At 42.3% G+C, this 72,089-nt stretch overlaps 2 long non-coding RNA genes across 2 annotated transcripts; both read right to left on the bottom strand.

The window, feature by feature from the left end:
• Positions 1-36,568: 36,568 nt before the first annotated feature.
• Positions 36,569-46,759, bottom strand: LOC142060432 (uncharacterized). The gene is made up of 3 exons (XR_012661728.1): positions 46,209-46,759; positions 40,856-42,677; positions 36,569-38,825 (listed from the first exon to the last, which is right to left on the bottom strand). It is a non-coding gene; the product is annotated as an uncharacterized LOC142060432 (long non-coding RNA).
• A 1,788-nt stretch (positions 46,760-48,547) lies between these two features.
• LOC142060431 (uncharacterized) lies at positions 48,548-65,809 on the bottom strand. Its single transcript, XR_012661727.1, has 6 exons — positions 65,735-65,809; positions 62,722-62,827; positions 56,011-56,253; positions 54,504-54,641; positions 53,539-53,740; positions 48,548-52,368 (listed from the first exon to the last, which is right to left on the bottom strand). It is a non-coding gene; the product is annotated as an uncharacterized LOC142060431 (long non-coding RNA).
• Positions 65,810-72,089: the final 6,280 nt, after the last annotated feature.

Raw genomic sequence — 72,089 nt, 5'->3', positions numbered from 1 at the left:
GTTTGGATTCCACTACAAACATATGAACACAAACCCCAAACCCTCCAGTTCAATTATGCACATTTAAAAACCTCCACTAAAATAGTTTGGTAGATTTATCAGATGCTGCTGGGGCTCCAGATTTATCTGAAATAGCATCGAATGGCCAAAAAAAAAATATTTTTCTGTCACATGTTGTCATATATTGTCAGGGAACCTTGTGCTGTAGCTGCAGTGAAGTTGAATCTGATTAAAAGATCAGCAAACAAGGCAGGTTGAGGGGAATTTGATCTCATCATTGCTATGCCTGGAAATACCTGTCATCTTCTAGGTTGTCCTGCACTGTGACACTCTTTCTTATCCAGTTTGCCAACGGACATTCATGGTGACATTCTCTGCAAGCAAAAGGGGGAAAAATAAAAAAAAAAAAAGAGACCCAATCCATTCCAATTTTATTTTCAATTCCTGTATTATTATTCCTCTGAGATCAAGCCTAAACATAAATACCAATTATCACCAGCTACAGACAAATGAATAATTTGATGTAAAACAATCCTGCTTTATTCAAATGAGAGTAGAGGTGAAATTAGAGCTACGCAGGATATTATGTTAAAAAGCATACACACACAAAAAGAAAGAAAGCAAAATGTCTAATTTTAACATAGTGTTGTTATCTGTGATTAATGATTTCCGTGGGTGTATAACTCTTATGCAAAAATGCCATGTAATCATGTACATATTTGATTAAATAGCTTAATTTGTGTTCATTTAAAAAAAAATAAAATAAAGCCAAATAAGCTAGATAATGAGTGGGCGTGTTGTAGGAAAAGCAGATGGGATTTGAGGCACTAGCTGTGTTCAAAGGAAGCCACCAATTTCACTTCAAGAATATTTGCGTATGAAAGCTGATATTTTCTAGAAACATTCATGAGTAGAACACAGAGGGAAATTTTGCCAAATTCTGCTGTTTTTAATGAAGACACACAGGGGGAAAAAAAAGTTCAGCTGAGCCTGGTTCAATTCCCACTCCTTGGGAAGAGCATCTTTATTTATTTATTTTTCTATATTTACTGGGAATGTTTTCTTTCTCTGACTCAATTATACCTAAAGCATCCTTTTGTTTACTTTTGAGCCTCTGACAACAACCTCCCCTTTCTTTGCCTTCACCTGTGGAATTAAACACTTATTTTTCATCACACAATAAAAAAGACACCTCTCCAGACTGGAAATAATGGGATTCTTTTGTGGGTAAAGCTGTGTAAATCACAGTGTCAAATGAATCGACAAAGCCTTAATGGGTCTAATAAACACATCCCTCTGTACTGAGCAAGGGGAATTTTTATGAAAATGATCAAATAAAGTAATAAAAAAGAAGGGGCTTCCCCTCTGGGTTTATGAGCTCTCTCGTTACACATCATGTATGACACACTGAATGGCAGAATATATGATGGACTGTCATACATTGCAGAATGACTTCAATTAGGATGATAAGATGACAAGTTCCCACAGTTCATATCTGGGTTGTCTGTGGGTTTTTTTTCAACAGGGCTCTTACTTTGACCTCTTTCTTTCTAATGTTTGATATGAAATTTAAAGGGCCGGCGAGGTCATAGGAGACAAAATATGACTTATGTCAGGGGAGGGAGAGGAGGACTATTTGTTTCTTTGTTTGCTCTTATATCCATGGGTAGGATCCTGTAATTCAGTGTCTGACTCACTATTAGAAATAATTAATGCCAACAGTTCAACCCACATGCACAACTCCAGAATAACAAACCAGCAAGTGTAGCCTGTCGCTCATGACCAATGGCAAAAATCATACAACCTACAAGCAAATATGGAGGCACATCAGGCAACACGATGCATAAGCCAGCATCCACAAGTGTCATCATCAATTGCTTTAACCACCTAGTCCTGCACATAAGATCACAGGGCCAGAAATACCTCTATTTCTAGAAGAAAGGGGCTGAACTCAGGCCAATAAAACATGCTGGAAGAAGCAGAATGCTGATGCAGTTTCCAATACTGGTATTGTCCAGCTAAAAAGTCTGGTCCAGCTCTGTCCGAGTACTCAGCAGCTAAAAGCTGGAAAGCCTTTGGCTGACAGGTAGGCGAGTCTGCTCGAAGAAGGACTTGCATCCAAGATGGATGGCGAGTGGGAGCTGTCAGCACTTTGAACCTCAGAGAAGTAAAAAGGTACAAATTAGGAAGTACTTAGAACTTTACTGATGGCTTTGAGGGTCTGGGAGACCTCAAGTATAAAAAAAAAAAAAAGAAAAACCAACAACAACAACAAAACTGTGTACAAAGCCTTCTTTTAGCGGCATGTTAGAGTTCTTTAAATGAGTATGTTCCAATGGTCATCAAGAGCAAATATTGCTCTAGTAGGACCTACATATAATACTACTGGGTCAGGATCAATCTCGGACTACTTCTTCTGTGGCAGCTATAAAATAGACAGAATGAAGATGGAAAGCAATTCATCCTCTGCAGGGCTAAGCGGGCTCTGCAATATTGCTGATCCCTGAGAACATCATCTGCCTGACCCCAGGGGTACTCTCTGGATGGGCAGCATTGCCTCATCAACTCAGAATCTGATCCAGGCGTTTTACATTGTCGCATGATTTGAGACAGTCCACCAACCTGGAAAAGGGAAATGTTTTCCAATGGAAGATCAGATATTTTCTAGGTGGCCTATTCTGCAGATTTAGCGTTATTGCAAAGGAATTGCCTTCAAGTCAAAAAAATTACTTGTGTATGAATCTCAAAAGCAAATCGGTAAGTGGAAGGAGCAGGATAATGGAGACACTTATCGCTGAACAAAGTCATAGGTTTGGTTTGCATACATTCAGGTGGGAATGACTCTGACTTTGAAGAATGGCACATGTCATGGTATAGCCACAGAAAAGAATATAACTTAAACACAATGAAAAAGAAAAGCCTCACTAGGTAGCAACTGAATACCAAAACTCACTTCACTTCTCTTTAGCTCTGGTAAGGCACAAATATCAGTAGCTACAAGGAAGAATTTCCTTGGCATCTACTTATTGGGATAAATTGAGGTCTAAATCTAGACTAAGGTGCCTAAAAGATCCTGTTCAAGGAAAAGAGAACAAAAAAAAAAAGAAGAATAAAGGGGAAAAATTCAGCGGAGTTTAATCTGAACAGTGTATCCACCACCAAAAATGATACAAATCAGCTATTACTGGATCATGCAAAAGCAACTCCACTACCTGTGATCCTTCCTTTGCTTTCTAAACCTCTTTTCAGCCCAGCCTAATGAATTGTCAGAACTGTCAGACAGCTCCAAGGAATGACAAATGTCTATGATTTGCTGCTGCTGCTGCTACTTTGCTGAAAACACCTGATGTATATAGTCTTGAAATCCTCTGTTTTGTATTAAAGGCAAGGGTAAGCTGAAGGAATTGGTGTACATGTAGAGTTATTTTCTTTCATTTTACATATATGTAGCCTAAGTAGAAGAATATGATAAAAGAAAGTTCAGGTTGAATATTAAAACACTCCTAAACTGGGAAATGACCCAAAGGAGGCAGAAGATGCAACCGCAGCTATGGTCCATTTTGAACATTTTACAATCCCATATTTAGTTATATGATTTCATATTATGTGTAATAACTGTCTATGACACGACATAAAACTTGCAGTGATGTACCTACATACTTATATGATGTTTTCTTAATAAAAATTATAGATAATAAAACACAAAGCATTTTAACTCCACAAAGAAATTATTTGACAGACAATAAGATCAATCAAATAATTAATCTGACAAATATCAGAGTTTGAGTTATACAGGCTCCAAACATTTATTAACTTGCAGCCAGATTCTGTGAACATTTGTCATTGACTTAAATGGGTCTAAGATTTCACTTCTTGACGAGTGACAGGCCCTGATGGGTATTTAGTCATTTCTGCTATACCAGATTGGCACTGTACTTAATACATTTGCTAATTCTGTCAGAGAACTTACTCTCTATAACATTCCCCTGCACCTTCCCTAAAGAAACTCTTGTGAAGCTGTCCTTTCAATAACACACACAGAAAAAACATAGTTTTGGAAAACAGACAGTACGACTCTTGCCTAATTAGTCATTTGCCCAGCTCTGTAATGCTTTTAGGAAAGGCTGCTATTGACCAGAGAATATTTTTTTGCTGCTTCAGTGCTTGTTGGACAATATTTTCACAACAGCTCCCAGGCAATCAGGTTGTTTGTATGACTTTATGGGAAACGACCTGCATTATGTATCATTAGAGAGGACATAGACTGGACCATGGTACTGTCCTTGACGGTAATGGACACTGGGAACCTGGTCTGAGTAAGATTAGGAGTGTCACAAACTGGGTTCCTCAGCTGCAAGATTGGAGGCAAAGGACCGACGTCCTAGAAAGCCAAACCAACTGTGTCAATGAACAAGGAATTAAGTAGAGCTGATCATTCCCCCTACTATATCAGGGTGTGGTTTACTGTCATAGACTGAGCTACCTGGAGACCCGGTCCAGATTCAAAGGGCCGCTAAAAGTAGGAACCTTAATGATAACCATGAGGACATTTTGCCATATTCCTTGTAGACCAACTCATTTCCACCTTGGGGAAAAAAAAAATATCTGTTTGTAGATCAAAAGACACTCCCAACCACTCCTCTCCAAGTGTGCACAGTGATCTCCATGAATGGTAGAGCCAAGGGCGATGCTTCAAAGGTGGGAAATGAGGTTGAGCTAGGTCTCAATGTTTTATCAATTTCATTAATGCTTCAGGCTCTCTGCAAGCCAAGAGCATCAGCAAAACTTATTTCCCAATGAATCAGGCCTAGTTCAAAACGAAAGCACTTGCCTAGCCCTTGTGAGTCTGATTAAAGTGAGGGTTGGGAGAAACAAAAAAAAAAACCCACGGCCTATAAAATTTAAATTGATTAACTGACTTACAAGAAAGACTGCAAAATAGAAGGCCCCTGTGCTGTGTGTCTTACAATAAAATGCCATTGGCACACACTAGCACAGATGCTACATTGGTGTAGCATGTCTGCAGATGATACTACATTGTTGCCTCTCCAGAGATCATCACAATGAACGCATTCCTCAAACCACTCCTGTGAGTCTCCCCATTTTACAGACAGGGAATTGAGGCACAGAGAATACAGCTCAGGACCTCCAAGGCATCTGTTTTCTGGCAACTATTGAATTGAGCGCAATCAAGCCTCTAAACAGGGGTTAAACACTAAATAACCTGGAGAATTTGATCTAAAACACTTTGCCCTCAGGGGTCAGTTGCAATAAACCAGGGGGTGGAAAACAGGTCCCCACATATTAAGTGATTGGCTAAGTACTGGGATCATGCATCCTCTCCCTTATGAACAGACATGGTTTTGGGCCAAAGTGCCTGCCTGGGTGAAGATACTGGGTTATCCCCCACTATGTCAAGTCAAAAGCACATTGATGGGACTATCTGAGAATCTTGCAGGGCATCTGTGATGGTGGATAGCAAAGGGGGCACGGTGCTCGCTCAGCAATAAGAGCTGAGCTCCCACAAACAGCCACAGCAAGGGGCAGGAGGAGGCTCTGAAATACACTGTTGGTCCTGTAGTTGCACAGCAAATGAAGATGTGTATATCCAGACAGGAGGAATAATGAGAAATAAATGTGAAAGAGATTATTGGGTTCCTCTCTTAGATTAACTCTAGTTTGACAGTGGTTTGGGTTTGGGAACTCCTGTATGATTTAAGAATAAGAATTCTTCTCTAAGTGGCCTAAAAACTCACTGCTATATCATCACTTGCTGTTGTCAAATAAATAATCATGCGAAATCAGCTGCAGAGAAGTGTCTCCTGTAGAACAGAGTTCATGCATGACATATGATATATCTTTTCAAAGGGACAGATACATCTTTCTTACAGCCAGCATGCAGCTTCCTTCACTGCACCTTCCCTCCCATCCAAATCACCTCAAATAAATGTGAGTTCTGCTGTGTTCACAGTAATTCCTTCATTTTTAAACACATAATGGAAATGTATAACTAGTCCTCATAAAAATTTATATCTCAATTCGTCCCTTTAATTTATAACAGGCCCTCCAGGCAGTTATTATTCAAACATTAATAAAATGCCTATGGATCACCAAAAGCATCAATTTTCACATTCACCTCCTCTCCTATTTGTACATATATAAAGCCAGATTAGAGTTAATGCCACTTCTGTGTCTAACAACAATTACGCCTTTAGTAAGATAGGAACAAATGATATATTATCTTAATCATGTTAGGAATTTGAGTTCTTTTCATGAAACAAAGTTGAATTTTTTATGCCCTTCATGACAATTGTTACTTAACAGCCTATATGTTTGGATATTGCAGTTTATGCAAATGTTCATGTTCTATAAATTTTAGATTTATCTCCATTTATCATTCCACATGTTCTAATATACAGACATTATGGTTTAGCGTGTGACTCTGCACGCAGTCTAAAATATGATTAGGACACCTTTCATTTATTTATACCTTAGAGAAATGGATGGAAGAGGGAAAATAGCTATTGTAGGAGCCAGAACCTCAGCTTCCATAAAACCATGTGCTGTGCAGAGCTACATCTCACTACACTGATATAAATCCATCGAAGAATTTGGTCTCATTTGCTAACGGTTGAATTTTAAAGAATTAAAGTTTATAAGTGAACCTTTCATTCTGTGTTCTAAAAGCAGTCATTAGCTCATTGTATATCACACTGTAAAACTCTTACTCATGAGAGTAATTATTGCTAATACGAGCTCTCCCATAGAGAGACAAGGAGACAACTTGCATGCACAACGGTTTTTGGTTTGAAGCTCATTTAAGAGGAGCAATGATCATTAGGGCCATAAAGATTCGTAGGAAAGAATTCCCTGGGATTTTTCATTTTTCTGCTGGGAAATTTAAAGCTTCTTGATTTTGGAGAAGAAAGTGGGGAAAAGTAGATCTTAGGCCATATTTTGACTCTGCATAAATCACTGCAGTCATGTTGACATCAAAGAAACAACAGCAATTTATGTCACCTGAGAAGGTGGCCCTTTGCATGGCCGTTAATACCTCCCCCCACCTCAGAAAAAAAACCAAACCCAAACCAAAAAAACCCACCAACCAACTGACCAACCAGAAAACGTACCTAAATCTTCTGAGGTCTAAAGGAGGTTAGGTTTATTTTTGAATTTCACTCACGGGAACTAGGAGTGATGTTTCAAATGGGTGATAATCTAAGTGGAAATTACCAGGAATGGAGAAGTCACTATGGTTTCTTTACACAGGTAAACACAGCGTATCGGCAGGAATTCAGTTCCACCACCTCACCTTCATTATGGAAACTGTGTTTGTAGCAGCATTACAACCAGGCATTAGCTGTCCAGGAAATCTGACTCCTTTAGAGAGCTTGCAACATTGATCTTGAAGATTTTATGATGGTGTCTTCCACCCATGCCAGTGGGAAGTTCCCGCTCATTCACTAAGGTGCTCCTTACGTTTTCCCATGCAATATAGAAAATGCTGATGAAGACTCAGGGAGGGACCAAAACTAAAGTGAACCCCATTAAGACAGGAGCTGCCTTCCTGTGTGTTTCATTATTAATATTGAATTCAATTACTCAGATTTCTTCTGTTGATGAATTAATAGCACCAGAACCAAGTCCCTGGCTGATACACATTTGTCTTTGCTTATAAGTGCTAATGTGATCCTGTTCCTTTAAAATCAAACTCCTGCTTCAGTCACTTTACGTCTTTGCAACACTAACTGTCTTTTCACTAATTGGTTCTGTGTAAATGAAACAAGCTGAAAAACACTGTGGCACCAATAAATATTAATAAGTTATTGTTTGTTTTCTTTACCTTGCTTATGAATTCATACAAAGACAGTGCTAAGACATTAACTCCAGTCTATTAATTGCCACCTGATAATTGCCACCTGATACTTTTCTCCTGGATAATTAGGTACCCATTAGTTCTAATCAAGTAGTTACTTAATTATTGCAGTAATTAGTCTAATGGACTAGCAAATTGAAGCTTTATCACTTTTGGATACTTAATGTTCCTGACAGAGTACTTCACAAGTGTCAGGGTTCCTGATTCAGCAACCTGCCATCGATGAACCCCCTGCTGCCATTTCCACCCCACCCACACTGCTCCCCAGCCACTCGCAGCACAACTTTGCTGTGTGAAGCCAGAGGCAATATAAATTTGAGTCCCTCTTCCTTCTTGTTCCCCTTCGCACTGCCGTCTATGCCTCCCCTCCTGTGCTCTTACTGCTCAGCTCATTCCACGCCAAAAGAACTTTGTTGGGAAATTAAATAGCATCTTGGCATGGAGATCACATGCATTAGGCTATACAGCAGCGTGATTCAAAGAAAGGAGCTAAAGTTGGCAGGTGTGGGAAGAAAAAAGCAACTGTGAGGGGAGAAATAATAAAGAGCGTTCATGAATACTGATATACAGCCAGGCTTGGAAAGAAAAAGGGAGAGGAGCAAAGCCGACTGGTGGTAAATGAAGGCACGGCTCCAAGGTCTGGGAGTGGTAATAGGTCCCTCTTTTGTCTCCAAATCGGAGGTGCAAATCTAATGGAGATTTTTCCTGAATAAAAATAATGGAAAATCTTTTTTCTGCCTGTCGTCTCTGTACCACAGAATTGGTGGACAAGACGCCATTAGCATTTCTTTGCCCCATGGTTTTATAATTAATATAATGATTAATTCTGAAGGGCATCAGTCCCACATCTAACACTTCCACAATGTTAAATTCAGAAAGGGCCTTCAGAAATGCCATCCTCACCCCGGTACTCTGTCCATGTACCAGTCCATACGTTGTCTTTGTGCATTGCGCTTGCTTTGGGGTCCAGACACTTTTGAGGTGGATACAACACGCATAGACATTTAGGAGTGTCACAGCATTAAATGTGGATTTATTTTTCCCCTTGATCATCTGATCCAGATTCTTTCAAGTCTCTTCATGTCAGATTGATCATCAAGCCCTTTGGCAAGTGTCATCTGCCCCATGCGCTGCAATGTGTAAAGTATAAGAGCTCATTGTGCTGCGAAGGGGAAAAAAAGATTGATCCTGACCAGAAATAAAGAGGCTAATTCCATTCAATAATGCTTGACAACTTGCTAATGGTTGAACTACTTCACATATGTGGTAAGATTATGTATTCTGAAATAGATGTATTTATCTCTCTTGATCAGATAACTCATGTTTCCATTGCTGCTAAGACTGTAGTGTGGTCTCGGATCTTGTCCAGAGGAACCGAGTCTAGAACATGCCTTAAGTGGGTCCTGCTGGAGGGTGCTGGGTCAACAGCCAGGTACCCAGGTTTGCTTTTTATGGGTGGCCAGGTACAGGCTGGTGACAATGAACAGAAATGACTGGTATGCACCTGGGTTTTGACCGACAGCGGAGTTGGAACAAGACCAAGTTGTGGGTCAGAGGACTCTTATGTGTCAAAAGATGTATAATTTAGGTTACTATTCAGAGACAAGGGTCCCCTCACCTGCCATGTAATGCATATTCATAGACCAAAATAAACCCCACACCTCAGTATCCTCACAAACATTGGAATTTAATTTACCTGTTGCACTATCCTCAGTATATTCATATTATCAGAGCTGAGAAGCCAGCAGTTTTCTGGGGAAACAAATAAATTAGTAACTTCATTCCTCCTAATTCTTCTTACTGTATGAAGAGCAGTGTCCTTTTTCAGTTAGTTTGCACTCTTACTCAAAATACAACAGACCATGACAGAGAGGTCACCGACCCCTGAGTTTTGTGCCATAGCTCCACATGCATCCGTCACAACTGGCTGTGAATACTCGTTTTCTCTGAAGTTACTCTTTAGGTAACAGTCAATAAAACCTTATGCCGCTACTGAAAAATCATACTGCAAAACAGCTTAAACACCTGTGTGAGGCCACTGAGCAATAACAATCCCATGCATTGAAAGCAAAATTAGGCAAAGCGTACTTGGCCCATTAAGAAAACATATTGCTTGAAATTACAGTGCCTCAGGATGCCTAGATCTTGCTCTGCTGCTGGCTCCGTAGGAGAGGACTGCCAGCTCTGTTCAGCATGGGACCTGTATTGACCTGAACTCAAGTGTCTGAGACCACTGTCTCTGTCAAAGGCTCCCAGTGGCAGATTCTAGTAGGGAAAGCTTTTGATGGTGAGAAGCAGTTACATTCTTGTCCATCAATAGCTGTAAATTGTAACTGATACTAAAAAGTAAGCAAAGCCACCTGAGGAAGGCAGAAAACCTTGGAAAATCAGTGGCTGCTGAGTCCACCTGGGCTTCTGGGTACTTTTGCTACTGCAGGCACCTAAGATCATACATACATCCCTCAGCATGCAGCTGAGAGTGGGCAAACACTGACAGCCTCATCTGATCCCCCCAAACTGCTCAGACTTCTCTGTCCTGCTGTGAGCAATTTTGGTCCAGAGCTGCTTCTCCGAGAGCACTCCCCACACACACGAGCTGGCACTCGGGGGAGAGGGCAGAGGGGTAGCAGGCTGGGGAGACCCATCGGGAAGGTCTCATGCATGCTGTGCCTGTGCCGAGGCTAAACGAAGACCGTCTGTCTCCAGCGCTATCGATCCAGCACAAGCACTAAATTCATTTTAAGGATGCTGAGAGAAAGAGAGTAAACTATACGTGACAGATGTTAGTCACGTTGTTTAATGTACCTCTCGAAGGTGCTCAGATGCTCTGGTGATGAGGGTGCAAATAAAACCAATGCAGAATAGAAAGAAACAGGCTAAGAAAGGATTTTTAGTTTTAAAATCTAAAAAGGCTTTTTTGGCTTGAGGGGGAGTAAATATCGTAGTAACCACGTCGTCGATTTTCCCTCTGGATCTGACTTTGAAGCTCTTGTACAATTCTTCAGAAATGGCACTGCAACAAGCAAATTAGAAGACAAACTGAGAATACCTTTTATGTTGGAAATACCAGGAGAAACTGTCCAATGATTGCTGAGAGAGAGATATGCAGAACTCATTAAGGCAAGATTGCTTGGAAAGCTTATGATGGTGTTGCATGCAAAAGAAAATAAAAAAATACCCGAAACATAAAACAAAATCCTTAGCACCTTTTCCCCACTTCTCTCTATGCACGTTCTAGCACTTCAGTTCACAGGCTCAGTTGCAATCAATTTTATCTTGTAACAATTCAGCGGTTTAAGATCTCCATAATAGTTTAGACCACCACTGTTCAATGGGTTGCAGAGCTTTTGGAAAAGCCTGCATGTTGTGTTGGGGAGGGGTGTAAGTGCAATGGGAAGGAGGAATCAGGGAGGCAAGCTGCTTCCAGTTTGTCTATCCAAATCTAAGATCTTTTTATGGGGCATGGGTTATTGTTGGAAAGATCTTAGTCTTCACCTCTTTGAGGAGTTCTTGGAGCACTTCTTTTCTTCATTTTCTTGCTTTTGCACACATGGAACAAATGCCAGCCCACAGGATATGGGGCATAAGACAAGATCAAAGATGATCATTCAGCCTTCTGCCACTGAATAAAGCAGAGCTGCTTGCATGTATGGGAAAGTTAGTAGCAAAGTATCTACAGGGTGACATGCAGAACACTATGTGGTTCCTCATGAGCACTTCTGGTGAACGTTAAATGCAAGATACCTTGCACAAAGGTAATAAGAATTTTGCCTAAGGGAGGCCCCCTGAAACGTTAGCGAGGGATAGCTAATTCACAGTCAGTCTGGCCCTTGCTTCCATCTCCTGACTTCCACGAGCAGCTGCATCATGGATCCTGCTCACAAGAAGAGTTTGGCACCCAAGAGATTCAGTGGCAAAAATGCACTGAAAAAGCTTTGACTGGCAAGCGGAGTCTGAAGAAAGCAGGGTGATAATTAGGTTGGAAAGACACTCCAAGCCATAATTTCATCTTTCTGGCATAAGTGGACAAAGAGCTGGGAGTATGAGAGAATAGTTACAACACTCCTGACCTTCAGGAGGTGCAGCACTGTGCAGCAGGAGGAGGTTTGAATGGCTGGGCCGCCTTCCACTGCTATATTAGGGGCAGGACTAGACCAAGCACACCAGTTCCAGCCTTCTGCAGCTAGCCTTTGCTAAAGGTTAGGGACATGAAAATGGGCAAAGTACGATATCTGGTTCTAATTTCTCATTTTGGTATTCGGGTCAGTCCAGGTGAAGTAAGCACCTAATGGTCAAATGCAGTTCAGCCTGCTTGGCATCTGTCTTTTGCCACCCCAGTGCTGAAAAGCCTGGGTAAGTGCCACCTGTCCTATCAGTTGCTGCAAGGGAGTTGCAGTATCTCCCTCTAGCAGCCTGTACAGCAGTGATACAACCAGCACAGCCATCCCAGTCTGCACCAGCCCCCCCCAAAAAGAGCTCTGGGAGGTTTGGATCTCCTCTCACGTGTCATCTTAAAGTGGCAAGTAACCTACTTGCCTGCTAATCCTGCTTTCTTGTCCTCATTTAGATCATCCTAGTGTGGGTCCAGCATTGAGATGATCTCAGGGTACAAGTGGAGGGGGAAGAGGACCGATCACTCTGAAGTTTGGGTGTATGGATGGTTGAAACCCTGGATTTGGGGATCTTCATTTTTCGCTGTGTTTTGGATTTTTTTTGCAGGTTCTTCTCAGCTGCTTGTCAGACTGGGCCATGATGAAACCCAACATCTTGCAGAGACATAAAATGGAAAACAGGCAACTCATCAGAAAAGTAGCAGCTGTTTTACACCATCACAAAGCAAAATCATACACTAAAAACTAGATTTAGCAGTTTAAAAGAGCTGCTAACACAAAATTAGCTGGAGACAACAGCGTGGTTTTGTAACTGACAGTGCTTCTCTCAAACGCCCTAATTCATGTAAAAACAACTTAGGAAACATTAAGCGGCTGATGCTTTTGGAAAGGGGAAGAGCATTCAGACTTTCAATGGCTGCTTAGGAAGAATGTGCAGATTTATTACATAATATTTTTTTTTCTTTTACGAATTTTAAATAAGCATTGTGTCAAAACTGCCACCTCTTAAATAACAATGATGCTGTAGTCCTCCTGACAGAGGGAGACACCAGCTTTTATTGGCAAGTCATTTGTATTTATTGCAGGCTGAAAGCCAGTAAAAAGGTTGTAGAAAACTTTAATGGTGAATGAGATGGAATAAGAAGGCCTTGAGCACTTTGGATCATCAAATACTTCAATAACTGGATATGGCTCTTCATACAACCATAAGTTCATACACATGGAGAGGATATAAAGACCCAATTGCCATATGAATGGGCTTTCTGTTGCCTTCTGGAAACTCATATGCATACACGATCTGTGCTAGATACAAGTGAAATACAAGCTTTCTTCTGGTCCACCTGTATTTTCCACTGAGGATGAAAATTTCCCTGTGCTGTAGATACATCCTGCCCATAGCCAAGACAACTTCTGAGGGTTAGAATTTTGCCTGGCAAGAGATTCAGCTAATCATTTTAATACTGAAGGTTATGTGCCTTGGCCAGAAACCTATCACCCTGTAGCCATGAAGGGGTGATTCCTGAATGCTTGGGACTAGATTTAATTGATCCATAAAATTACTAAGGTAAGAATTTGGTTTATTTTCTCCATGAAGCAGCTGCCCTGCTCTGGCTGAGGTGCCTCCATGTCTCCCACGGTGGCAAGTCCCTTCATCTGTGAGACCTGACCCTGCGTGACTTAGGGGATTCTCCCACTGAGTCCCATCAAACTCCTGCCTGGGGAAGGAATTCAGGGCTGGATACAGCGTAAAGGAGGAATGAAGTTTAAGCTGCGGTCTGGCTATTTGTTCTGTACAGACAAGTTGTGGCCCTGGAGAAATCCTTTGTCTCCTAACAAATTGTGGGGGTGGGAGCATAAAAAGTGCTCTGTTCTTCAAGGGTATTTTTATTTAGATTCTACTCTTCAAAAGACTATATATAGATGTAAGAGTCTAGTTTCAATACAAAATTTGAGAAGTTACAGACTCTTACAGTCTCTGATGGATCTGAACTTCTCAGCTAAAGAGCATCTATGCTCTTGACCTGAGACCTAGATTTCACATTTCAGGAATTAAATGAGCATCATTTTCTAAAAGACATTAGACCAAGGCTGGGCTATCCAAAGGATGGCTTCAGGATTTAGATGAAGACATTGTCATGTCAAGGAGATATAAAACTTGACATATCTTGTTTCTGTTGAAAAGCCAGACCTAGTTTGTTATACCACATTGTGGCTTGTTATGTGAAGGAGGCAAAGGAAAAGTGGAGGTTGTTCTGGATTTAACATCTCTTACAGGATTGTCTGCAGTAACAGGGCATGAGGCTCAGTGACCCAGATGATCTGGCCTTGTCTTATATTACTCTGTTCCCAATCTATCCTAAGACTGTGCCAAAAACCTGCCAAAATGTAAGGGAAATATCTGTGACCTCAGCCAAATTGTGAAGCCTCTGGGTCTGAGATACCTCATATGTTTTGATTAGACTGAAGGAGTTGATCCTGAATAAAGGGGGGCATGAAAGGAAAGGAAGGTTATTCCTTACCTGCTGCTGCAGAGCTGGGACTGTGTCTGAGCACTCATCCTCCTCCATACATGCTTTTCTCAGGAGGGTATTCAACCTGATTTAAAAAAACCATCCCTCCCCCCCCAAAAAAAACCCAAATCAAAAAATGGGAAAATTGTAATGGGGCAAGGAGAGGAGAGCTTTCTCCCTTGAAAGGGCTATATTCAGCTTCAAGGGATTGGAGCCCTCACCTTTCTCTTGCTGCAAACAGTGAAATTCAGGTTGTGTCTCCCAAGTGTGTCCCAAGGTGGGGTCTTCTAGGACCTGGGCTGCCACTACAGCCACCCAGACGCTCCACTGCTGCAGCCCTGAGGAGGATGAACAGAGAACCTCGCGGCAAGCAAGGCGCAGAGCCAAAGGAGAGATTGAGTGATCTTGTTTCAGATCAGATGGATGGCTCTAAATGACCTGTAAAGACATTCCCTGAGCCCTGAGCCACAACATTAAGAGCCAAGACACCACTAGCACTTCTAAAGTAGTTATTAGTGACAGAAGTAGCACTTGTCAACTGCGACTTCAGTTTCAAGTAATAGTTTAACAGCATCAACTTGAAGAAAGGTTATATCTCAGTGTGTCTGGTGTGCTGCTGACACTTAAAGGAAATAATTGGTAGACTTAGAGCAGGGGCAGATGCCAGTGGTAGAACAGGAGAGCAGGTTGCATGCTCGAAACAAAACTTCAACAATACTGTGTGAAACAAGAGCCGGGAATCCATCCTAAGCCCTGGCATGAAAAGCATGAGGAAGCTGTAACCCAACCTGCAGAAAGAGCACTGTTCTCCTCACCACGAGCTGTGCTGCTGTGACATTTAAAGACCCATCTACAGTTGCAGTTTGCAGCCCTGTCCTAACAAGAGGACAAAAACATGTTCCCCCTTGCAATTCTTGGCCAGCTTTTTGGAAAGCACATGTAATGCAATCTCCAGCTGATTTTTGGCTTCAGGACAGCAAAGCCCAAGAGAAAGTATATGTGTGTGTATGAATGCGTGCTGTGGAGGAGAAGACAGGAAATTGTCTGGAATGAAGTGCACAGTCTCATTTTACCTGAAGTTTCACTGTGTGATGCTAAAATAGAGGAATTAACATGCAAATCCAGCTGCCCCTTGGCTGTCATCACTTTCCAATTAGCTGCATTTGATTTTGGGGGGCGCTGATGGATTGTGTCAGCAGGTGAGGTAGGATGTCTGAAAGGTGCTCTGGCTGCCACGGGCAGGAGAGGGCTGTGTGTGTGCATGTTTTTCCCCTGTGCTGGTTGCTGGAATGATGCTAGCCTGACAAAATAAAAGCGCTGCTGTCACTCACTGGTCAGAGGAACTGCGTCCGATCTCGGTGATCCTACATTTCTGCAAACATCGGTGTAATAGCCAGAGCAGCTGAAGTCAGGTGGGCTGATCCACCAGTTCTCAAGGTCAAAGTGTGGGTGTCTCAGACACATGGTTTGGAGCAATGGTCACTGTCCCATTCTGTTCCCCTACTATCATTTCAAAACCCTTTTCTAATTTATATTATTTATTACCAGCATTGCATGAGGCATCTCACAGTCCCCTTCACAGATGTTAGGGAGCTGCTGTGCTTGGTGCTGTAGAAATATAAGATCTTGTTCTTGTCCCAGGAAATGGACAAGCAAAACCCAGGGAAGAGGAACTGGAAAAAGAGAAGAAGAAATAGCATGGTAACCTGCACCAGCACAAAACACAGCTGCATCCAGGGAAAGGGAGCTTTGCAAACATACTTCTTGCTTGCATGAGGAGACAGTGTGTATTTGTAGCCAGCCAGCCTGAGATGGTGGACAGGGCTCTGGCTTCTTGGCTTCCCCTAAGACCTGCTCCTGACTGTGAACACCAGTGTTTCAGAAGATCAGGCTAAAATGGCAGTATGGGGGTGTCTTTGAAGTGAAGAGTAGCTTGTATTTGTTGAAACACAAGAAGAACTGTCACGGAAAAAGATATTCCTTCCAGGGAAAGGAAGCCAAGACAGCAACAACTTGGTCACACCAATAAGCTAGAGAAATTATATTTACAAAGCAATTTTGGAAAACAAACATGTGATCCAATTTGTCCAGAAAAAAAGGCTGTTTCCACAGATAAAATGCAAGTCATTCTGAGCCTCTGTAAGAGTTTCACTTCTGTAGAGGACCAGAAAAGTCAGTGTGTTTTCTGTTTGTTATAAATAAAACTCAGAAAACCATAGACACATTCTGTATGGAGTAAATAAGAGGGGGCTGAGCAAGTTGAAGAAATTGCTAACATTACAAGTCTTAGTAACTGTAAGTGTGGTCCCAGGTCATGACAGAAAAAAAGAGAGACAAAAGAGGCAGGATTTTGCAGAGTGGAAATTAGAAATTCATGGTCAGCTTAAGATGGTGGCTCGCCATGAGTGAGTAAATGTCAAAGGCACTTTTGGACAAAAGAAAACAAGTCTGGAGTAGACTTGTGAGTCATAGTCACAGCAGTGATACTTGAGTTTGTATATGCAGATAAGGTTGCCTAGAGAAAGGTACGGGAGCAGAAGAGGAAAAGAGTAAGGATTGGTATCTGTGAAGCCAACACAAAATTGGAGGGCGGGGAGGTGATGAGGAGCCTTCAGTCAACAAGAGCAGCATCAATAGAGGACTGAGTCACAGATGCTCAGAAGAACAGATTTCAAAAAGTAAGCAATAATGCCAAAAATTGCTGATGGGTCAAGATGATGGAGCTGGCATACTGCTGTCAAGTTTTGTCCAAGAAATACATAATGGTTTTACTGAGAGGTTGGGTACATAGGACAGAGAAGGTGGAGAAAGCACATTGAACAAGCCTTGATAGGAAAGGGAGCAGGCTTTCCAGAGAGTCAAACAGACAAAGAGAAATGCTTACAAATGGAAGGAATAAAGCATTGTATTATCAGAGCTGGAGAACAGAGAACAGTGAAAGGTTCAGGAGTATGAGAAAGGAAATGAGAGGGGAAACTAAAGATCAAGAGGTGAAATTAGACTTCTGGGTTATAAGGGTAAGAAAAGAAGAAAAATGTTTGTGACTGTGATGGGAGAGGGAGGAAGAAGGGAAAAACAACCTGATTCAATTTTCTCTTCAGAGACATCAGCAAGAGCCTGTACAGTCCTATAAACAAAGACAAAAAGGGGAAAGTTGAGGAAGAAGTCAAAAATACGGTTGGAAGAAAATGTGAGGGATCGGGACCAAGGGCTGGAGGAGAGGAAGAGGCAGGGCATCACCAGGAGAGAGGAGGCAAATGACTCAGATGTGGAGGAGAAAGCGAAGCTGGAGTGGTACCAACAGAGGGCCAGGATGGGACAACCCTGAGGAAGATCCAGGGAGCAGAATAGATTCCAGCTTCATCTAGACATGCAAAAATTCATTTAATTTATTCTAAAAACAAGGAAAAATGAGAGCAGAATTTAAGCTACTTTTAATAACAACATACTGTTTAACTGTTATAATAATACTGATGGTACTCTGAGCTATACATTACCTGTGTCTGCTGGGTTTGATTACCTTAAAAGAGTGCATGCCAAAGAGGCTTAGAAGAGCACTGCCACCTTTGGCACCTATCACAAATCAGGCCTGCAAATCTACCTTGTGTCTCACTCAGATTGAGAGATTCTGTCCTTGAAATGTTAAACTCATTATCTGGTAGGTGTGGACAGTCTTGTGTCTCACAGAGCCAGGAAGAAATTTGACATGAGTAAGTCACAAGGGGAGAAAAAAAGAAAACAACTCCTGAGAAATGTTGAGAGCGCATGTATTTTTGGCAGAGAATACCAGCCAGACATGTCAGCTGATAGCATCCATAGAGCTGGAAGACTGAAAATGAACTGCATTACAACAGACAGAGATTTCACAACTGAAAGCGGCACACTGACATTTATATTAGCTCTGTTTGACACGACCTGACGGGCTGGGTTGGGCTGGAGCGAAACCTGTCGCAACGTCCACCCACTTCTGCCCCAGCCCACCAGTGCCTCTGTCGTGCTCCTTTCTCACCATCCTGGGAAGGAAGGAGAACATACGCATCCTGACGCTCTTTGCTGCAGAAAGGCCAGTTCCTGGGCCAAATGCTCAGCTAACGAGCAGAGGCAGTGCTTTTACCTTGTCCTTGTGACAGGCCATGGCCATCAATGCAAGTCGGGAGGGCTTGACAAGCTCCATCTAGAGAAGAAACGTGGCAGGGTCAGGAAAGATTCCTCTCCTCTAGGCTATTCTGTGCTTTGACACTGAACCAGAGTGACTCCTTTGACCGTGGTGGAGTTACCCTGATTTACCTGAAGGTAGTAGGGAGCAGAATCCAGCTCAATAAATTATATCAGTTTTATGGGTTTTATGTATGAGAGAAAGGGAAGTCCGGACCCTCGGTCCCTAGGGCTACTTTGGGGGCTGACTGTCAAGGTGCATTTTTTTATTGTGTGTACTGCTTGTCTGATGATAGGAACTAAATTGAGAAGAGACTCATTTCTCACAGGCCACTGAGCAACCAGAATGTGCTAACTGTCATACGTAGGAAGCACTCAGGTGTTGGGATTGTCAGGAGAGAAAGTGCAGCGCTTTTTATTAACTGCAAGAGCAATCAGCTCTGTCTGGGTCTGCTCAGTCTTGTGGAAACACATAGTTCACACTGGGCAATGCTCAGAGGCTTAACACAGGTATCAACACTGTGCCTCCAGTAATAACTTCACATTAGAGCTGTTGCATTACAGACTGTTGCATAGTCACAACTATACTAGTGGTGCCTGGTAGTCTGATCACTTGAAGGCGTCTGCTAAGTCTGAATAGGTCTAGTATTGCACGATCCAATAGCATATTTAAGCTGTATTTTTCTGAGATCTTGCATGGCTTATACAAAGGTCTTTTGCCTGGCATCGTGCCCTGCTCAGAGGCTGGGTGTGCTGGTTCAGGTCTGAGCAAATGTAGCTGCTTCAGGGTTTAGGACCAGAGGGATACAGGCAGGCAGTGTGGTGCATGGCACAGGGATCCTAAAATGAAAGGGGGTGATGAAGATGAATTCAAGATACTAGTAGCCTCTTCCGCAAGTGAAGGACAGGTCCACTGAGTCCTTCCCTGAAGGCTATGAAAACACCTCCAAATTTTGGGGGCAGGGGGTGTAAATTGGATTTAGATTTTAATTTAGCTTGCTTGAAACAAAATTTGATTGAAATTCGACCACAATAAATAAAAAATTAAAAAATTAGCACTTCTGAAAGCTGGTTCTAGGAGAAGCAATGTTCCCTTTTGGTGGTGGTAAAAAGGTCAAATGCAGTCTAGGTTTCATTTGTGTTCTGACACTGTGTCACCACTGGACTCTGCAAGAGCAGCTCAGCTCAGGGGCTTTCTCTTCTCAGCTGGGAGATCTCCAAACATAATGACCCAAGGCCACCACAAGTAGATCCCTGCAGCATGCACAGGAAAGAGGACAAATACCCCTCAGATCCCTTCCTCACTGCCTAGAGGTTTTCAGAAATGGTATAAAAGGTTCAATCTCTGTAAAGGAGTCAGTACCTAGGTGAAAGGTGCTACATCTCAAAAAACACCAGAAGGGGAGGAAATCTCTAACCTGTTGCCTCAGCTGGGAGTTTTCTGCCTGAAGTGATCAGTCTATTACATTTCCCTAGCATAAAATCAGCACACAATTAAATATATATGTATGGGCAAAGTTCCAATCTGTTTACTTCACTGCCTTACCCAGGGAAAGCCCCGACAATAGCATTAAAGCAAGAGGCCAGCTGGGCCAACAGAAATGTTCACGGCTGGCTGCAGTGCAGCATTTGGTTGCAAATATGGGAAATAGCCCACTACATCAGAGAGAGAAAAACGAAATACATGAAGCACACTGGCCACTGCAGTGCCTAAGTCTCTCGCTTTTCACATGGTCAGGGATGCTGAACGTCCCTCTCTGATTATTCTGGAGTGAAATGCTGCCTCGTGGTGCCATTTGAAATGCAGAGCCTTAGAGCCATGCATGTGATTCCCCAGTTTATCGGGGCAGGCAGCACATTTTGAGGACAAGCGAAGTGACACATCCTGTCTTCAGAGAAGGGTCGGTCAGCTGTACAGCGGTTTGTGCCCTTAGCAGGTGCTTCAATGTCAAAGGTATTAAAGCTGGTTATTTTCAGCGCTGTGCCAAGTGCTGTACAGTCTTGTTCCTCCCCTACCCCCATTCTAATTAAATTTATAGGCAGCGACTATGAGCTGGGCTAAGAGTTGAGCTGTCAAGCTAAGAGAGAAGCACCAGCAGCACAAAACCCTCCAGCTGGAAAGACGGAGTTTCTGATGGCGGCTGTACTTTCTGCAAATTATCTCTCCAGTCTCATCTCTCATATGTTTCCCAATATATCTCATCTTTCTCTCTGTCTCTCACGTACCCAGGTGCACACACGCGCGCGCGCACACACACAGAGGCATGTGCCGACTCTGTGAGTTATGTGCTATAGTGCCTGGCTTTGGTGGATTGCCCCCGTCTATACAGGAATATATATAATATAGCTAAGGGCTCTATCCTTCTGTCAGCTACATCAGTGTAATGCAGACTCTCCAGCATTAACATGCCTTGGATGGTTTAACCCTAGATTTAGGCTGTTCTGACTTTTGGTGGAGCTGGTGAGAACGGCCGGTTTTGCAGCTCTCAACTGATGGTCCTATGACAGCATGGTGCAAAGTTGTCCCAGAGTTTGCACTTTATCCACCACCCGAAGACATGTTAGAACAGTGTTATGGGCAGGTCCTTGATAAACTGGGACAATCTTGGTCACCTCTCCAAAGCTAATTTCCATAGCAAGGCACAAAACTGAGGTTTTCACGTGGTTTACAGTGAGCATGTGTTCAGCTTTACCTTAGACAATCCCTCCAGGCCTCAGTATCCCAAAGGGCCTCTCTAAGACTGGTGGAGTAGTGCCTCCAGAGGCAGCAGCACCTCAAGGGATGAGGCAGCCCCAGGACCTACAGGATGTTCTTTTTCCCTTCTTCACTCGTCCTTCAGGAATTCACCTGGACTACCCCTGCCTTAGACTGGGAGATGTGACAAGATCACAGCTGGCAGTAAAGTGGCAGCATGCCAAACATATTTTCTACAGCCCTTCCAAGGATCATGTTAGCAAAACAACTTCAAGCTACAGTGTGTTGTTGCCTGCACACCCTGTGGAGAGCATTGGTTAGAGTGTGGCACAACAGAGCACACATCCAGCTCATTTCCCTCTGGCCAGATCGCAGGAGGATAACAATTCCAATAAAGCTATCCCATCCAGAGGCTGATCACGAAATCACCAGGGAAGGGGTCTTGGTGGAGGTTTGCAGTCTGCTGTTGTACACATTCCAGTTGGCTTTGAAGCAAGTTAAACAAACTGGAGGATGATGTGATTCTGATTTCTACATCTTCTGGATGAGATGCTGCATTGCAAAGCCCACACCTGATCCCCAGAGTTTTCAGAAGAAAAACTCCCTCGACCATCCCACTACCACTGTGATTCCTGACAGTTTTCCAAAACTGCAAAAAATCACACAAGGTTGGGGGGAAGAGCATACATGGACTGAGGGATAAAAAGTTTCGTTTTGGTAGAACAGGGAACGTGCAAGAGGTGCTGAGTGTCCAGAAAGGATGGGTGTGCTGCGGGAAGATGGAGTCAGGCATCAGGTTTTCCCTGTTACTATTTACTCTGCTTTTGAAGGAAAAAAAAATAAAAAGAAACCCAAGCAAACAAACAAACAAACAAACAAAAAAAAACCCAAAAAACCTAAAATTGCATGGCTGATAATGTTAGGAAATCCTTCTTTAGAAGCCAGTGGTAGGTGATGCAGAGAAACAAGTACATGTGATGCATTGGTACCCTCTTTAAGTAAAATCCAAAAGACTGGGGATCAGGGGCAGTTTAGGTCTCCTCACGAATGGTTAAGGTTTAAGATGCTCTGAGATGTAATCTGGACAATTTGTCATCCCTTTCCCCCCTACAGAGAGGATAATTAACACTGTAAAATGCAGTAGGCTCTGTGTACCCCTTTCTGATGTCAGGGGCCCATTTTGAGGTCAATGATTGAAATGCTTCGCCGGTGTCAGCTGAGCTTTTGCGTCTGTTGCTAGGATTTTACTCACCAAGGACTCTTAAGACAATGTATGTTCATTAGTTTACAAGAAGATATAATTACCCATCCAAACTGTACCAGGCTTCATTTGCTACTAACCTTCTGATTCACCTAGGTAGGTGGCAATGAGTGCATTTGCTAACTGGTGATTACCAAATTAGTTGCATGATAAACCTTTTTCAAAATACCTTTTAAGAAAAAAAGTAAAATGAATAATGAGTTGATCTTTTCTTTCAACATACTGTAATTTTTATTAATTTAACTTCAGCCAATTTATTAGAAGGGGGGAGAAAGAAAGGGAGAGAGTTTGTATTCCTTTGAACTCATATTGCAAAAGAGGCAAACAACAGGAAAATTTCCAAATGTAGTTATATTTTAAAATCCACATTAATTATAAATCCACTTATTCTTTGTAAAGGCGGGGGCTGCAGCCTGGCTGGGGGGGGGACTAGGGGGTCATGTATAAATTGTCTCCCAAGGACCCCACTGAAATTTCCATAGCATTCACTATATGACACTGATGTGCGAAAATTGACATGAAGATTTGAAAATTGGGACTGAGGGAGACCAAGCATAAAATAACTTCAATTTTGCGCTCTCTCTGTCTCTCAGAGGAATAGTGCAGTGGACTGACCAACACAACGCAAACAAGCGAAGGGGAGAGAAAAAAATATTCAGGGAGAAGGATAGGAGTTATTAAAGAGAAAACACACTCCTCACTCACGGAGAGAAAGGATGATCAATGGATTTAGTCACAGAGAAATTCAAGCAGAAAATTGCTGCTGTTTTTTATCTGAGAGGCAGAAAGTTTAACCAAACCAGAATTCTCTCAACTCACTCCAAGGCAAACAGTGAAGAAAGCCACTGTATTTTTGAAACAGTGGGAGAATTGCGTGCGCGTATAAATTTTGGGGTGTGATTTTACAATGTTATGACACCAAATGAATTGTAAGGTAGAGTCCACACCTCCAGAAGTCCTCAATATAGATTTTTTTCTAACTCTTTTCTTTCTGTGGAACACCAGACTCTGTACACTATCCCCAGGGGAAAGACTTACTTTCCATGTATCTGTTTTCCCATATTCAAAACTCATGCATCAGAGTGGCTATAAGTACGAGGAAGCTGTCAGCTTGCTGTTTATAATCTGCCATGAGTTTTGAAACCCCACCAAGATTAAAAACCTGACATCATCTACTGTGGATGGCTATCAGGCTGCAGATAGATGGAGCCACCAGACTCAGCTGTTAAAAGGGAAGTCCTGCTCCTTCTTCAGAATGAGGGTAAAACCTTAAAATCTGTAAAAATGGATCAAGAGAAGAACAAACCAATAAAAATTAAATGTTTCAGGTCTGTCTCCTGTAACCTTAGTCTTAAGGAGTTAATCATTATGCTCTGGACAGATTTGCACTGTTTTTAAATGCTGTATAAATTTCCTCAGTTATTGTTCTCTGGGAGGGTTTTGTGACTCAAAGTGGTTTTTTAGAACTAAGTTTTGGTATTCTGGAACCTCTTGCTAACACTTGCCTGCATCCATAAAATCAACCCAGCCTTACAACTGGCCTTTACCCCTTCCTGTAAATAGATCACTATGCAAAGGAGGGAGGTATCAAAGCATCGTTGAGCTGTGGAAATAACAGCAAAGTTCATCTCCTAGAGTTAAACAGCTGTTCAGGAAATATATATCCATAATTTGCTTAGCGCTGGTTAGGTGTTCAATAGTTCACATCCTCGGACTTTTGGTCAAAATGCCTACTGGGGTTAGAAATTCACTTTCAGGTGCTCAGCAGAACCAGCCATCCCTGCTGCGCTGTGATGCAGACATATACCCTACCTGTAAGCCCATGGCATGAGGGTTTTCATAACCTTAGTCTTAAAATTCCATGTCTGCTCTAGATAGACACTCAACACTCACCATCATCATGAACGTTGAACAAGAGTCCTGTTGGTAGTGCTGCTATTTCCTTTTTGGATCACAAGTTGTTTGCTGATCTCTGTTATCCCAAAGCCATCTGCAAGACAATGGAAATACAAGTCTATACATATGTGCTGTCTGTATACACAGATGATAGAGACAGCAATGAGATACAGATGATGGCTTTAGCTTTAAAACTAATTGTGCTCTAGTTACTGTAAGTCCTAAGGTCATTCTCAGTCTGAGGAGGTGCACCATACAGTCCTGAACACTCTGCTGTCTCAAAAGACTATTTTTCTCAGGCTTACTTACTTTATTTTATTTAGCTTTGTGGCACATAAGGTTCCTTGTGCTTGCTGATATGATGATCTACAAGACCAGTGTTCACATGCTATGGATCTCATTTATTACAAAGTGAAGTATATAATAATGAAAAATAGCTACAGCTATTCCTTCTCTCTCCAGGGTATCTCAGCACCCTTATGGATGACCGCACACATAGTCAGCACCATAGAAACAAATGGAGGGGAAATGGCAGTGCACTGTTCAAAGCTGGAGGACTGAGTGCCTTTGGTCTAGAAGCAGACTTGATCCATAGCTTCTGTTGAAGGCATATTACAGAGGGTACTGAAAAAAAAATATTTATATTTTTTGAAACAGCATGCCTAGATGTGGAGCAGATGGCCTTGTAGGAACTGGGGAGCAGGCAGAAAGGAGAATTCTCTGTTATAGTGGCCTGTAGGAAGCATTTGTCAATAAACACCTTGAGGATTTTCAATAGCGTCCACAGGAAAATGCCCCACGATTCATAAACTAACACAAGAGCTGCCCATCATTGACTCTTAATGCTCTACTGAGCATGAAAACAACAGCATGGAAACAATATGAAAAGGCCTTGCAGGTAATTTCACAGGGTAACAAGGAATGCCAGCCTTATTGTAATTACTGGCACTGGGGACAATGGAGTTAGTTTAAATTAAATGCCGGGATCTTTAGGGTAACTTCTGTGTTTCACACGCTGTTTTTTGTAAAATTTGTTTTACAAAATCATCTGATATAGTTATGCAAAATTAGATGGCTTGAGTTGCATTCAAAATATGATTTTGAACGTCTCTGTACAACTAAGAAAACTCAGAAGTTACATTTAAAAAAGAAGAAATTTGGAATTTTCCCGATGATCACTTGACTCCAGCAGCTGAGGCTTTAAGGAATATAATGAGAAAACTACAAGAATTCACCAAACTAGAACAATAACAGTGATGATGATATTAATAAGGGTTTAATTTTACATAAACAGAAAATTGAATGCAAGGCCACAGTATCTAATGATTTCGTTGTTTTCTTTTATCAGTCTGTTGCAATACACTGGCCACGAGCCAGCATTGCCTTGAAATTTAGTTCTGTAATGTGTTTGTCACAGAAGCTGTCTTTTATTTAAATGCTTAAATCTATTTGTACTGTGCCTGAACATGACAAGGCTGATGCCATCTCCCTTTTAATGAACTCACTTTGTCAAGTTATTTTTAATTTGCAAAATTGTGGGATCAGAATTTGGCCCAATGCTTTCATTAGCACTTTTAAATTACTCAAGAAATCATTCTAAGAATTAATTCTTAATTCCAGTAATAAAACTGGTTTTTATAATGCTTATATTTCTCTGTTTATATTTCAAATACACCTTAAAGTTCTTGAGTTTCTCACCTTAGATCTCGCTTGGTTTGTGTATGATCTTTATGGTCTTTTTCCCCTAAAAGGCCCACTCATTCAAATAAAAAGGTGATTTTAAAAAGAATTTATTTATATATAATCACAGTACAGATTGCATCAAATGCTTTAGAACATACATATAAAACACTCCTGGCTGGTTTCATGCAGTTGGGAGATAGTTGTCTCCCTGTGAAGTTTGAGATGAAATATTCAAATAATAAGAAAAAGAAAGGATAACACCTACCTTAAAAAGGTCTTCAGAAACCTGCTGGGGGGAGTTTGAGGAGGAAAGATAGGAATGAGGTACCACCATTTTTGAGAAAGGATGGAAGAATCACCTTGATTACTACCGTGGAGAAGTGTTTTCAAGGTTACTTTCAACTCCAGAGCAATAGTAGCAAATAGTTTGCAAGCTATCCTGAAGATTTTAACTAGAAAAGTGTTATTCACAGAAGCAAAGAAGACAGTTACAGGCCATCGGGTGCCGCATAATTGGCACTCAGCCCCAGCCACAGAGGTTGGAACTACTTTCAAGCTTTCTCTGAGTTTGACACAGGGCATATATTGAAGTTGGAGGCAGTTTAGCGAAAGCTCATTTTCTTGGACTATATATTTCTGTCAAAATGCAAGTGCTTCCAAACAGCTTCAGAAGTAAAATGGAAGAATAAAGTTCCCACAGTTCTGAAATGTCCACTTTTAATTGTTTGGAAATAGAGTAATGTGATGTTTGTGTTTAATTTTTTTATGTGTATGTTGTAAGTAGCTTATATATATAAAAAAACATCGTATTATATACATAGGTTTATATACATATAGTTATAAATATATGTGTATGTGTAGAATTTTTCCTTTCTTGGAATTTTGAAATTGGAATTTTTCTTTATTTGAATATTTCCTTTATTGTAAAATTATTTTTAAATACAAAAAGCAAAATAAGACACTGTTTGAAGAACAGATAATCTTAAACTTCAAATATCTCAAAAGAGAAACCAGATTAACCTCAAATTATTTTCCCAAGTGCTGATCTGCAACAGATTAATCAGACTTTTGCATTTGTAAGCAGAAAGTAAAGGAAGAAAATATCTGTCTAATCTTAAGGTAGCTACCATGGGTAAAATCAACAAAATTTATAAAAGAAACAACCCTCTTGGTTTGTAGGCATCACATTTTTTACAGACAGACAAGGCCTCTTAAGGACATTCTTGATATCTGAACACCTCAATTTTGTTCAGTGTCATTTCTGAATGAGACCATTGTTGAGGCAACAGTGAGTTGCATAGCTCCATCAACCTTCTTTAATTTGCTTGGAGATTATGGGAAAACCTCCATAAATCGGTTTTATGACCTCATGAAAAACTTACAGTTGTATGGCATCACTTGCATGAATTATGAGATAGCCACAAAAAAGGACCAAGGATGACAAGGACATGTACCCTGGGACATAGCATTACCTTTCTCAAACCCACAGTTGGTAGAAACACCAAAGGCAGACATGGAAGCTAAGCTTCTCTGTGTCTCCTGAACATGAGGCAGTGATTTGGAAAGGCTAGGAAGAAATTGTTAGAATAGGCTTGATGAGGGTCATTAGTCTGAAGATGTAGCAATTTCATTCTTCATTAGCACTATAAAAAAGTGCAGAATGTACAAAGAAAAAAAAATATATATATACTTAATGACAAAAAGACTACAGGTCAGATGCTTTTATTTTTTTCAAACTAATTATTTTTTAAAAATTTACATAGTGTCTTTTGCTAGAAGACTTCATACAGTTGCAGTGGCAGCCACGTATTTAGTATTTTCACAAAACAGACCTTAGGCTGCTCTTTCCTGGAATTCCTTCAGCTTTAACATTACATCTCAATGATTTGGTCATATTTGTCAGGCATTGCTGAACTTTACGATACTTCATGATAGCATAAACCTAAAGCAAAGCCTGAATTTTGCAAATTTAGATTGCCTTAGAGATGAACAACTGGAGGTCAGATTCTTTCGTGAGTTAGGGGTAGAGATAGACATACATATCCTGACTATTAGGTAGGTGGTTCCATCAACATCAAAACATCAAACTGATTTTGCCAGTACTTCTTTTTGGAGGAAAACTGGAAAAAAATTCTGACTGTGCTAAAGAACCCATGCCAACTTTTTGAGGGGACACAACAATATTTGGCTTTACATTTTAATTTTCTATCATATACTAGAGGATTACAAAATTAAAAAAAAGACAAAAAAAGACAAAAAAGAAAAACCCAAGCAAAATATTATGTCTTTTGTCAAAACAATATTTTTTTTTGTTGACACCAAATGAAGTTTATGATGTTTCCTGGCATGAGTACTGCATGTTTCCATTGTCGTTTCCATTCAGATCAGAGCCAGGCTCCCAGATCTCAACCTCCCTATGCTGAATAAAATGTTTATCTTCCACCAATGTCAGTAATGTTGTTTAGGCAGCTTAAACATAACCCTGCTCTGTGTTCCCAGAATAGAAGAGGCAGAAGGTCCCGGGCTCAGCCTGAGTGAGTCTCGGCCAGACCAATGTCCCCTCACCTCCCCTCTGTCCCATGGTCTAGCGTGGAGGGGGGGGAGCACAAATGCAGCTCTGTAGCACCTATGACAGGTGGATATTAATGATGCTGTGTTGGCTGTGCTACACCAGAGTGTTCTGCAGCCACGGAAGGTAGGGTCAGACCCTGTCTGCTCTCCCCGTGTTTGATTCCCATGTTCCCTCCTTCCTGCCCTCACTGCAGATATCCCTGACTCTTACACCTTAGAGCTGAGCAGACTTTTAGATGAGGAGAGAAGCAGCCACTGGATACAAGGTATCTGGGCCCTGTGTTGTGATTTAAACGAGCCCATTTGCTATTTTAACAGGTCTCAGAGTCTTTCTTTGACAAAGAGAGCTGAGACGGATAGATAGACTTTCTGACTTTCTCCCCACCCGAGGTCTGCTCAGCTTGCTCTTTCCCTAATCCTCTTGCCCAGGCCCTGCCGTTCGACTTTCTTGTCTCTTTTTTTTTTCCCCTGCCATTATTCCAGGTGGTTACCCATCCCATTTCACTTACCCCAAGGTGTCATCAAGCTGCTGCCAAAAGCTCTTCTGTTTTCTCTCCTGTTGTGTTCACTCTTTCTCTTTTTTAACTTTTAATCTCAGCCCTAGGTGAGGTGTGCTGAACAGTCATGATGAAGCTTTCAGGATGTTAGAAAGTAAACTGCTGGAAGAGGTCAGCAAGAGCAGAAACCAATAAAGCACAAGAAGGAAGTTTGATACGTACGAACAAAGCAATTGGTAATGATGTGAAATAGTTGGGTCAAACGAGGGCTGTGCACAAATGAAAAGATTCACCTCCAAACACCTGAAAAGTTTACCTAACCTGCTTTTCCTTGACAGGAGCTAGTCTGTTGCCGTGAACCACCGCTAACAGCTTTACACCCTGCTTTTTTTGCACATCTCCAAACACACATGAGCATCAGGCCATCAGCAGTGGGGCGGATTCTTTTTTCAAAAGAAGCTCCTTAAACCCTATAAGCCTCCTGCTTCCTTTTCTCTTCCATTCATTGCTGCTTATTACCTGAAAAGTGTGATTTAAGACTAAGTTTTCAATATCCTCTCTTAGCACCAGTAAAGCCATTGAAATCAAAGGGGTGGCCTCTGATGTATGGGATTGCTCAGTGTAAAGGTGGCCTCGTCGAGCTCCTACTTAGTCAGAGAGCAATCAAATACTGTAACTCCCAGTAGGGAAGGCAAAATTCCCAATTTGCAGGCAGGGGAAGTTTGCTTACAAAAGGAAGATACTTTTCTTTTAGATGGATTTCACATCTGGATCCCTCAAACTTACTCAGGAGGAGAAAAAAAAAAAAGAAAAAAAGAAAAAAAAGAATTAAATGATGGTTCAGTTAACTCATTTTCATGCTTAGCAAACATTAAGGTTTTTTAAAATAGATGGTGAAAAATAATAGCAGTAGCAAGACATTTTGGGCACAGTATTTTAGTGACTGTCTCCTCTCCTTTCCTCCCTTCTGAGGTGGTAGCAGTGCAAGTGGGGACATACTTTCCCTCTTTTGCCACGCGCAAGCCAAACCTCTCCTGTGGCTCTGGTCTTGGTACAGCTCTGGGGGATACTGGGCAAATATTTTCATGCAATTTCCTTGGAAAGTAGAGAATTCCCTGTCAGTCCCTGCTCTTTTGGTGTCATCAGTGACCTCCTCCAAGGAAGTGCTCTGATATTTCCACAATGGCTGCAGTACATTGACCTGAAGGGAACAGAATTCCTAGGGCCTTGCTCAGATGGCCAATTTGAAAATGACTTTCCCCTTCTCTGGGAAGGCAGCCAGCCTGCCAGCTGCAGCCCAGGCCACCCCTTGGTGGACCTGGAGGGCACTTTCCTAGACCTCAATGAGGGCAGCTTTTATTAAAAGGAGAATTACAATATTAATAGGAAAATTATTTTTTTGCTAATGACAAAGAACTCAATTTCTTCATACTTGGAAACAGTTATATACTCAACTATGCCAACCTCAATATTATCTCAGATGGGTACTTGTTCCCTGGAGGCCCTTAGGGGAACGACCTTATGTCCCTCTACCTTTGATAAAGCACTGCCTGCATGCATATAAATCAATTAACATCATCAGTTTATGCTAATTTTGAATTTAGATGGCATGCTGGAAATAAACAGGGATGTTTATGCCTGTCTAGAAAACACAGTGACAAGCTTCCCTCCTCCCCACCGTACACACACAAATATACCCACGCCAGTATGCACACACACACCGGGATCCGGCAAGCCCCTGCCCTGCAAGGAGCCTTCATTTAGCTGCTTGTGCTTGCTGTGTTTTCTAGGGGGATTTGGACAAGCCAAAGTAGCACAGTGAACATATAAACATCCCTTGTCAGCCATTTGCTCTCTATTTTGCTACTGTGTCATTCACATTCTTGGTTTAGTTGTTCCGGTATTGCTTTCTTTAATTTAGGATACTCTGAGGGCATGGAGTTACCAGGCTGTCATGGAAAAGACATGTAGAAGTGGATAGGATTACTCTGTTCATGAAGACCACTTCCGTGTATCATACCCCGACTATCCACAAAAAACAGCACATCACAGCCTCCCCCTACCCCACTGGAGAGCACGACTTACTGCAGGAGCGGTGAAGAGCAATGCCGAAGCATCGGTCTGAACAACAGCAGGGAACGCAGCTGTGAACACATTGAGGAGGGAGACCAAGCCTTAAGCTGCAGAGGAAAATCGAAGGAGCCCCAGCAGCCTTTGTGATCAGACCCAGAGAAAATGTCCTTCCTGACCTCTTCCTTGGCAATCAGGCGAATGGTTCATATGCGGACGAGGCACAGCAAGCAGACACCCAAGGAGATTTAAGGCCCTACGGTGCTCGTCAGCAAAGCTCCCTGTGTTTCGTCCTGGAGGACTTCCCCTTGCCCAGGCTCTGTGCGTGTCTGGGCATGAGCCAGGCAATGAGGTGAGTATGAGGGTTTTTATGTGGAGAACAAAACACTTCAGTGTATGACATCTTTCAGTGGAAGACATGCAGAAATGTATGCTGAGAAGCTATTCTCTGCCATTGACATATCTTCATGATAAACATATTCATGAACTAGGGATAATTTTTATCTCTGATTAAAGCTGTAAGCAGGCACAACTCTTTCCCAGTTGACAGCTCTGGGCAAGGAATGGATATGGCAGAATTGTCTAAAATACAAGTCAAGTTAATTTCCTTGGATCCCGTAATTCTCATCAACATGGGCATTTTCTGACGATCTGATTTACTTACCAGCAGTGCCCAGCCTTCTATGCCAAGGCAAAGAAAAACAGAGGACATATGCTGAAAAATTTGTAACATGCTCCCCTAATCAAGTGCTGGCTCCATCCCGTATCCTGTTATAAATTGTAATCTACATTGTGTCTACTGTACACATGTCATTATTCTTTCCTCTGATATCTGCCTGATTGCATTTAAATACTTTTTTGAAGTCATTATTGGTTCGCCTCTTATTTATACATTGCTTGGCTTGGTGGTTATCTGCTTTTATTATTAGCAGAGGGACCCAAGGTTACTTTTCTTTTTCATATCTGAGGAGCCAATTAACTTCCAACATCCCCCAATGCCATCCCAATAAATAGAGGCTGCTCTAGCCGTATTTCGTTCCACAGGGAGACCGGGATGTTCAGGCAATTCTGAATCCACTCTTAGCACTACTTCATGGTTGAGATATTCAAAGGACGGTCTCAGCTGAAACACTGACCGCTTGCCTGATTACTGTGTGTGCTGCTTTCCTCATCGCTTTTCTATTATGCTCAGAGTATCTACGTATCCCTTTCACTCCCAGCCCAAAGGGACCCCATTGCTGAGCAATATTAGGATAGGAATATCTCTTGTTAGATGGGGAAAGCCAAGAGGGCTTTTTATTTTTAGTTTTGACAATAACATACACTCTTTTTTTTCCTTCCTGCAGCTTCTCTATTTCCTCCTTACAAATCTGCAAAATAGCCTTAAAATTATTCATCTTCCATTTAAAACTGCTGGAGGCTAGAGTGGCCCCTATGCGGTCTGGAGCTAGGAATTAAAACACCGTAGCAGCTTTCATGGGAACAGCTGTCCTAAAAAGAGAGTGAGGCACGGGCACACCCTGGGCACAGCCCCTCCATAAATAATGTGGTTCCAACCCTCTTAAATATCCCCGATAAGTCTCACTAAGAGCTGTGGGGAGTCGTTATATTCATTCAAGACTGTACAATCCAGCAGGATAACTCTTCCTTGTTGCTGGAGGACGGAGGAGCAGTGTCAGCACCAGACATATGCAGGTTGCTTAGGGTGGCAAACTGATGGAGAAGCAGCATTATGGGGGTCTCTGCCTTTATGCATGGCTGTGCTCTGTGCTTTACCCTACTTTTGCTAAACCTTCATCCTTCAGTGTGGGGAAAGGCGAGACTGTGCAGGTGGTCACATTCCCTGGGACAGGGAGAGTTATGTGACTGAAAGTTGGCTGAGCCCTGCCATTGCTTTACGCCATCCCAGCTGGTAGCACTACATCATCCCCGCAGAGCCGGGCAGGTGCCTTGGCGCTGAAGAGGGGGAGGGCAGGGATCAAGCACGAGTCAAGGTCAGGAACGCAAGCAGCAATGCAAGGGGAGAGTGCATCGCAGGCAGTGGGGAGCCGGCTCTGTCTTGAGCCCGGGAGCAGCTCAGAGAGGATGCTACGGCTGTGAAACTGGGCTTTCCTCCCCTTGAGAAAGTGGGGGGAAATGAGCCATCAGACAGCAAAGCACTGTTCTGGTTAGACTGCTAAAGAGGAGCATGCTGAACTGGAAGGAAAAAAGATTCAAGATGGGTGGCTGCAACAAAGATATAAAGAAGGATGGAGTGCGAAATCTTGCTGGCCAATGGCAAGAAAACCCTCCATTTGTGAATCTAATAGGCGTGTGACACACATGTGGTGGTAGTAGTTAAGCTTTCCCATCTGGCATTTCTGATTAATCAAGAATCTCTAAACCAAGGAAACCTCCAAAAATATCCATCGACAAGAGCTCAGAGAGTGAGAGAAAGTAAGGCAAATCCAACTGTGCCTGCAGAGGCTGTGCTTGATGCTAACAGGTGGTGATGAACATTGCATGATTTAGAGCTCAGAGGGGAAGAGGAATCTGAAAGATCAGATATCATTCCAAAACACAGTCAGACTTTGGGACCTGAACATTCAGGCTCTAAGTCTTTCAGGACAGAGCTGAACATGAAAATGGGGAGAGGAAATGGAGAAATCAGCTCCAGCTCAGCATTTCTTGCCTTCAAGTCCTGCTCATTATAAATGGTTAAAAAAGAAATTATTAGTTCACCTGACATGCCAACCTTCTTTAGAAAGCAGAAAAATACAAAGCAAAGTCTGCTTTTGTCCAGATCTTAGACCAGTATTTAAAACCCACTTCTTTATATCAATACTACCTTGCACCCTTCACACATTAAATTGCAGTGATACCCATACCCTATACGAATGTTGATTGGCAGGATGAAGACTGGCAGAAGTTAAGATCTACAAGTGATTTATGAATGCAGTTCAGTGGCTTTTGTCAATATGCTTTATAAACAGCCTGGTTTGTTGAATTGCTATACACATAATTTCTGCAAAGAAACATGCAGGTCTCAGGTGCTCTGCACTCAGCAAGAACTCTGCAAGGCACCAAGCAAGTGAGGGGGAAGGGGTGGGTAAATGAACCAGAAGCTCTGGACAGGAGAAAATTAATTTCCCCAAAGTTGCAGGACTGAAGTTCAGCAACGGAAGAAGCTCATCGGCTTGGCAAACCTGGATTTTGGGCTTTGGGACTCCCTTACCATTGTCCACAATACCCTTAGCAGTTAACACACCCTGTTCTCCTCAAGCAGAGAACTTGAAAATAGTTTATCCATCTCACAGTCAATATTAAGCAGTAATATTAACCAACACTGGCTCTCCTATCAAACCCAAGCTTAATGTGATCTGAATGGGTGCTGATGAAGATTGGGTGGGGAGACTGCAGAATGGAGAAGAATTAGTTTGCTTTTTCTATTGTGTTGGAATGAACCCTCTGAAAAGAGGACGGTGCAGCTTTAATAATAAAAAAAAATGGAAGAAGGAAAGAAAGAAAAAAAGAAAGGTGCCTCAGTTGTCTCGGCAGCTGATCAACAAAGGAGCAGTCGTGAGCTGTAACCTCTTGGAGCTGCAGTCTGGAACATGACACATGTCAGGCTATGATAAATGGTGCGGAGTGTGTGCAATTTCAAGCGCAATGCCCTTGAGATGCTCAGGACCCCGATCGCAAATGTTATTGTTAAATTAAACCTTAAAGGAAGGATTGGAAAGGGGAGGGGTGGGTTTGTGCGTGTATGTGCGTATGCGCGTGCGTGTGTGTGTATTTATTTATATATATATATATGGATATATGAAATACACAGAAGAGAAGGGAAAAAATGGCAAGGTGAAGAGAGAAAAACTTTGTATTTCTTTTAATTGAATTGTGCACCTTCTAGGTCTGGCTGAGCTATGGGAGAACTTCAGGCAGGATTTTCTATCCTACGGGCATTTTATTGCTTTTGCTCTGTCACAATTTGAAAGCTAGAGATCAGCTAAAGTAGGCAGGTGTGAGATTGGAAAATAAATAAATAAATAAGTACATGCCACAGATGTGCAGTTTCTCTAGCTCAAGTGTTCTGCATCCAGGTACCTTTGAATCCAAATGAGTGAAGTTTCAGCGAGTACTGAGTGCTGATTTTGGGAGCTCTGGTCTCTGAGGGTTTGTTTGTTAGTTAGGTTGTTTGATGGTGTGTGTTTGTTCTTTCTGAGGCAAATACTCCTGCTTAAAATCTGGTCTGAGAAAGAGGCGGTGTTCACAGCCATAACACTGTGGAGAGCACAGGGACTGAACTTTGCAAGTCCTCCAGGCAGATTTCATCCCCAGCCTGCAAGAACAGCCCCGATGTGTGCAGCATGCCATTTCTGTGGTGTCAGATCCCACTTTTTTCTGTGGTTTAGGAATTGGTGTGGGGGCAGAGGCAGTGAGGACATGTTTTAGACAAGCAATTGCAATAGTACGAGCGCTCAAGGGAATTGGAGTAGAGAAGAAAACAGAATGAGTGAGAAAAAATATAACCACTCCCATATGCTGAATAACCTTTTGCCAGGAGAGGTAGCAAGGAGGGCTCCATAAGCCTTACCCTCTGACTTTGGCATCAGGTGGGTGGAATGGAGAGCAAGGAGCTGGTCTCCTGAGCTCCCATCTCTGCAGCTTCCAGGTCCCTCCTTTCTCCCTCCAAAGAGATGAGAACCAACATGGGCCCACCCTGAGGTTGTTTCTCGTCACCCTGGACCTGGACTTTAATCTGCTCCTTTTTCCCCTTCCTTCTGTTGCCTAGTTTATATCTTCCATCTTTAACATTTGCAGAGGAGTCTCCAATTTTAACTCACCCAGATTCCTCAGAAAGTCCTTTCTTTACCTTCTCCCTTTCCATACTCCCTCCCCCACTGCATCCATGCTAAGTGCAATTAGTGTAGGCAGTGCAGGAAACACAGTGGAGAATGAAGCTGTGTAAACGAGGGGGAGGACACAGAGGGAGTGAGGTACGGGGTGGGGGGAGCTGGAAAGTGTTCAAGGGGAAATGCTTGCATGACTCGCATAATTGAAGGGAAGAAAGAAGCAAATGAGCAACATAAACCCTCCACTGGAAAAGGAGAGGGGAAAAGCCTTTAAATCATACTGAAAAGAAAACTCAAACAAGCAGTAAAAGGTAACAAAGGACTAACAATGACTCATTAAGTAAGATATATTGTTCTAATTTTTACCAGATACAAGATAAAGTCACTGGTCAGGAATGACCAGCGTAAGAGACCTCCATGACCTATTTAAAACACTTAGGACAAAGAAAACAGGTAGCAGAGATGTGGCCAGAGATCCACCAGCAGTAATCCATCTGCTTATTGTTCCTGGTTGCCTCCACAGTAACTCGTTGTCCATTAGAGCCTTTAGGAGGACACGACAGCATTATAACCAAGGCCTAGATTTGGGAAATACAACAAATGCAAAAAGCACATTAGATACCAACGTACTAAGATTATTATTTTTAGAAGACATCTTACGAACATCCTACGGCTTGTTTTGTACTTTTTGGCTACTGTTGCCTAGCGTCCAGGAAAAGTCAAGTCCTTTTTTGGTTCTTTGGAACATTTTCCCCATGTTTCTTGTTATTAAAGAAAATAAACATTAGACAAAAGCAGACTTTATTGTATCTATAAATAATTCAATGCAGATGGATTCATGGAAAATACCAGCACACAGATTTTCAGAGAGAAAGAAAGAGAGGAATGCTCTAAGGTTAGATGGCGAGGAAAACAGAAAGGGTGAAGCAGCAAGAAACTGCAAGACGTATCGAGAAAAGTAGACACAAAAAAGGAAGGCAACTAATGAGGAGTAACTGAAAATAAAGGTAACTTGGAAAGACAACCCAATCTCTTTGAAAAGTTCATTCTTTAGTTATGAGCATGGGTGCTTTCTGCCACCAAGGAAAGGATGGGGTTTGCTATGTGTCTTGGGAGGGTACCAGACAGTTGCATTTAGTCACGTCTCATACTGATGTGTTACCTCTCCTAACCTGGCAGTTGCTGATAATGTTAAGATGATTATTTACTTATCTACATATCCCTCCATCTAATAATTGTTTTATGTGACAACCCAGACTCGGGTACGCAGCCAAAGCTCATCTCTGAGAGCAGCCCCGCCGCACACAGGAGTGCAGTCCTCCATTACAACCTTGTTCACAGAATCCTGTCGGTTCAGAAGCTCGTGCTGTTCATGTGGATGAATAATACACTGACAGATACCTGGAAAATAAGCTCTATCGTTGGTAAAACTTGTTCATATTCAATGCTCAGCCCCATCCTAGGAAAACACCTTTTGCGTTATAATATAGTTCTTACTATTGGCCCTTTTGGTGAGCAGGGGACAAAGACCTTGTTGGGAGATGTCTATATGATTGTAACTAGCCAAATCTAGATGTATAAAATCTGTAAGTAATCCTGTATCCGCTGCTCTTGGAACAGATTACTTTTTCATTATTTGATCCACAACATGGTGGAATTTGTTCTAGTTCTTAAAATTCCAGAGATCTGGGCATCCTCTCCGACAACAGAGCTTGTATTACATGCTATCAGTTCTGGATCATATGTTTGTAATCATGAGACATTTTTTAAACTACCTGGAGAAGAATAAGCTGGCAGTATCTGTATATGAATGAGTATTTTACAGTGTTCAGTGTGAATTTGAAGAAAAGAAAGTTCTCTAATGGTCACATTCCATTAGTATGGGAGTGACGACCAAAGGTTTTTAAGGACCAAACAACTCCCCTTCCCCCATTCTTGTCCTTTGTTGCCTGTCCCCCCTCTTACAAACCCCACTATTGTTCCCAGAGTTCCTCAACCCATTTATTTTCTCTCCACTGCTTATCTACCTGAAGCAACATCAACACAAGGCCACTGCAAGTCACAAGGAACATAAACATACTCAGGAACTCTGAGAATGTCGAGAAGTAAACTGATATCAGAGAAAAATGGAGAAAAGTTTGTCCCATAGTTAGGAGGAGCTGGTGAGGAAATGAGTGGTGGAAAGGAAGAAGGACATTTGTAGGAGGAATGGAGCAGCTTTGCATGATTGCAAACGACCATTTCAAAGACACCAATTTTGCTAATGTCACACATGAAAAGGGCAAGGCTTCCCTGAGGCATTGCTTCTACAGTAAAAGCCAGTTAGGAACCTAGCGGGCATCACTGAAGCCAGCATAAAACAAAAAAACATGGAATATCTCCATGCACCATATAAGACGTACAAGGCCACTTTGTGTAGCCACTATTTGGAAAAAGATTGTGTTTTGTGATGTATTTTGGCCTTTTTTTTTGTGCATAACCAAAAGGCAATGGATACTGAAGTGGAAGGCAGAAGAGCTGTAAAACAGGTCTGTGAGGACAGCTGAATCTGTCTCTCCTTCTCAAGACTGCTTTTGGAAAAGGGGCCGCAGTAGTGAGCTATCTTCTGTGAACACAAGGCATCAGGAGAGGGAGACAGGAAGGTGTCCAGGGAAGAGAACCGCCCACCTAGAGGGGGAAAAAAAGGTTTACTTCGGACCTGTAAACCTCTGAGAAACAAAAGTGGAAGCACAGGGAGGAATCATCCTCTTGCCATTCTGCTGCTTTGCCACACGCTGGGGGAACAGCTCATTGTTCTCCAGCGGAACAATGCCCCATTCCCACCACGCGCAGTGGGAAAAGAATGCGAGCTTTACTTTGCTTTATTATCAACTCCACGCAGTGCGGCGATAACTGCACAGGCTGGTTGGTCCCTGAAAAGCAAAGCGAATTTTGATCAAAATTGGATTACAAGGCATTTCATTCCTACTTAAGAATGGTTCTGAACTGATTTCCCGTTTACTCAATAGGCAAAAAATTAACAAAATAAAAATTGTCAAGACTGAATAATGCTGCTGTAAAGAAAAATAAAGCCCAAAAAATTGCTGAAAAATAATTGGACTGAAACAGCTCCAAGTCAGATTAGCTTTAAATCTTCTTAAGAATGATGAAGGCTCTTGCAACCAAAGGCAAGTTATTTCATTAGGTTGATTCTGCATATTTAATTCTCAGCCTTCCAATGTAATGCAACATTTTTTTGGTTATCGGGGCAGTTTTTTCTTGATATATAATAATGACATTGCATTTCCTTTAAAAGTAGATGTCCACAGTCAAGGTAATCACAGACTATTAAGTGCTCAGTCGAGTCCCAATCAAACTGTGTTCAAATGGTTTAAAGGGAGACAGTCAGAACTGCCAATCCCAAAATACAACCCAGCTCTTCAGCTCATCCTGCAGCCAAAGGAATAGTACTCTTTTGACTTTAGCAGACTCTGTGATGGAAAATATTTCTGCCCAAAACAAAATTGGCCTGTAATCTGGGTAAGCTATTCAGAGCAAACAGTGGCAAATTTAGCCTTTTCTCCTGTTTGCAAATCAACCATGTACGGACTTTGTTTTTTAACGCCTTTGCATGTACTTGTCTGACAAATACTATATATAGAAATATTTCAGAAGCCTGGCGACATTGATTATGTCTTGTATTATCTACGATAGATTGTGGTATATCACCAGTCCTCTAGGTTACCGTGCAATTTAGACATAGAGCAAGTATGCTAAAATAGCACTGTAAAATGTACTAAATCAGATCCTTATGAATTTTAAAGCCTAAATCCGAAGCTCTTCCTCAATCTGTTTACCAAATCAGTGTGGCTGCTCCTAAATTGAAGTGCTGTGCCCCATAAGCAAGAAGATCAGACTTATGAGCCATCATAATCCTACTTGCACTTGTAAATTGTAGCTGATTCAGCTGTAGACTGAAAGCAGCTTTTGGGACCACAGTATTAACATTTCCAAAAGTTTCCTACCATTGTCAACCTTCTAGCCCGCAAAATAGTCCAGGATGCCAGGCTGTGGGTCCTGAGCTGAGCAAAGTGTCTGTCCTATGCCTACTGAGATGCAACAGAAATATCCCCGTTGTTTTAAAATGTTTGGTTTATAATAACACATGTTTATAATGTGTGTGTATTTGTGAAGGGATCTAACTGAAAATAAGGTTACAATACTTAAAAGAGGAAAATCTACATTTTTGCCAAACACTGTAGAAATCCAGCATGTTAAGGTCAGATAGGGAGGCAATTTCCATTTAAAGGCTCGAGGGCTCAGCCTGATGGCACAGAAACCTTTGACAACATTTGCTACGGTGACTCTAATTCGTTCAAAAATTGCCTCTCACTGACCTGAGGTCTCACCTCTCCATGGAGGTTGTGATGTATATCTGTCTTATGGATCAACCGAAAACCTCATCTCCCATTCACCCAAGCGCCTGTTTGTACCCACACCAGATCACTCCCCTTTCTCTCGGTGCCAAAAGGGCAGAGCCAAGGCTGTACACATCTCCCAGGACCGGACCAGACAGGGAGAGGACAGAAAGCTCCCCTGTAACCTGTAGTGGATATCCATGCAGACCACTGAAGGATATCCATACATTCATTACGTCCTGCATGGCCGTTCAGTCAAGACAATAGTTGTTCTATAATTACAAAGAAACTATTTATTACCTGTGAGATATCTGATCCTCAAGTATGTGTCAGGGAAAGGGGAGTATTGCATGGGTCATGTTGATTCCTCTGGTGTTGATGTTTGCTTGTATTTTTCCCCAGGAAGAAAACTTTTCTTGCTGATGTGCCAGTCTCTTGAAAAAAAAAAAAAGTAAAGGGAAAAAAATTCCCCTTCTGCCGACATTCCCTTCCGAGTCTGGGAACCTCTATTGTCTTTTCTCTAGTAATAAATGATAATAATTAAAGGCAAATACACAATAATTAGTCACACTAGGTTTATCCATCTGGCATACCTGTATCTCATCACTGTGTCTTTGAAACAGATGACAAGCACCATATTGCACAACATCCTGCTAATGGGTCTGAGCAGGGAAAAAGAAGGTAAAAGGGTTACCAAAAAAAAAAAAGCCCCCAAAAAAAAGAGAAAGAGAGAAAGTAAAGGAAAAAAAAATAAAAAAAGGTCAGCAACAGGGACTGACAACATTACACAGCACTGAAAAAGTAGTGATGGCTGACTGTCAACTTATAAACCACTTACTGGCAAATGTGCTTTCAAGTGGGGGTTAGGAAAACATGGAAATATGCAGCACTCTGCTTAAACTACCTCCTGCTTAAAATACCTGTACCTGACGTACCTAGTGTTGAAATAGGGATCATTTCCTGGAAGATTTTAGCTGGGTATGCAGACATATGGGGAAAACAAGCTATTTTAGGAGCTTTGCCTGGCTACCTGAAAAGTTTGCATTTCATGCTGAGGATAACTCTTTATGGACCAAGTAATGAGCTATTTTTGTCCCTCTTCCGTAGGCTGATTGATGCACACCAGAGTCTCTCCATCCCTATCAGGGCTGCCTGAGAGACGGCAGAGTAAAATTAATACAGCAAAGGATTTTTCAACAAATATTTACTCCTTTAAAAAATGATCATACAAGGCTGGCATTTGATTTCTGGGAATTTGTGAGAAGCAGAGATTTACTTGTATAAATAATCACGGAGAGCCAATTTCAGTCACATGTATTCAGATTTCGATTAAACCTCCACAAGTGCTTCAACTCTCCTTCAAACAGACAGCAGAAACTTGCATGCACCGAGAGCTGATTTTCTGGCTGTAATGATTTTCTGGTTGCAGTGCAGTCATGCCCAAGACAACAGGCATGGAGCTGGGCCCAGCTATGTTACCTAGTTGCATAAAAACAAAAAAAGCAAACAAAGGCAGTGACAGACGAAAGGTCTGTACGACCTTGATATAAGATGAGCATCAAGTGGTTTTCTGCTTCCCTAGGTCTAACCTGCCTGAGCCTTGCATAGCTGAAAGCTATCAGTTGGCAGTCTCTAAAGTGATAAAATAGTTAAATAATAATAATTTATATAAATTTTCTATAATATACATAAATTTTCTTTAATATATTATGAGGGGAAAAAAAAAGACCATTGGTAATTCATACTCGCTACTCATCCAGGCTTCAAGGGAAAATCATGCTCCAGATACACCAGCTGATCATCAAACCACTCTGTTACCTGTACTCTCTGAAGATTTGTATCCAGATGAGGTTTAGGGAATGTCTCAACTCTGCCTTTACAATGAAGGTACCTGTTCTGGAGGTGTTACTGAGCTCAAACTCGTCACAAGTCATAGGGTGGCTGATGTGACACCTGGCAGCTGGAATGCCTTTGTTGGACATCCTGGTCTCAGGGAGAGAATAATGATGAACTTGGCCAAGCTTACCTGTGTCCAAGCAATGCATCCAGGTATTTGTAGAAAAGTTAGTGGCAAATATGTTCATTTTGAAGCAGAACTTCCAGTGCATTAGGAACTCTGACTCTACAGGAATATAAAGAAAATAATGGGAAATTATTTTGAGTGAAGGGAAGTTCTACAGGTGATGCTCTCCTAGCATCTCCTCCTGAACTCTGTACCTAAGTTAACATAAGGAATGCACCATGAACTTTGTTGGAAGAACAGGTTTTTTCCTTATACACCTGGAGCTAGTCTTGCACAAAAGTTGCAGCCCAGAAGCAATTGCATCTCGTCCTAGCTAAGCCCACTGGTGTACACCACACACAATACATTGCGATGCACTCACAATTAGTCTGCAAATGAGTTGTGTCTCCCTCAGTCTGGTAAGCACCATGAGACTCTGGGACATGGCACTTATATAAAAACAGAGCAAAAGACTGGAGTTGGTTATTAATTCTTCCTTGGTAAATTAACTGGGAACAGCTTTTCAAAATACTTCCTGTACATATTTTCTATACAAAGAGACCTTCTCTTGTTTGTTTCTCTCTTCCTCTGGACAGTCCCTAGTGATGATTTTCACAGCTTTTATGGAAGCAGCTCATTGTTCTGCAGAGACTTAATTAAAGTGTACTTCCATGTGAAATTAGGCTATTGTATTTATTTAATCTTTATGGTAATTGCTGCACAAGGGCTGTGACTGTCTGCATCCTAGTCCACACACCCACATCTCTCCCCACCCCGCCCCACAGTCACCACTCCCTGAAGGAAATGGCTAGTCATTCTGCTTTGGTTGAACTCCTCATCTACTCAAGTGATGCGTTTGAACTTTAACCTGTGGACAGCAATATTTGCTCGCCGTGCCAGCACCTTTCATGGATGAAAGGTATGCAGGAAGAGCTCTGGAGAGAGAAACATGCGTTGTTTGTGGTTTTCTCCTCCCAAGAGTTAGGTGATGGTGTACTGAGTTCTTACAGAGCTCATGTGATATTTCATACTTTCTGTGCCAGTCCATAGGTCTTTCCTAGGCTGGTTTTTGTCTTGCGACAGAGCACTCTATTGCTGTGGGAAAGTTTTTTTCTTAAAATTAAAAATTAAAAGTCTACGAGTGCCAGCTGAATCACTTGCAATGTTAAAGATATAAGTTCAGTGAAAGCACAATTGTCAGTTATCATTTATGTCCAAATAATATCCAAGCAAAGTGTAAAATAAAGCTCTGGCACTTGATTATTCTTGGGGGGAAGAGGAATGGCTGTAATTTGTTTCCAGAACATTTCCACAGTGAGATGAGTCTGTTTTTCAGAGAGATGTTAGTAAATTGAAAACAACATCAGGTTGCATTGACTCCACTGTGCCTGGAAATGGCTGAGTAAAGCTGCAGTGAGAAATAAAAATCAAACAAATGTAATTAAAGCCTCCAAATGGTCTGATGCCAATGTGATTGGCATTTATTATTTCGTCCTCAAAGAATGAGCTCCCAAAAAGAGTTTGCCCTGAGCTGCACCAGCAGACAGGTGGTCTGCCCCTCTCTGAGACCATGCCTAAAATTCAAGTCTGACTCAAGAGAGCCCAGTCACACTGCAGGAAGAGGAAAGTTGAGATTTCTGGCTCATTACTGTAATGACAGAATTGCATTTTCTGTCATGCTTCTACATCCTGTTTAAATTAATGTTGCTGCAATCCTCTCACATAGAGAGGCTTCATATTTAACCTAATTTTTCAGACTGGTTGATTAAAACACAAGAGTCCAGCAGTTCATAAATCAGTTGTCTGAAGCACAGATTATAATCCAGGGCCTTTCCAGAAATTATCTTGTCTGTTTTCTGCCAGGTCTGTGTTTTATGCAATTGATAATCTACACTTTCTTTCCATATGAACTGATTATTCTCTTTCATACTGTCCCACCGGGCTCTGGGCTGGCCCTTGTGCTTGTGAAACTCTGAATTGGCTTCCTCTTCTAAATCAGCATGAGGAGTGAATTATTATTGCAACGTTGATTTATCTGCAGGCTGATCCCAATAGCCTAGCTCTGCTTTCTTGCTGGGTGGACGTGTTGATGCAGCTATTGTTTCAAATCTGGTGGTAGGCAGAGCATAGCCATGCTCTTTCTTTGCAGTTTGCCTTTCTGGATGATGGGCTGTGTAGCTCCATACTGACATAAGAGACGTGTCCACCATTTTGGAAAAAGATATAAGAAACCCCCCACTAGGCAAAAATGGAATAGCTCATCCCCACTGCAAAAGCTTTAACTTAATCCTCTGGGCACAGAGAACAGCTTTAACTTGAGATTTTATAGCCATTCACAACTTTTTTACTGTTAACTAACTATTCCTCCTCTCTGCATAGCTATCTGATGGCTGTATAGATCTCACTAAAGTCTGATTCTGGCAAAATCTTCCAGCAAAATTAACTTTTCTGACATTCTAATACCTGATTCGGTATTTCTTGTTCAGTTTAATTTTTTGTTGCAACCACAACAAGGTAAAAAACGATGTTGCAAAATTTCTGAAGAGGCATCATGTTCAAAGGACAACACCTAGAGGATCTGGATGGAGTTTGAGCACAACCTTTTTACAACCATTTGTGCACCAAAGGAGCGCACACGTGTTCCAGACTGAGAGGGCTTCCCATCATAGGGAAATACAATATTTAGTAGGTGTCTGGAATAAACAGAGATGTTAGAAAAGTGACTAATCTGCCCTTTCACTTGTTTTTCCCTGGACTAGGTTCAGTTTCCAGGTAGAAGAAAATTTGGGGATCATTTGTATCACTTCAGTTTGACTTAGTTTTGCTCAATAGCTGTAAACTCAGTTATATACAATCTGTTCTTACACATTCCTTCTTGTGCAGGTCTAGGAAATTAGGGCATGAGCTCAGCATCTCAAATAAGCTTCCAGTCCAACCTGCAACCCCTCCTGGGTATACCTCCTTAGACCCCCACCCCATTTTGTATTTCTTCCTTAGCACAATGCCTCCTTTCCTCAGAGAATGGCTGTTTCATTAAGCTTATTTTTGAACTCGAAATGTGTTGCCAGAAAAGGCAGAGATAACAGTTGCCTTTGATACAAAAGTGATAATATGACCGCACTTGCTGGTGCATTGTACCTACATTAGTGTTAGGAATGCATCTGAGGTGATACTTGATCTTCCATGACTACCTCTTATGATCTACTTTTTTATATGGTTTAACATAAACCCTACGTGTGTCCAGGCAGTGCTACACCAAGGACCGATCTCAGAGTATGGCGGTGTTTTAAACTGACCAGTGTTATCCATCAGCACCTGAAAAATGCATGGGGCCACACCTTACAGGGCCTAAAGAAAAGAAACAAGGAAAAACAAAACAAAAAGCCTAGCAACTACAAGAACAGGCAGAAACTTCAGCTCCATTATCACTCCCCTTCATCTGCTCAAAAACCCTCGCTGCAGGGGTTGTCATGGTGATGCAGGTTTGACCTCTCACTTTTTACTCTTCCAGGAGCTAAAAAGGTAAAAATGAGCCATTCTGTCTCGAATGAAAATCAACCTCCCTCAGTCAAAGGACGCTGAATCGCTTTTTCCCTTTGTCAAATCCAAATGTTTCCACAGGCAACACAGAAATTAATAAATAACCGGTACCGGGCACTGAGGTGGATCCATGGGTGCAGCAGGATACGGCAGTGGCCATGGCGGATGGGGCTCAGCAGGAGCAGTCCATGCCCAAGTTTCCTAGAAGTCACAAGGCACCATGTCCTGCATCTCCCCTTCTCCGGCTCCAGCTGCCTCTGTGGCCAGCTCCTTGCTTAGCCGGTTTAGCGTGCGGTTTGTGTTTGTGGCAGCACTAGGGCAGAAAAATCAAACTATTGATTGAACTGTGTAGCAGCTTCATAAGGCATTATTAGCAGCCTGCTATAAGCAAGACCAGAAAGGGTAAAATTGTTTATTTTTATTAATACTCTTGAAAGCTGGGCTTTAGCAAACCTGCTGTTTGGCCAGGTTGGCAGCAGAGTAATGGCATCGTCTCCTTGTCCCTGGATGAACCTGGTAACACACATGGAGATGCTTGTGTTTGTAGGAGAGGGTGGCCTAATTTATTGAGATAGAGCCCTTGTCTGGACTATGAGCTGAAGTAATCTCCTTCTGTCGATTACTTTTGAATCTAAGTCCTCTGCTTTGATAACCAAATCCTTCCCTACATCGTTCCCCCCCTCCAGTCTCTCCTCCCACCACTTTCACGCAGTGCCAGGGTAGTTTGACATATGAAGCCAGCATGACTTCAAATCAAATATTCAGGTTAACGACAAGCTGGCCTTGAATGAAACATTTGAAGAACCTCTGATGCAAATTCCCCAATGCTTACTATGGCTCCATTAAACCTCTTCCTGCAAGAAAGTCCCCCCCAGTTCTGGCTTAAGAGAGAGCTACTGATTTTATTTGACAGAATCAAAAAAACCTAGGTATATATATAAATACACATACACATACACACACACACACACACACACACACACACATATATATTTTGTATGTGTGCATGTATTTATATACGCCTTAAGTATATAAAGCGCCAGCCTTAAAATCCTACTAAACTGTAACTGAAATCTGGAGTCATCTAAAGTTCAAATGTTTCCCATGATTTTGGTATTAATGTTTCTGAGAACCAGTGTTTCTGGATCTATGTACCACTGTAAAAGGTCCTCATGGCACCAGACATTAGGTCTTTAGCTCATCTCCAAACACTGTTATCCTCGGGGATCATCTGATCAGGGATTTTCTCTCTGGAGACCTTTCATTCACACATCCCTGCTTCTATTTTTATCTCCTTACAGGTGAGTCTTTAGTGAAACATATTCAACAGACGGGGTCCGGTGGTCCTTTCCCCACCTCATTCACACTCACCAGCCCCCACACACACCGTGGTGTCTGGGCCATCTCCCTCAAAGGTTTCATGCATGAACCCCTGAGCTGTTTCAGTAGAATGAAGGTACCGCTGCCTCCCACATGCATCAGAAGCACGGCTGTGCTGAACACCAAATTGCTCTGGGCCCAAGACCAGCTCTCATCCCAGCCATGGGACCACACTGACCTTTTAGACCTTCACTTTTGCTCCTTTGCAAATCAGCAATACTCATTGAGGCACTAGATGCTGCTACTTGTCTGCCATCTCAATTAGTAACTTCTTATTCTCAGAGTTGAAGAACATGGGCAAACCCCTGCCATGACCTACCTCTCTCCTTCGCCAGCCTCCCTGGCACATGCAGACCTTCCTTGCCTCATCACACAGAGTCTGGGACTTCCTCGCCATAGGTCTCGTGCTGCACCCTTTTGCTCGTTTCTGGAAGCAACTGCAGGTTTTTCCATTCGAAGCCAAAACATCCTCCAAATCCAGCAGCAACCATTACTACAGAAGTCACCGCGACCTCTTAATTCATTCAGCGGAGTCATGTCATGAAGGAACACAGTAGATTGCCTCTTGATCGTAGCTAGGAGGCCACTGATGCCCTGAGTTATGAAGACAGATGACATTAGTGCCAGTATTCCAACAGTATCTTGTGGAAGGGCATTCCACAGGTTAATTATACCTGTAAAGCTTTTCCTTTACAACAGTAGAGCCCAGTGAGTCTGGTTTGCCTCTGTAAAAGATGGTTGTCATATTACATGCAAGCCATTTCTCTAGCACAGACAGGCATTTTCTAAGATTAAGCTTTACAGGGAGAAGGAAAAAATTCTCTCAGACATACCCCTTTTTCTTAATTTCAACTATACCAGAAGCAAATCCAGCTCTATTTAAACTCACTTAGGGGATCGGGGGTGAGAGGAATTGAAGTATATAGTGCCCTAATCCCATTGTTTTCATATTGTAATGCTCTGGAAATAAGATAGCTGAGGGATGTTAGGAGGGTGCTAACTTCTGTATATTTTTGATCCTAGGTTCAGCCCTGAAATGCGAATTAAAAAGAACTTCACCACCACCACCACCACTTTCTTGCTCACTCTCTGTTATCCTGCATTTTCCACAGCCCCGAAGATGTAAGTCATTAGATAAATGACTGCTAGTGGAATGCTATAGCTGCAATGTAAACTATGACGAATAAATCCATAAAAAGGAAAAAATATATATCCCCCAGAGAAAAGTTCTGCTTTTCACATTTACATGTACTAGTTATCAGCTATTCCCCTTCACAGGGCATTAAAATACATGCTGTTCCCTAAGCCCTGATGCAGCTCTAACTGGACTCAAGCTTGGAGCTAAAATAGACCATATTTTACAAAGTGGTGCAATGTAGAACTGTCATCTAAAGATCTCTCCTCCTTACTAGGTCTCTCTAGGGCTTTCTCCAGAGAATCCTGCTTCTTCTTTATAGTGTCATCATTTATGTCTTTGTTTATTAGTGGAATGAACTTGTCAGTAATTGTCTTCCCACCAGCCAACCCTTGTCCCAGCTCCCTACATGTTCCTCTCTCCAGCTTAGGTCAGACACAATGGGGAGTGCTCCTGCCAAAGTCATTTCAACATCAGCCATTTAGCATGCTGCAGGGCGAGGAGGTCACTCCTGGAGCCTCTCCAGCTGCCTCCCGAGCCCGGAGGTCACTGTCGGGACCAGGGAACAGTGTCCAGGGTTGCGATGGTCATGTCCAGTGGCTCTGCTCTCCAAAAGTGGCACTGTCGAGATGTGAGGAAACTTGGCAAGCAGGTTGCCGTGCAGGCAGGGTGCCGTGCACACACACGTGTGGTCCCAACCCAGCCGAGGGGCTGCAGGAGGTGTCTGATGGCGTTCCCAGGACAGACAGATGCCGTGTGGCTCTGCAGAGCAAACTCCTGAGGTTTGCTGGCCTGGGCCGTAAGGTGCTGCCACGATGCTGGAAGCAGCTTTAACGCCAAAAATCCTGAGATATTAGGGTGGTTCTCAAATGCAAAGACTCACCTTTTGATTCCACCACTCTAATTCACCAGTTTAACCCATACACTGCCTGGACATATCCTACAGATACTTTGTCCTTCAAAAAGGACAAAGTTTACTTCCTCCTGACATTTTGCTTTTAACTCACAGCTTCTGCTTTCCAGGTTGCAAGGATACGTGAGTCTGACTTTGAGTTCTGCCAGAGATTTCCTTCTGCGACTTTTAGGTAAACCACTTTGGATCTGGCCAGTTGGGGAAATTAGTGACTAATAAACTCTTGCATAAAGTTGCAGCAGATTAACTACTCAACACAGCGCCCCATGGATCTGCTCCTCTCCTCCGAGGGGATTCGCTGTGTGAACGACTCGCTGCAGGTTAAGAAGTTTCTGCTTGTCAGTTGATCCATGGTAACTGTCTGTCCATGGCAAATGTGAGATAATTTAAGGGAGTTTAATCCTTTTTCTTTGCCAGTCCACATGATGAGTTCGTGCAGGGTGGTTAGTACACAGTAAATTCACACCGTAATTTACTGTGTACTAATTTCCCCAAGCTTTTAATTTCACAGTGTCTCAGTTTCCTCATCTGTAAAAGAGAGATAATAAATACTTTCCTTTCTGGCAGCAGTGCTTGAGATCCTTCAGCAGTAAACATAAAAGCAACCATTTTGAAATAGTTACTTACAGAAACTTAATTTTCGGTGTAAGCAGTTATTTGTGCCTGATCTTATACTACAGCAGCAATGGGAAGCAAACAAAATTAGAAAAGTAAATAACTCTACTAATGTGAAAAATAACTAGGCTGCTGACCATAATAATGTTTATGTGCAACTGCAATTGCAAACATTTTTAAAGCTTTTTCTTTCAGTCCACCTGTGACTCCTTTTAAAGGGAATGAAACTAAAATGGTACATTTGCAATAAAGACGCACTAAAACTTTTCTTTAAAAAGAAACAACACGTGTCAGGAAGGCCTAAACCTTGCATGTCTTGGGAGGCCCTAAACTTTTTTTTGACCAAGCGATGCATGATCAGACCCAGAAAACAGTGTGGTTTTTATTTCAGATTTTTCTGGACTGCAACAGCCCAAGGGTACGTGCTATAAACTGGAGGAGTTGGAGGAGACCCGTTTTTAAGAGGAACGTGGTTAGGTTTCTGTTTCTGATTGGAATGTTTGTCTTAAACTTTTCTTTGAGGGGAACGTTTCAAAACTAGTCACAGTTTCAATGATGGCTATATTTACATTGCAATCCCAGTGCCTGAGAATTGTCTTATTCTTTCTGATACAGCTGAGACATCAAGACAGAAAGACTGGCCTTTAAAAATTATTCTTCATACCGAAATTATGAGTATAGTATTAAAACCTAAAGACTGTTGAGGTCAGGAAGCAAAAGGAAAATCAGGAACTTATTTCATTAGCATCCATATACTGGAAATTCTGATTAACATATAAAAAGGAAACACTTGAAACTTGTGTATATGGATATAAGACTTTTTTTTAACCTCAACTGCTGAAGAAACTTTTAGATCCACTCCTGCTCTACTAACAAAGCAGTTTAAAAAGCAGTTTAAATTGAAAAGCTTTCAATTTCTTCCTTTTTTTTTTTTTTTTAATTCTTCAGGTATTTCTAAGTGATATATCACATAGGCAAAGAACAGTTAATTTCAATCATCGGTTGCCTCCTTGAGAGTGTTAGACCGTGGTGCAATTTAGCTTCGCTCTGTATCGTGGTACTTAACTGCCCTCCACTGGATGCGAGAAGCAAAGGCAGGGTTGCTTTTCAACTGTAAGAATCACGACAAAAATAGCAAGTATGAACCTGGGGTGTGCTTCGCTTGTTTTATCCATTCTCTTGAGTCTTCCCAGCAGAGTCCCCCCCCGAGGTTAGCATGGTTGGGGTTAATAATTCTGAGAAAATACAACTGCCAAGAAAATAATTCTCACTATGTCTTGGCCAAGTGACTGTAATAATGACTATCCTTTCGTCACAGTCTTTAGATGCAATAATTCTTAATAACAATATAAAGAGAAAGAAAGAGGGAAAGGAGAGAAGGAAAACTATGTTTTTGGGGTAAGTAGCATGGCCTAATCCAGTTTAGGACAAGGTAGGATCCTTAGAGCACGGGCTCTTACATTAGAAAGCACACAGGAATCTCCTTTGATGTGCTTATGTAATGGCTAATTTCTCAAAAGCTCACTGATTTAAAAAAAAAAAAAACCACACCCTCGCTAAGTGTTGACTGCAATAGCCCTAGCAGCAGCAGAAATTAGGCTGGCTCCAGCCAGAGATCTTGTCCATCTGCCCAACATTTTGATGCCTCAGCTGACTTGAATTAGGGGAGAATAACTTGGAAGATTTTTCAGTCCATCCAGCTCCAAGTTGAGAGAGTCATCTGAAGCAGTGACTTATAATGCTTAAGCCCATGCAGGGAGCTCCTGGTTATGCTCTTGATGGCTTTATTAGAAACACAGTGGTGGATCTGTGAGATATAAAAACCATCCAGGGGAGAGCCGCACCACCTGACCTCCTTTTGCAAGTAACAGAAATATTTGGGTGCGAGGGGAAGGAAGCAAAAAAAAAAAACCACTGAGAGTGCTCCACCATTCCTTTTACCTCCCGTCACCGTGCCCTTTCCCCCCAAAGACGCACGCCTCCCATGCAACACATGTTGGCATGAACTTTTGCTCCTCAGAAAATGGGATGACACACTTTTCCATGCAGGCAGGTGAGGACATTTCCCTCCAATTCCTGAGGCTTGGAGCTGAAGGCTGCCGCGTTCGATAAGGTTTAAGATCTCCAGTGCCTTGAGATTAAGTTTTTTGCATCTGGTGAGGCCCTTGACGGATGAGATGCACAGCTCTCATTTGATTGTCGTTCTCCACCACACTCGGAAAGCAGGGCTGGAAAGTTGGGTCGAAATATCTTTCAGTGCCTCCCCTTCTGCAGGAGCCTGACTTCTGCTTTCCTAGTTTTCTGCAGATGCCTCAGTCCTTGCGTAGACAAAACCCCACCAGCTTGGAGGTTTAGTTTGCCTGGCTAAAGACTGCAGAATTTGACCTCTGGAAGCTCATGATAAGTCCTTGCAGCTCTGATTTTGAGTTTAAGCTTTGGCCTGGAATAACAATGACTGTGAGGGAAGCAATAGGTTATGAGCTGGGTGAAATGATACCTGCTTCTTGCCAGAAAGACTAACTGTACTCAAGCAATTTCTGTCCTCATTTTCCTTTAAATAAATATATAAAGATGTTCAAACTTCCCATCTGAGCTGCAATAATGAAAATAATGTGCACATTAATTTGTATGGGGGTCAGTGAGTCTCCCCAGCTCAACGGTTTTCAAACAGAGTGCGTAGTAAGCCCATAAAACATTTATTTTTCATAATTTATGAAGCATTACATATTGCGAGCCCACAATGCCAGCTGACGTAATATGCAATAAATTTGAAATAACAAAACATTTCTCATGTGTTTTCCTCCTGATGTGACAATGTGGAACATAAATTTAAAAGAAAGTTGCCTTAGAAGACAAAAGCAAGGCAAAAGAAAAGAATGCTCTTAAATCAATAAATATTTATATTCCACCAATCATTTATTGAGCTGTTCCCCCTCTCATGGCTGCAGCTCTTATCTTTTTGAAGCCTCTTGCTACCCCTGCTTCAAAGCCGGAACGAAAGGCTGCTAGGGTGGGTCGCTCGTGCCCCTCCATGAGTTGCAGGGCTGGCAGCAGCAACGATGCCGGCGGCTGCTGGTGCAAGAGCCCTGCCTGCTGCCTGTCTCTCCTCAGCCGGCCAAGAGCTGCACAGTGTGGGCTGCCGGCAGAGCTGCTCGCTGTCCTGCTCTGGGAAAAACCTACCGAGTAATGACAGGCGGTGGGGCAAAAAAATCAATACCGTGTAAAGGTAATTTTCCTCCGTAACTATAATCATTCCTGTATTCCCTGGAAGAGTAGCAGTGACGGTCTTTGCACTTTTGAAGATAACTTTCTGGTGCTAATTTAGTAGGCATGCAAATGTGTAGTTTCAGGATTATAATACGGACAACAGAGCATTACAGAAAACACTAAAAACTCACCTACATGGCTATGAAAGCCAGCTGACAAATTCTCATATTACAGAAGACACCTTATGGGCTGAAGGTTGAGACTCAGCATCTGTAAAATTACCGGGTGACTTCTACCAAGCAACGAGGACCTGGTGCTCAGCACTATTTGGTTTCATTTGGTCTTGTTTTGTTCAATTCAGTGCACCAAAACAACGTCTCCTTCAAGAAAATGCTGCAATCCAAGGAAGGGAAAAAATGTGGAAGTTATTTAAATGCAAGAACGGAGTGAAGGGCAGAATAGGGTAAAGCAGTTCAGGGTTTCTGTCTACTGTCAGTACTCCGGTTGCCCTGTCATTTATAAATAAACACAAAAATATTTATAGATAGTGGAAAGAGTGCTTTGCAATGAACGAATGAACTTTCTAATTTCAGCTTTTGTAGTTGTGAGGCTTGGTTAAACTTTACATCAGAAGCCCAAATGAGAGGGAAAAAAAATATCCATATGAACAATTCCCGTCAGGAATTATGTGAAACTCAGTGTGTTGGAAGTCAGTTTTCCCAGGGAAGACACAGCACATCCACCGCAGCCGTGTGTGCAGGGACATCTACTGGCAGAACAGCCAGAGCTGGCCCTTCCCCTTGCTGAGTGCAAGAAGTCTAGCTTTGCACAAACATCAGTTTCAGTGACAGCAGAAGGTTTTGCCTCATCTAGTAAGAGAAATGTATATGGAGAAGGGAGGAAAAGACACTGGCTTGTCCCAGGGGTAAAATTAAGCTTCTACACAATATATCCCAGGGTAGGGTGTCCTTAGCTGAGCAACCCTGACTGCAAAACTATTCCAGGCATGCAGGGACTATTGCCTCTGGAGGCAATGGTGCAGGATGCTGGGCACATTATGAATCCCCCCATTTCCAACACTATTCGTGCACCCCTCTCCTGATGATTTGGCCCTGTGCACAGAGGAAACAAGAGTCAGGTATGGATCCAGCCTCACCGCAAAGTTCTCCTGCATTATCCTTGGGCACGGCAATGAGATTTAGCTGTCCTTCCCTCCCTCTCCACAGCAGTAGATACCTCAGGCAACCAGATGAAATGCTGTCAGAAGTAAAAGGCTCCTTGCCTCTTCTCTGCCCTTTAATAAAACCACAGGAGACAAGACATATTTAATCCCTACTGGAAAGATATGTACACCAAGCTGATTAGATAGAGCAGGAACCAGCCTGACCCTCACATTTGAAACACACTCTACCCTTCGCAAGACAGGATGAGGATCACAAGCCAGGCAGTCTTACTGTGGAGAGCTACTTAGAAGTGTTTGCTTTTCTCATCTCCAAATCAAGACAAATTTCTCAACTCCTTGTAGGAGTCCTGGTTCTATAACTCATAAATGGAAATAAGTGATTTCCCCCCACCCCCATCCATGTCGTCTTCTCCACACACAGTTTTCTGCCTTCAGGGTATCTGTTCTATACTTCCAAAAAATCCATCTGGTTATTTTACTGTAACACACTTACCAGAGCTGTAAGATCATAGAAAAAATATTTGAAAAGGACCTCTGGAGGTTTCTAGGCCAACCTTCTGCTTCTTGAAGCTGCATTAACCAGATCAGATTGGGGATGGTTCCGTGAAAGTCACCAAGGAGAAAAAACCCACCACTTCCCTGAATGACATGTCCTAGTGCTGTACTGCACTCCAGGTACAGAAGTTTAGCTCTAACGACTTGGAGAAATGGTCCAGCAGTTCTTTTATATCTTGCTATACTCCTATCTAATGATACATGTTGGACACTAAGTCTCAGCCAAGACAGACATTGCTCCACAGACTAATCTACAATGCATTTTAATGTACAGATCTTCAAAGGTTTCCTTTGTGAGCAGTGCTTTGGTAATTGAATTTCTACTTGAAGACATATAAAAATAAATTATTATCATTTGAAAGTCAACTCAGACTCTATATGACACATATGAGACAAATCCCCTCCCAACCTGTCCATTTTGTCAACTAGAGATGCTGCGTAAGTTAACAGCAGCTGGCAGAGCTGGGGTAAAATAGGTTAGACCTGCCTCGGAAGAAGCTATCTGCCCTGAGCTGTGACTAACCAGGCATTTCTGTTTGAATAGTCAGCTTGCTGGGAGAACAGAAATGTGACTAAGCAGCAGCATTCAAAGTCAAGTTTGTACCTGATTTCAAAACGATCCATTAGATTAATAACATTTGAGTTTCAGTCCAAACCATCTTTTCCTCTAGCACTCCCCCACAGAAAGGCCACAACTGAGCTAAATCCAGACTTTTAGCACACCTCTTCCAAGCAATGGGGGAGTAGAAAGGTTGAGAGGGGATGACAGGTTGAGCAGAAGAGTTGGGAAGCAAGGGAACGTAGAGCTGTTTTGATGGATACATTGACAATGAGATATAGTCCTAAGACAGGACTCTAATAAATACCATGGACATATGTTATCTTTAAGTCCCATTTCAGTGTCATCCACCCTAGATATACTTACCTTCCCTTTGATTACACAGGGTTTTCAGCATTTTTGCAGGCTTTTCAAAAAGGCAGTTGCTGAAATCCAGGCAAGTGATTCTTTAGAAGTAAAGCACCTCCAAAGTCTTCCACTCAGCCAACATTATGAAGGTCAGAAAATGTTACTATATGAACATACTCCTTACAGTTATATACTTCATTTAAAATATTTCACCTGCCTTTATTTTTTTCTTTCTTTTTTTTCCCAGTCATTACACAACATCTGAAAGATAAAAGAGGAAAATCATTTTGTTACTTTAAATACTTATCTCAAGCTCTCATTTCAACTACATTAAATACATGTACTGTGCTAAAAAATGCACATGGGAAAAAATCCCAAGGATATAGATAAGAGATTGTGAGAAGAAAAAACAGAAAACAACAACAGAAGATCATAGAAGAAGTGGTGTCTAAAAAATGAGAAACAACAAAAAAAAAGCACAGAGCTGTAGCATGGTAGAAGAAAAAATAAATATACCACATAATTTATTGCAGGGAGAGTTCTGAAGAAAATGTCTTGTGAAATAAATATAATGCTCATGAGGACAAGAGATCTCATTCATATCCAATCTGTCTTGTGTAAAGAACTAGGCAATAATGTTCAAGTAAGTGAGTCACTGCAAGATCTCCCAGTTCGGCCGAAGATTGCTCAATAGAAATAATAACAAGCCACAGAAAAAAGACAGTGTAAGTACAGGTGGGAAAGGGATACAAACTCAGAGAAATAAGTACATACAAAATACTGAGATTGCTGTACAAAGTAAAGGCATGATATGTGTTCTTCTTTATCTTGCAGACTACTTTTCCTTCTGTGCCTCTTTGTGACAGCGAAGATCTGCTGGAGTGCCCAGGCTGACAGCCTCCCTCTGCCTGCGCTCGAGATGGCACAGACGTAGGCAAGCTGGGTAGAGCGTGACTTACTTATGGATCCAGAGTCAGGGCTCTCTCAATGAAGGACCTTCAACTCCATAGACTGTTCCTCATAGTGAGCCGTGACGGTCTGAGTCCCAAGAAACCTCCGGTGCCCTTCGATGCCGCCACCAACCTGCTGGCGGAGGAGCAGAGCATCTGCTGCCAAGCAGATCAAGGGGGTGGTAGCTCAGTACCGAGGTGCTTAGGTAAATGAGAATGATATATATTTGCCATGCAGTGGCTACACCTAACCTGGGGAATAATCTTCAGCGTATGTCCATGTGGTCTTCCATAGGCAGGTGAAAGGAGTTTGAAGATGTGGCTGACCAGGGCTGCGGTAACCCTTGCAGTGCAAAGGCCTGTTAGCCAAATTAGGAGAGCTCTCCATCTGGACCAATGCATCCTTGGAAGAGACTAGCTTGGGAAGGGCAAGAACACCATCGCACAGAACCGAGACTGTTCAAGCATGGTGTGCTTGCGCAGGGACTGAAGGTTTCCTGCCAAAGGTGGTGCAGACCTGCCCTTGGCGAGAACCGAGGGCACAGTAACAACCATCTGCTTGCAAACTGGCACTAAGTGCCTGCTGGTGGGGCCGGATTCAGCCTGCCTACACGCAGGGGCTCTCGCGCAGTGCCTGCAGAAGGTGTCTGGGCACTTTTTTCAGTCAAAGGAGAAAAACAGACATCTTCAGCGAGTGATTCATCGCTCTCTAAAATCTGAGCCTTGTGGGAACATTTCAAAACACACAAGTTCATTTCCTCCCAAAATGCAGCAAAACTTGCTTTTATTTATTTTTTGGTTTTGTTAACTGCTTCTCTTGCAGGTCCCTTAAAATATTTGAAGGAAAAAATGAAGGAATTGAATATTTTTGGCATAAAGCTGCTCTGGCCATGGGATTCCAGTTTTGACAGGGGTGAGTTGGGAAAGGAGAGGGAATTAACAGGAGGCAGAAGGATCTGCTGATGACTGCATCTGAACAGAGCTCTCTCCAGTCCAGGATTGCAGGTCTAGAGCAGAAACCTCCTCGTGACTGCTGGTTTTAGTTGCTACAAATGTTTGCATAGACAGGCTAAAATGCAGTAGGAAGACTGTTTTGTCTGTTCTTGCTTCCTTCTCTTCCTCACTTGCTGGAGGTGAGGCAGCAAGGAGAGAGCAGCAGAAGTAATGTGAAAACCAGTTGTGGGGAGAGGACAGGGAGGATGTAGGGGATGGACCAGGATCGGGAGGGACAGGACATCCGCCTGCAGCTATCTGACATCTGCAATGAAACCATCCTCACCCTGCTGTCTCCCAGCTCTGGCTGCTGGGTGGCCCAGCACGTGCAGGAGCAACCAGTTGGAGACTGCATTGTAAATTTAAAGACTAAGAATTTCTGATAACCCGCATTGTTTTGAGAGAAAAAGGCTATTGAGTCACATTTGAAAAAAAAAAGTCCTCTTGTCTACACAGCTCTACACTTTTTTCAATCTAAATTTGGAGATTTGGCTACTGTGATTTTTTCAGAATATGAGATGTGGGTGGGTATTTTTGTACAGGATAATGTGTATATAAAATGATACAGATTGTCGCTAGAGCTAGAAAGATGTTACAGTGTCAGAATTGTGAGGAGAACAAAATATGCATTTAAAGACTAAGATGTAGAGAACAACAACACTGCCTAAGTGACCTGACCAAGGCTAGAGCATGAGTCAGTCACGGAGGCAGGCAGGGAACTTGCTTCTGTGCTCCAGGTCATGATGCACGTGCCTTGGATTTCACTAGCTGCAAAAACCTCACCAAAAAGGACCCGGGGTAGGGGTGGGGGGCAACAAATGTTCCCTTTTCATGAAGAACATTTATTGAAGCAGTTCAAACTGCTATTATGGAAAATTTTCCATAGGCTTTAGGTGCAGACAGTAGAGTGTTTGATAAAAAAACAGGCAAAGAAACTGTTGCCTGTAGGTGTGACTGTGTTTGTTTTAAGTGCTGGGATGCTCCTTAGTGGGACCCCATGGCCAGCTGAAGGAGTCAGCTTGGGTATGTGCCTGCACAGGCTGCAGCGGCCAGGATAAGCGTAGCAAGTAAATATGGTGATGGCAATTAAAGGGACACACCAATGCCTCTGAAGCACCTGCTATCAAGGCAATGCATTTATGGCTGTGTGTCAGCATACACAAAGCTACCTAAGGACTTTATAAATGCAATTAGTGGATAATTTTTCATTTCATAACTCTGTAAGATCTCCCATCCTGTTTTTCAGCCATTACAAATGTTTTCCTGGCAGGGGAACATTGCTGTGCTCTGTACACAAACTTTGGATGGTCTTATTCTTTCAAATTCCAAATTGAGGGGACACTGGGCTATATTGTGACAGCTCAGCTGAAGTCAATGGAACAATGAAAGCCTACACAATAATTAAGAGAGTACCTCAAGACATTAAACTTATCAGCCTGACTCCTGATATCATGGAATTAAATAAGAGAAAGAATAAGCATTTGCGAGGTCTTGTTACAAAAGAGGTGTTGCTGTCTTCTGACTTCTACTCATACCAAAAATCCCAATGCCACCTTACACAAGTGACATGAACACAAGACAAAAGAAGCAAAAAACACAGCAGAAAAGGAAAAAAGATAGCATTCATTTTTAACATCCTGATTTTTTCAGACCGACTTCATGCTTTTAGAGAGCTCTGTGATGACAATACAAACAGTAGCTCATTTCTCAATCAAATTCCACCCACATCAGTGTGTCACACTGGTGCCTGATGAGCAGGAAAGGGGTGGTGATGGGCTGTTATATACCCAGGGGCAAGTGGAAACACAAAAACACAGGTACTGCAAACTCTTTTTCAAACTTTCTTCTTCTGCCCTTGCCCTCGATGCAGAGCCGGACCAGCAGAAAAGCAGGTGACCAAGTCTTTTGTACAGATACCACAATTTTTTGAAACTTTGGAGGCAAGGATTTATACACTTACATGTTTAATTATACGTTCTGATATGTCTCTGAAATAAATCCAGTTACTGTGATGATTTCTGTCTTGACAGTAGGTAAACGGAGGCTGGCTGACCTGATCTGCCCACAGCCACCCAGTGTGACTGCTGGGACTGAGCTCCGAGTCCCTCTCCCCCTGCACAGCCACTGCACTGCTCTTTTTCAGGGCATAATTACCACATCAGTAATGATGAGAAGATTTTATTTGACTGAGAAACTGCTCTAAGTGCCCAGCTTGCAGGTTACATCTCACCTGCAGGAACTTAGAGGCTATACGAACATTTGATTTCGTGATTCATTTAAAGTGATACAAAGTGCTGCTTTGAAGCCCACCCCTTCCCCTTCCCATCCGATGACTGCACAGTGAGTGGAATTACACTCAGCATGTCACACTCCAGTGGACAGAGATGGTTTGTAAAAGCTGATAAGCCTTGTTAGGGTTTGCAACTTTGTATGAACTTCAGTGATAAATACAGCGTTCGTGAAATGCCAAATACTGCTGGAATGTTGGCGTGAGCACGACAGAGATTACAGCTAATGTGGGAGCGCGTAGGTACACTGTGCAGTAAATTACAGTCATGATATGCATCCACTTTCTGTGAAAAATGCTGGGTTTTGAGCCAGGGGTATTTCCTGTAGCACAGTAGACAGGGAACTAATAGAGCTAAGGACATGAATTAAAATTAATGAAGCGAGAATGGTGTGATGAGGATCCCGCATGACTATGGAGGGAAGTGATTGTCAGTATTTGTTCATGGCCCTTACTGGCACTTTACCTGCTCTGGTGAGGATGTGTGTTTATGGACACGCCCAGCCAATGGCTAATGACTAGACAAACTCCTTTTCCCTTTATTTTAACAAAGAGATGACAACCCCAGTCACTAGCAAACTTTCAAATTGTCTTCCTTCCTTTTTTTTCTAATTGATCAAAAGGAATTTCAGAATTATGTCCTGCACGCAGATGAAAGCAAGGTTTGATGTTCGGAAGTGCTAAACTTCTCCGCTCTGACCTGCACGAGCAAGATGAAGAAGAATTTTGTCTTTAGTAATTAACATGACAAATAACTGTGAATGGGAACTAGCTGTTCTGAATGGCAGGGTTGTCTTCTGCTTCAGGGTGAGAAACCCAGGGCCACGATACCGGGGATCTATCCCTTGCTTCTGTCTGACTTCTAACAGGTTCAAAAATCTCTGTCTCTCACCTGATGGAGCCAAGAACTGGGGCTGGTCTCTTGCAGGAGCACAGCACCTTTGAATGCATGCTTGCTACAACCTGTAAGATATTGTGGGGGGGAAGAGTTGATTGCCCAGAAAAAGGATAATCACCAGTGGCTAGATTAAAGATATTTCATGAGTACTGCCTTTCATGCTGACAGTTCTGCTATAATCATTCCCAGCATACCACTCTGCCTCTGACGGCATTCATCTGTTGCCAATTGCCTTGTAGTTACATCGCGAGTGTGTTAGTTGGGGACTCTTCTTTTGTTCTTTGTTTTTACAGCCCTCAAACATAAGGGATCCTATGACTGGGGCCCTGAATGCTTTGAGACACCTAATAAATAATTGTTAACGTTCAAATACCCAAACTATGCCTTGAGTATCAGGAAGACTGCATAGCAAGAAGATAACGGATATTAGCTAATTGCTATTGAGTGACTTGCATGCAATAGGCCATGGAGGCTTTGCTTTGTTTTCTTGTGGGTTGTTGTTTGGCTATTTTTTAATTACAGAATGGAAATGCATTGCATTCAATTGCCAACTTGATACTAGATGGCTCCAGCAGAGAGTCCTAAAACTTACCAAGCCGTAGAAATAGACTGAATAGGGTTAAGCTGTATTGTCAGTGTACAGGGGGACTTGTACTGCTGTCTATGCTACATCAGCTCTGTGCAAGGTATTTGTATCTTCAGCCATATCATTTTGGCTTTGCTCACCGGATCAGTGTTATCTACAGGAGACACTCTGCATGAATGCAGCAATCCCCACCTTGTAAGTCTTCCCTTTCTGCTGGCTCGTGGCTGGTGGAAAGCGAGCAGCTCCTGAAATCCTACCCCAAGTTGCTGCTAGTAGCAGCATCTGTATAGGTCTGTGGGATGAGAACAGAATCCTCCTTGTCTTTCCCCAATTAAAACTTCATCACCAATAAGATAACAGTGCAATAGAAAAACACTGAAAGCTGTTCTCACTAGCAACCGACATGACCTCTGAGCTCAAAAAACCCAGCTCCCTGTTCTTCTCCTGTTATTCCTCTATAGCCTCACCCATGGTGCCCATCAAACAATCAGTCACAAACCCCATCTGTCAACATGGGGCCTGCAGTTCCTGACTCTGGTGTTGTATTACTGAGACTCTCTGTAAACAGAAGCACTTTGAATGACTTGTCATTTCTTACAAATTGCACACGGAGAATGAAGGCTACAAGGCTGAGTGACATAATTGGAAGACAAAAATTACAAAGGCTCTTCTCTCACTTACCTTGGCAGTCTTAGAACTAAGCTAGATTTTCACACGCAGTGCCAGTGCTGATCAAAGCTGCCTTGTAAAGTTTTTTTTCTTGCTTATTTGCTAGGCACCCTTGATGTTAAGCAAATTTACATCGGGGTTGCTTTATGCATCATAGTCCTGTATACTGTGATGTCCAAGTACTCCCCTTCCAATGGAAGTTACCAATCTTGAAATTTAGTGTGAAGCCTGACAAAATACAAACTCTTAACATTGTATTTGGTCGCTTAGTTTGTTTTTACATCTTCTCGCTTACATGTTCTCAACCCCTTTTTTCATCCCCCTCATTAAATAAAATTAACAGTACCTTGAGGTCTCCACGTCTGAAGATCTTGGGGAAAATCTCCCCTCTCACTTTCAGTCTAGCCAGTCACATTCGCTTGAAGTATCTCTTCTTTACCGCAGTCCTGTCCCTGGGAAGCAAAGGTCACAGTTAGACTAAGTGTCCAGATGTCAGAATAAAGGTACCACTCTTGTTTAATGGAGTGTGGAGTCCAGAGAGATATTTGGGATCTAGCGATACTTCCAGTGGGTCATATATTCCATGTATTTGTCATGTTTTCCACCTAAACAATATAGAGTCTAGCTAGATGCCACTGTGAAGGGTGGCTGATAGCTATGTGTAACAAATAATAAAAGAAAGCAGAACACAGTAACATTACCAAGAAATTACTTTGGCTTCAGTGGTGGTTTTTGTGTCCTTACGTGTAATGCCATAACAACATTTTTGGCTTACATGAAAAAGATGCAAGACTTTTGTAAAGTAGACGTCAGCACCACTGAGGGCTTAATTATATAATGAAACATTCTCGAAGCCCTCACATTAGCCCACTGATGCTTAGTGGAAAAGGCATTACCTAGCAACAGTCACCAACAAATCATAGGAAAAATAATAGAGATTATATGATACATCACTCTACAGAGTCAAAATTGGTAGCAGGATGTGCTTGCCCTTTCATTTCATGCAGAAAAATCCATTGTTTACAGGTGTTAGGGTGTAAGGGGTGCATTTTGGAGAAGAACAGGCCCATTGATCTTTCATTAAAAAGTAGCCTTTAAAAGAAGGCCAAAGGTAGAAAAAGACATGTTAATCTGGCCAGAGATAGCAGGCTACAGCACGGGCATGAGAAAAATTACCTCTTTTATTTTTTTTCTTTGTTGTCCTCAAAGAAATGACTTCTCATACGTTATTCATTCTCAAGTGCTTCGTTAGTAGGATGAACCCAGTTTGTAAACCAGGGCTCTTGGTCAGCGCTTGAATTCCCCAACACCAACGTCCTGCCTGTGACTCGAGCGAGTTACGTCAAGGTATTCAGCAGCATCTGGAGCACCAACCTTTGGTGGCCATTGCCTCTGTATTTTGTTTCTATTATAGTTTTGTGCATTACTGCAGTGGAAAGGACTGGTATTTAAGAGAAAGAGTTATTAGAACCAGCCCCATTTTGTAAATGCAGCTAGCAGAGAGCTGGGTTTTATTCCGAATTATGCTTTGTTAACAAGTTGTTAACTAAGTTCTCACTCCAGAATATTTAGAGCCAGCTAAATAATATGTGTCAAACCATTGATCTGACAAGTTTCACAACTTTTTTTTTTCCACTTTAAATTTCAAATATCTATTCAAAAAATAGCGTGTTTAGTTTTTTTGCTCAGCTTTAATTACTGGCGACAGCAGAGGAGGGAGAAAGAATAAAGCCGAATGTACAGATCCCAGAAGGAGTTTGCCATCTCTGACCATTAAAGGAAAAGAGAAAAAAACCCAGCATCTTCCACCTGGAAACTAAGTGTACTTAGCATGGAGGTCATGGGAAGAGAAAAAATAGGAGTCCTCCCAGTGGAGGAGTCCTCCTTTGTTGTTGCTTTGCTGATCACACCTGTAGCTGGCTCCTGTGGCAGAAAACCTTGTAAAACAGGATTATTAGACTAAGGCGAAAGTTCTGCAAGGGTGCAATGTTTGTTGGGTTGGGCATAATATGGCTGGCACTGAGGACAAAGGGAAAAGCTGCAGCATAGAGCTCTGCTCTTTATATAGAAAGCTGTTCAGAGGCAGGTGGCTTAAATGCACAGGATTGTGATTTTGAGGGATGAGACTTCGACTTTTGCATGTGTGTATGTATACAGACACACATGCACACATCTGTCAAGATCTGTATTGAAAAGTAATTAAAGTGTTTCTGGTTTCCCTGTGCAATATTCAGGCAGTCAGCTGGAGCTCAGAGCTGCATGTACAGAGTCCCCCCATCTCCACTCATCTCACTTATCAGCCCCAGGCTCTGGTGATGTTGTTAAAAGCCTTATCCGTGAGACTGCACTTAGAACTACACTTTGGGAGTCGTCCCATATCACAGAGGGAGTAGCAGGATTTCTATGTGGAGCTGAGAAGTAAAGGTGTATTTTCTAAGTGAAATACCTTAATCTAGCTTGCTTAATACATCTGAAAACCCCAAGGTAGGCATAGTCTTTTAGCAGGTCCAGTTATAGAGAAGTTTAGGTAAGGCCATAACCTGCTGTTAGTAAAGACTTGTGCTCTGTGACAATCTTCTTTCCCTCTTTCGGAGATCTCAGACCGAACAGGGCTGTTGTGAATGTGACGCTGCTCAGTGCACGTTCAAGTAGCACAACTGGGTTCCTACCAGCTCCCTAGTAATTATCAGGTATACACGAAAGAGCCAATCAAGCACCCAAAAGGACAGGCTGCCCTCTGCTCCCCCCCGGGTGCAGCTGGCTCCTTATTTCAAGCACAATCTTAAATTACAAGGAAAAAGGATTTGCTGCAGAAGCAATGTTGTTTGGTATTAAAAAAGATTCCTCCTTCCTTCTACCACCTCCCCCCATCTGCTTTTCATGTTTTATACAAAACTTGCTGCTCTGAACACTCCTGGATTTTCTCCCCTTCTAATAATAAAGAAGCGAATCTGATGTCTCCCACTGATGGCTTCCTAACCTTCAAAAGCATGTGTTTATCATGAGTTTCAGCTATCCAAAATAGTTTTGACCTGAGGTTACAATGCAGGCTCAGACTGCTTCGAAGCAGGTTAAATGGATGATAAGCAAACATTTCATTACAGACCCTCAGTTGTTGTAAGGATGTGCAAATCCCTGAGAAAGATTTTCAGCATATCCTCCAGAGCAGCATGGTGCTTTGGACCTGGGAGGTTCACTCAATCAGAGCCCTGCTGTCACTTTGCAAATATCTCCGCTGACTGTGCCCTGCATCATCACTTTGTGAGGCCCTGGGCAAGCTGCCGGACTGGGGAGAGATTCCTCCCACCTGATGCACTCTGAGGGCTAAGATTTTTTAAGTCTTAATTGAAAACACTCACCTTTTTGCTGTCCTGCTCCTTCTCTGGTTTCTGCCTGAGTGGAGGAGTGTGGAGAGGTGCTGATGGAGAGTTGGGTGGCTCTGGGGGAGATCAGTTCTCCTCCCAGCCCCAGCCCACTGCATCACAAGTGGCTTGGAGCCACACGCATCCAGCAGTTTCAAACTGCCTGCCAGCTGCACCCTAAAATCATTCTGAGCAGCACTGTGCCAAGTCCACTGATTTATTGCTGGACTACCTGTGTCTCGAGACTGCACAGTCCAGGGTGCACTATCACACAGCCTCACCCCACCGAGGTGTGGGCAAACAGGCACTGCTGTGAAAGCAATGCTCATTTTGCATCTTGCTTACAATAAAAAGACAAAGAGATGATGGTCCTAGTAGCTGAACACACCCCCATCCTGATAGGCACCTATACAAAGCACCAGGTACTTTGTCTCTCTCAGTTCCGTGTCTCCTTCCTAATGTAATCTAAACAGCAGCGGCACTTCATAGACCACAACTCACATTAATCCTGGGCGGGGTGCCCTGCCATGGGCCAGCTGTCCAGCCAAAGGCCATGCCCCAGTTTCTTCATTCCCACTTTTCTTCCACACCCACCCAGCAGAAATCTTCTCAGGGCGAGGGCCTGAGCTAATTAATGGCAGGGAAAGGTCAAGCCTGAGAATTTGGAGTGTGTCTGAGACGGGCACCTCCCATGACTCCAGTTCCAGCAGCACAGGGGATGGGTGGGTGCAGACCACTGTGTGCTCGGTCCATGTCCTTGCTGAGACATCTGCCAGCTGCATCTCATCTCCAGTCAAGTCGGGAGGCAGGTGCTGGCCCAGTGCACCATCAATGCAGTTGTGTGGGCTCGGTTGCATGTGGCCAAATCAATGTTCAGGCAGACCCATAAACTGGGTCTTTCCTTCCCTTGGTGACATTAAAGTTGCTGCCTGAAAATGTTAACATCCCCTCTGGAACAGAGAGAACAACGTGAAGGTTTTCTTTCCTTCTCCAAGTCAGCTGGCAATTTAAGGACCTTTAGCTTTAGCTTCCAGGTTCATTATTCAGCCTGTGGACAGTTGTTCTACAAGAAGTCTCAGATAAATGTATGACAAATATTGCACTGCTCTCAGTGAAGTTTCCCAAATCCCTGATTCCAGCCTAACTGCACCAAGGCAATCAGTATCTCTGCTCTGCAACTGCAAGAATGACATGCTGATACAGCTGTGTCATCTTGCTTAGTTTTAGCTGTCTTTAACAATTACTGGCTTCCACAATCCTCCTTCTTCAGCCCAAAGCATTCCTGGTGTAGGGCTATACATCGCAGTGTTGAGTATGACCCTTTATTTCTATGGTACTACTGGGGTTAGCATGGATTTACCTATTTTTCATATGAAAAGTGTGCAGGTATATGTCTAATTATGCTTTGCTAAGTATGAAATGTCCTTCTATTTAGCAGATGCTTGGGCCCTACTTTGACCTAACACTGAGTGTTTCAAGTAAACTGCCAGCAGCCCCGTCAAACTGTTGTGGGTAATTTGGAGTATGAAATGTGTTAAATTATTCAAAGAGCTGAATAAGCATAAACAGGCAGTACAACAGGAGAGATATGCATACCCAGCGATGCCGGTGTGACATTTAATACATCATATTAGCACTCCTGTTAGTACAAAGAGCTGGATGCCTTGCACAGCAGCCTGCAAATTCACAGGCAGAAGACAATGTAACTGCATTTTGCCCCCCAAATAGCCTTCCTCCAACTGTTTCTCTTTGCAAAGCTAGATACGGCTCGCCTATAACCAAAGGTGAAAGTTGGGAAGCAAAATTTGATTCCTCCCTGAAATGCAAGGTGCATGAGGTCAACCTCACCCACTTTTGCTTCACGCTGGCATCAATCATCCTGCTGATAGCAACTGTCTGATTTAGAGCAGTGGTGTAAAGCAAGTCAGAATCAGGCTCAAAGCCGTCTGGTACTGGGAAGCGGACCCCTCGACAGACAGGCTCTGCTTAGTAATAGAGCTACCGCAGCAGAGAACACACACATAGGATCATAACACATGTCTAGTTCAGAAATACATATAAGCCCCCTTGTCCTTGTAAAAGCTGACACTAATTCAAGACAAACCCCTGCATTTTACCTACTGTGGAAACAGTCCATTATTTCTTATCCTTCAAAACAAAGAGTATTTTCAGGTTATGGAGTACTTCTGAGATCTCAAGGGATTACACTTCAGGGGATGAATGAGACGCTTCTGTAGTCAGGGTTTCATGATGGTGAGCAGCAAGGGGGAGGTGATACTCTCTACTTTGAAAGCTTTTTCCCATTCTCAGAAAAAAACCCAAAACCAATCTGCGCTGTGGACAAGTTTGGACTTGGCAACCTAATCTTTATTGCTTGGTTTGTCAATGAAAATAAAAATAAAACTTTAAAAAAAATCCATACAGCCAACTCATAACAGATAAATGGAATGATCCCTCCTGAGAGCAGGTGGAAGCCCTAGCAATGGAGTTAAAGTAGCCTGGACAAAGCACTCATGGATGTGAAAATACTGTCAGCAGCGTGCCTGGATCAGCAAGGGATGGACTAGCTGACCTAAAAGGCTTTTCCTTGTCTTTTTATTTTTCCCTTTTTTCTTTTTTCTCTCATTTTTTCCTCCCTACAGTTTTAAGTGAGGGGGTGTGGGGCTGTAGAATCACTTTGTGCTGGGGGGAACTCTAATTTTAAATGGTTCTGAAGCTAGTTTTCTGGCTGCTATACTCCCTTATCTTATAGTCACCATCTTCCTTCTGTGGTTTTGTTTAGCTAAAAAGTTATCTTCTTCTACCATTCTCTTAAAAGGCTAAAAGAGACATTGGTACATTTTGCCTATTCCTTTGGGACAAATATACTGTCTCTTGGCTCTCCTTTTGCTTGCTTCTGAATTCCATTTAGCTTTAACATGGGGCTGATGGGTCTAACTCCATGAAAAATGCTTACTAGCTTTGTTATCACGAGCGCTTAGTGATAGCAGAAGGACCAAAAAGTAGATAGCTTGGTCTTCAAATGCTGAATGGGAACTTGGAATATAGGCACTTGGAAAATCTCCATTTGAATTTGCAAGCTGAGACAATTTTTGCTCCTTTTGGAGTGAACTATAGAAAAAATATTAAATGTCAACTTGCCAAAAACATAACCTCTGCCTACAAACACAATGGAGATGGACAAATACTGTGCAGGGAAATGTCAATTCAAATTTAAATCTTAATACATATTTGGGTTTTGCAAATATTTTAAGACATACATTTTCCCAGGGAAATAGCCAACTTGTATCAATTATTTAGGAGTGTTTGTGGGAAGCCGACTTAAATTCATAACAAGGATATCAGTTCAAGAAATGTGAATCTAAACATCAAGTCTGTTTAGTCAGGGAACAAAAGCAAACCACGCAACCTCTTGATCCAAATTAAACCAGATAGGTAACATCCAGAACCGCCTACAGAAATTATGTGATAACCATTTGAAATTCAGGGTTGATACAAAGAAGTTTTTGGCTTCTTATATACGTCTCAGAAACAAAGGGAAAAAAGGCTCTGTTCTCCATTTCCCATGTCGCTTACACCAGTCCTTCTGATCTGGGGAGGATCACTTCTCTGAGCCAGCTCCTCTTCCTCAAAAGGCAGCTGGCAAGAGGGAAATGTAGGCTGTGTCTGTATTTGCATGTGTGTTTGGATTAGAAATGTGATTTTTATCTGCCAATCACCCCCACAGTCTGCACTGTGGTGCACATTACACACGGTCAGATAAAAATAACAAAACTTGTGCCCAAACTGTTAAAGAAAATTCATTTTATGGGACCATAGTAAAGGAAGTCAAAAGCAAATCCTCCCCCAGGTATCCATAGCATAGAAATCAGGCCCACAGCATCAATTCCTGCCCTCCATGGAGTAGCTCGTAAAGTGCTGCACTGCTTATTGATATAGATGCAGTCATGCTGTAGGCAAAGATGTCTAGGGAAAGGTTGGGAAAGGCAGAGAGACCATTGAGGACAAGCTGACATAGCTTGGGAGCCAAAGTGAGCTCAAAGGTTTGTCCACTTCCCGCACCTCAGCGATAAAAATAAATCCTATTAACTTCCATCACAATTGAATTCTCATTCAACTCTGCCACAGTAGCCAACTCTTATTAGAGAGAGGGCACGTCAAAAGCATACGCTTGATCTCTGCTCCAAAATTTACATGGCATCAGTCAACATGCTCAGGTGGTGAGAAACTCAATAGGCTTGTGTGATTCTGGAAATTAGCTCAAAAGGTAGGAGAACACTTTTATTAATCTAGCCAGCTGCACGCAGAAGCCGAGTCCCTTTTCCTTGCTGACTTTACATGCAACAAATACGTTGTATAAAATGCAATGGATTTATTAAAAAATAAATAAGTGCAGATTAGTTCCTTTTAAACATTTTAATCTACTAGCTAAACCAGATCAATTAATAAAAGTTAAAGCTGACAAACTTGAAAAACTTCTTTAACAGAGAAAAATAATGACCACTGCTGTGGTTTAAAGCAGAAGAACTGGGAGAGTGAGGAAGGGTTTCTTTGAAGTGTCTTTGTCCTCCAAGTAATGTGACTGCTGCTTCACGTTTTTCACTGATGCTCATTCTACAAACCCAACTATTCTGTAAGTCACAGAACAGGTTTCAAATATTAAGTATTACAGTGTAGAAGACTTACTGCATCTGGCCTCACTGCAGCTCTGTCTTAGTTCTCCTTAGTGGGTTCTACAAGTCTGCAGGACTTTGTTTTGGATTAGGTTCTTTCTTCTTTCTCTCTTTCTCCCTCTCTCTCTCTTTTTTCTTTCTTTCTTTCTTAGAAATTTAAAAATTTCTTTTTTTATTTTAAATTGTATTATTTTTTAAACAGGTTCTTAGTTTTTCCTGCAAAGCACCCCCCCAACACAAAAGCCCCCACCCGTTTTTTTTTTTCCTCATAGATATCAAACTATTAGTGGCATCCTTGGGCATGCTACATGAAATAAAAGCAAAGAGAAGTCCCACAGCTAAAAAAAAGTTATTAACTTTCTCTTGTCTTCCTGCCTTACTTATGTAGAAGGTTTTGCAGTTAGGTTCTCCGAGATAACCAAGCTGCACTTACTGTTTTCTTTAATTTACCAATAGTTGATCCTAGTAATGCCTATATACATGCTTGATCTTCACTAGAAGAGTACAAGAAGGGCCAAAGCTGGACAAGAATTATTGAAAGCTTTCATAACAGCTTTTATAGAGAAAATGTCAAAGAGGCCTCATTTTGTGCTTTTCTTGTATTTAACAAAGACAACTTCAAATTTGAATTGTCCTCAAGCACTTTTGGTTTTGTTTTCTTCTTCTCACTCTCCTTTATTGTTCCCCATCAGTGAATGGATACAATAAGACTAGGAAGCCAAACTACTCAATCATTCTGCCCTTTCAATGGAGCGCAATGATACTGAAGGCTGCATGCAGTATTAGGCAATACAGTAAATAAACCCCTCCTTTTATATAATAGTCTAGATTTTACAGTTCATTCCTGGGAAAACCGTACACATGCCTGTGCAAGTTTGCCATAGGAGCATACAGACTTGTTATCATTTGGCACAACTTTCTCATTTTAGTCCTAGAACTGTCATTGTCAAACAAATCCTGTGTTTCTTATTGACTGAGAGGTAGCACGAATCTGTACTGAAAGCTCTCCAGGGGCTTTAAAAGGTTTTTGTGTCTGTAACAGCACATCTATCTAATCTGCAATGGTCTGCTCACCTAAGAACACTAACTGGTAGAGATAAGCACAGGTTTCCAGCTTCTTACCTGGAGGGCAGTGGTTGGGCGGTTTGTAGGCAAGATGACCTCAGGTTGTTGCCAACTTTATCCTCGTAGTCTGGGTGCTCACATAAATGTCTAAAGTTGTACACATCATATTAGCAGCCACTTGAAATGTGGGATGTGTTACGTGTTTGCCTCCTTCAAAGGAATGGGGTGGAAAGCAATGGGAATGTACTCAGTGCTTTCAGCAAGGGCTGAAGGGGATGAGGAGAACACGGTGAGCAACACACAGTAACTTCATTATTAGATCTTAGCACACAAGTTCAGTTTGCTCTGAGAATCAAGAACAGGAAATCTGAGTTCATGAGTACCATGCAGAAGACGAGAGAATCCGGCTCTACTAAAGGATTTTCTGAACATTTTAAAGGTATTTCATATAATCTATTCAGATTATGTAAGAGTTTTCATCAAAGCAAATAAACTGCCATACCTGATACATGGGGTGTCCAGATTCTTCCCTGTTCCTTTGACCGTCATTCCCACCCGCCATGGTAGTCTGGCCAGCTCAGATCACTGATACTTGCAAGGGAAAGTTGCTGGAT

This window comes from Phalacrocorax aristotelis, chromosome 7, assembly GCF_949628215.1.
Source record: "Phalacrocorax aristotelis chromosome 7, bGulAri2.1, whole genome shotgun sequence".
Classification (NCBI taxonomy): Eukaryota; Metazoa; Chordata; class Aves; order Suliformes; family Phalacrocoracidae; genus Phalacrocorax; species Phalacrocorax aristotelis.
This window is presented reverse-complemented; position numbering and strand designations above follow the sequence as displayed.